At 44.7% G+C, this 72,089-nt stretch overlaps 1 long non-coding RNA gene across 1 annotated transcript; it reads right to left on the bottom strand.

Moving 5' to 3' along the window:
• Positions 1 to 13,912: 13,912 nt before the first annotated feature.
• On the bottom strand, positions 13,913 to 48,830 carry LOC130282113 (uncharacterized). The gene is made up of 3 exons (XR_008846248.1): positions 48,732 to 48,830; positions 47,829 to 47,910; positions 13,913 to 14,021 (listed from the first exon to the last, which is right to left on the bottom strand). It is a non-coding gene; the product is annotated as an uncharacterized LOC130282113 (long non-coding RNA).
• Between the last annotated feature and the right edge of the window lie 23,259 nt (positions 48,831 to 72,089).

Raw genomic sequence — 72,089 nt, 5'->3', positions numbered from 1 at the left:
GGTTACATTTCCACACAACTAATTTTCAGTTTTTTTTTTATTTTTCTTTTAACATGAAAAAGCGTGAAAAAAAAACCTCCAGTAAAGCTGCCAAGATTTTTTATGCATTTTTATTAGTTTTTTTTTACCCATTTACCCCTCTATGGGTCAGATGCAAAGTGCCTGGACCACAGAGTGTAGGGATATAAGTACTGAATAGAATTTGCGTGAACTTTTTGGCACAGTAGGCTCTCTGAATTTTTTGTTTTAAGATTATTTGGTAGCAAACCAAAGGCCTGGTGGCGCCTAGAGCGCCCTCTTGAGGAGGGATGCCGCTCTGCCTGCCTCAAGAAAGTTAGACAACCAGCATCCAAACCACTCGCTCAACCAGCAGCACGAGGAGGAGGTTTGTCACCCCAGTGGTAAGCTAATTACATGAGGAGGGGGCTTGATACAGTGTTTCACCACAGTATTAAGGTAGGGCATGTCAAAGGGCGGACCATCATGCCCCTTTCCATAGACTTGCATTTAGGGGGCGTGGCAGGGATGTCATTAGCCTCCAGTGCTGCACCCGATGCTCTAAACGAACGCCGAGTGCAGCAGGGAGATCGCGGGAGTCCCCAGCAGCAGGACCTCTGTGATCAGACATCTTGTCTGATGTCTAGGGGCAGAGTATCCCTTTAAGTAGTTTAAAAGTGGTAAATTGGTTTTAAGACTAAGGTAATGTTAAAGTTACACAACATGTGGTAATGGCTACCAAAAGCTTGTTTACAAACTGCTTTTTAAAACTAAAATAAAAGTGCATAAAGTATCCCTTTTATCGCAAGACGGAAAGGATTTTTCAAAGCATTTTAAAAAATTCTCCCTTTTGGGAGTTGCAACAGGATTGGTGTCCCAAAATAGTGAAGAAAAAATATCTTCTGTATGAAAAGCTGAAAATACATTCCTTTTTGGGAATCATGGGTTGTGTATGTGTAGGCCTGGCTGGAAGTAGCAGTAGCAGGGGTGATGGTGGACTGGTTGTAGTTGTAGCCAGCAGACAATAGGCTGTGGTGGATTGGTGAGAGATGTAGTAGCCAGGAGAGAAGACAGCAGGTACTGGTGGACTGGTGGGTCTTGTAGTAGCCAGCGGACAGCAGGCAGTGGTGGACTGGTGGGAGCTATAGTAGCCAGTGGACAGGCCAGCAGGCACTGATGGGAGTTGTAGTAGCCAGCAGATGAATGGCGGTAGTACAGCATAGGTGGCGGTACTACTGTCTTTAAAATCTGCCACATGAGTTTTAAATTCCTCACTGATCCATGTCTGATTCGTATTAACAAATGTGAGTTTTTCCTCATTGCTGGCAAACAATCTTGTTTGCTTTGGAGCGACACCACTGCCTGGTTCACTGAACACTCTATCTGATGGTACACTGGAGGGTGGACAAGACAGGACACCCATGGAAAACTGAGAAAGTTCTGGCCAATGGTCTAATCTGGTGACCCAGAAGTCCATGGGTTCTAAACACAGGTAGAAATACTATCTATTTGAATGAACCCAGAACATACATGTGACTTGGCCTTAGATGCCTATTTTAAATGTACTCAATGCTTTTAATGCATATTTATGTTTAACACAGGTAGAAACACAGACAATAAGGGCAATTTGGTCTAAAATGCGTATTCCATGTTTACTATAAACTCTTTTTATGCATATTTATGTCAAACCCAGGTAGAAATATTATACGTCTGAATAAACCCAGAAAATACAATCAACTTGACCTAAAATTAGCATTCTACATGTACTATAAGGGTAGGTTCACATGTGCTGCATTTTGATGTGTATTTTTTTCAGCTGTTTTTGCTACCCATTGACTTCAATGGGTAGGAAAATACGGAGCAAAAAATATGCAGCAAAAAATAGCACATGTGGCCCTGCTCTAAACACTTTTATTAATTCCAGAAAATACACATAACTTGGCATTAAATTTGTATTCCATGTTCACTGTAAATGCTTTCAATTCGTATTTATGTTAAACACAGATAATAAACCCAGAAAACACAGGCAACTTTCCATAAAATGCATATGCTACATTCATTAGTTGCTTAAAATGCATATTCTATGTTCATCATACATGCTTTTAATTCTTATTTATGTTAAACATAGGAAGAAATGTTTACTCAAACCCAGAAAATACATGTAACTTTGCCTAAATCACGTATTTCATGTTTACTATAAACTCTTTTAACCATTTAAGGACACAGTCCATTTTGGCATTAAAGGGGTACTCCGCCCCTAGACATCTTATCCCCTATCCAAAGGATAGTGGATAAGATGTCAGATCTGCAGTAGCGAGGAAGAAAAAAAAACTTTCAAAGGGCGCTGCTGTTGTCCTGGTGAGATGAAGATAAGAAGCCTGAGGCAGAAATATTTTGCAAGGTATAGCTTCTTTATTGGTGCAGAATCATAGCAAGCAGGGATACAGACAGGATAACGCATTTCGGGGGACAGCGCCCCTTCTTCAGATCAGCACTGATCTGAAGAAGGGGGCGCTGTCCCCCGAAACACGTTATCCTCTCTGTATCCCTGCTTGCTATGATTCTGCACCAATAAAGAAGCTATACCTTGCAAAATATTTCTGCCTCGGGCTTCTTATCTTCATCTCACCAGGACAACAGCAGCGCCCTTTGAAAGGGTTTTTTTCTTCCTCGCTACTGCATATCTCTCCAGGACTGGCTAGTCCTGTCCTGCACCCTGGGCTTAGCAGCTGCATCCGGTGGACTATCATCTATACCACTAACCCCACTGTGGGTCTACATGCGAGTTTTTTGCTCGCTCAAGGTGAGCATCCATTACCTACTCTTCGACTAACCCCCCCCCCACCTGTCATCAACGGTATCACACTAGGCGCCTCCCGTCGGTCTTTTCTTTTTTTGCTCTTTTAAGATGTCAGATCGCTGCGGTCCCACTGCTGGGGAGCCCCGGGATCCCCGCTGCGGCCCTGCGCTATCATTACAGCACAGAGCGAGTTCGCTCTGCACGTAATGACAGGCAATACAGGGGCCGGAGCATCGTTACGTCACGGCTCTGCCCCTCGTGACATCACGGCCCGCCCCTTTCAATACAAGTCTATGGGAGGGGGCGTGGGCTCATCACGCCCCCTGCCATAGACTTGCATTAAGGAGACGGGCCGTGATGTCACTAGGGGCGGAGCCATGACGTCACGCTGCTCCGTCCCCTGTATCGCCCGTCATTACGCACAGAGCGAATTGCCGCAATGCCGCATCGGGGATCCCGGGGATCCCCAGCAGCGGGACCGCGGCAATCTGACATCTTATCCACTATCCCTTGGATAGGGGATAAGATGTCTAGGGGCGGAGTACCCCTTTAAGGACAAAGCCAATTTAATTTTTGCAAATTCGTTTTTTCCTCCTCGTCTTCTAAGAGCCATCCACAGACCCAAATGAGGGCTTGTTTGTTTGTGCAACCAACTGTACTTTCATTTTACCATAAAATTTATGGCGCAACCAAAAAATATAATTTTGTGGGGAAATTGAAAAGAAAAAAACGCAATTTTGCAATTTTTCGAGGGTTTAGTTTTTACAGTGCACTTTACAGTAAACTTGACTATTTTGACCCCTATACCTTTTTTATTTTTCCATATAAGGGGCTGTATGAGGGCTTATTTTTTTGCACCGTGATCTGTTTTTTTATTAACTTTTTTTCTGGGATGTGATCAAAAAGCATGAATTTTCATATTTTTTTTTTTTTCATGTTTACGCCATTTACCATACAGAATTATTAACATTATATTTTAATTGCTCCTAGCAAGGCTAACCTGTGTCAGCAATTATACAGCCAGTGTAGCTTGTGCTGGGCAGAAGATATACATTGTATACCTCTTGCCCAGTACGGAAATAGTTAAGTAGCAATGCTGTGCATAACTCTTTTGGAAGAACATTAACTAGCAATGTATATACATCACTGGTTCCCAAACCGCCAACCACCCCAAACTCCCCTCCCACCACCTCACTGGGCTAAACTCTTTGTGCTGGCCCAGCTAGGAAAGAGTTAACTAGTGATGCTTAACATCACTTGTTACCTGCTTGAGAGGTATACAGCCATCATTATAGATGGTGGTATACAGTGTTGACAAACTTCCACTTACCCAAAATGTACTAACCCATTTTCTTTTTTTTTTGTTGTTGTGGTTTCAGATCCGTAAATGCTGTTAACTACGTCGGATTCAAGGATTTTTTTAAATCAAATGGTTAACAAGGGCTGTGGGGGTGTCTTTTTGTAATAAAAATGTTTCACTTGTGATTTTTTTTTCAACTTACTTTGAAGGCTTGGTAGTGGAAGTTGTCTAATAGACACAGTCCAATACTAAACCTGGGCTTAGCATTAGCCACCAAAACAGCTATTACTAACCCACCCACCCTATTATTTCCTTGGTACCCACCACCACAGGAGTATCTGAAAGAGCTGGGTACCGTGAGTCCTGCAGCCTCAAAAATGTTGCTTGCTAGTGTTATTTAGACTGGGTAAGGGAAATAAATGGCCCTTGCCTGTCCTTGTAATGTCTGAGATACTGTTTAGTATCAAAAATAAATAACAAAAAAAGCATGAGACCCCCTATTTTCATAATCATCCAGATACAAAACAAGCAGCAGCCAGATGTTACCAAGGTGGGCAAGGGAACTTGTTTTGGCCCACCCCAGGCTAAATAATGCCAGCCTGTTACTACCAAAGCGCTGGAGCACCATTCTTGATGCTCCGGGTCTGATGATATCCGGCCATTCCCAGTACCCTTGTGGCTGTGGGTACTAAGGCAATAATGGGGTGGGGTTAGTTTTTGGGGCTTTTACAAAGCACCGGCTTAGTAATGGACGTTGGCTTTGATATGGCTTGCACTACTAAGCCTTCAAAGTAAGTAATAAAAAGTAATACAACATTACAAAAAATACTTCCCTACAGCTCTCATTAACCCTTTTATAAAAAATTAGCTTAGTCCTCAAATCCATTGTAATCCACAGCTTTCATGGATCTGAAATGACAAAAAAGGAGTAACATAACAATAAGTTAGTACATTTTGGGCGTGCCCAAAAAGTGCATGGAGAGCCTGTTCACATTTCACATTTTCTATATGCCCTTTTTAACCAAAAAGACATGTTAAACATGCAAGATGTTGACAGAGCCTGACACACCAGTCCTTGTTCCTGTTCTGTCAGCTTCTCTTTAGCCCTGCCTTCAGTGACCATGGCCTTGTCACTAGAGGCAGGGTTACATATAAAAAGGCAGGAACTCGGAGGGTAAGTGGACATCTGTCCACACTGTATACAGTCATCTATATAGTACCCCCAAGCAGTTAAAGGGGGACTCCACCCCTAGACATCTTATCCCCTATTTTTTGTCTGATCACTGGGGTCCCGCCGCTGGGGACCCCCGCAATATAGCTTGCAGCACCCACCTGTTTCTTCTCCGGGAGTGCTGGAGGGTCTGGGTCCCGACCACGGGAACGGAAGTTGGCCATCACGCCCCCTCCCATAGACTTGCATTGAGGGGACGGGGCGTTACGTCACATGGGGGCAGAGTCGTGACGTCACGAACTTCCGTTCCCGTGGTCGGGACCCAGACCCTCCAGCGCTTCTGGAGCAGAAACAGGTGGGTGCAGCATGCTATATTGCGAGGGTCCCCAGCGACAGTACCCCCGCGATCAGACATCTTATCCCCTATCCTTTGGATAGGGGATAAGATGTCTGGGGGGGGGGAGTACCTCTTTAAGTAGCAATGTTACAAATCACAACTTTATTAAAATAATGCAAAAATAACCAAAAATAGAGGAATCTAAGGACTTGATCAAACACAAAAATTGGTCAGAAGGCAAAGATGGTACTAGGAATAGCAAATGCAAAAGACTGGTAGCAGTGTGATCAAAAGTCAGAACCAGGATCAGAAACCAGAGTGGATGTTAGTCAGTCCAGGACCATATATGAAATCACAGTCAAGAACAGCAGGAAAATTTTTGAAGATCAGAGACCATGCAAGGGTTGAGGCAGTCAGAACTGTTTGTTAGCCAGGAACCAGCAGGGAAGGGACTGGCTAATTAGCAGGTAGCCAGGGAACAAAAAAGGGTTACTCCACCCTAGACATCTTATCCCCTATCCAAAGGATAGATGATAAGATGTCTGATCACGGGGGTCCTGCTGCTGCGGATCCCGCAATCTCTCCTGCAACTAAGTTTGCTCCATGCGTGATGACTCACGATACAGGGGCCTGAGTATTGTGACATCATGGCTCGGCCCCCCGGGGCATCACGCTTTGCTCCCTCAAAGCAAGCCTATGGAAGGGGGCATGGTGGAGTTGGGGCAGAGCCATGGTGACGAGGGAGCCGAGCAGTGACGTCACGATACTCCAGCTCCTGTGCAGTGAGTCATCAGGCACGGAGCAAACTTAGCTCCATGCAGTGTTGACTTGGGGGGCTGCAGGAGAGATTGCGGGAGTCCCCAGCAGCAAGATCCCCGTAATCAGACATCTTATCCCCTATCCTTTGGAAAGGGGATCAGATGTCTAGGGCAGAGTACTCCTTTAAGATGCTCATTAGGATCAGCTGATACATTTAGAGGAGCAATTTTTGAAGATTTTTTCCTCCTATAAAGTGTCCCTGGGAGAACACCTTAAAAAAATCCAAACCTAGTCATGGACAAAAAAAAAATGCCCCCCTATTGACCTACAGCACTCTACTCTACAGTCTACAACACATCAAAAAAAGTTATACCTCTAAAGTTGCGTGTACTATAATAAAAAATGACTGCAATGCAGCTCTGTACACATTAGTCATTTTTTTAAATCCCTTTAATTTTGAATTTGGCACCAGAATACTTTCTCCCCACTCCCTGAAGTTTATAACTGTGCATTAGGAGACAGAACTTACGCCCCAGCATAACGTGACTCTATGGCACTGGGCCTCATGCTGAAGATGGGTGTTATGAAAACAGAGCAGAAAGCTCCATCTCCTACTACACAGTTATAAACGGTGGAGAGCGGTGATTTAGAAAAACTATTTTGTGCACTATAGTCATTCTTCATAAAAGTGACCGCAACATTGGAGGTACTCTCTAAGGTTTAACCAAAGGCTGTATACAACTATACGTTGTTTGATATGAGAATCAATGGCTTTGGTTCTAAGATGTGTGAGATCCTATGATGTATCACTAAAATACTACATTTAAAGTTTTTTTGAAGAATGTGTATTACAAAAGAAAGTAAAAACAAGCCTGCACCAACTAAAAAGATCACTTGTATTATGCATGTGAAACATTATACTGTGTGCTTCCAGAACAGAAACACATGATTCAGAGGAACAAAAGAATTTTACAAGGAAATTTAAAAAGCTATAAATGTTGGGAGAATGAAGCATATAACTGGAATACAGTTATATATGGATCACACGTTATACAATTCAATGTCTTAAAGGGGTACTCCACCACTGGACATCTTATCCTCTATCCAAAGGATAGGGGATAAGATGTCTGATGTCCAGCAATTGGGGACCCCTGCGATCTCCCTGTTGCACCCAGCGTTTGTTTAGAGCGTTGGATGCAATGCCGGAGGCTCATAACGTCACAGCCACGCCACACTCGTGATGTCACGCCCACGCCCCCTCAATGCAGGTCCATAGACTTTCATTGAGGGGGCATGGCTGTGATGTCACGAGTGGGGCGTTACCGTGACATCACGAGCCTCTGCCCTGCTTCACCAGTCATTCAGCATGGAGTGAAGTTCGCTCCATACACCAGATGTCTGGAATGCCGGAGCCAGATCCCCAGCGGCGAGACCCTCGCAATCAGACATCTTATCCCCTATCCTTTGGTTAGGGAATAAGATGTCTAGGGGCAGAGTATCCCTTTAAGTAAAATTATGATTCTAAAGCAACAAGTAAATTTAATTAAATCTTAATTTTATGTAGGACCTGTCTGACTATGTCTAAAGTCCATAAAAAAATATACAGCAATTCTATAGAGCAGAAAGGTGCAGTACTTTTTATTCTACACACCTGGCTATCACACCATGATCTATATCCTTTATTTTTTCTTCTTGTCTCTTTGTAATACAAAGTCAGTCCCAACTTGGGAGGCATCAATGTTCAGCAGAAACACAAAGTTGAAATCCCACCCGGACACTATGAGAAGTTATGTCAACATCTGCACCAGTCTCAACTATACCCAGATGCCAGGCAGCCAACTGATCTTGATGATGGCAACTATCCAGTTCAACCATTTTTTGGTCCTGTTCCTGATCACAGATGGTGTGCACTCGGTTGGCCACTGTGCTCATTGTCTTGCTGTGCAGATGCTCCTTTTAAAGTTTAAACCTGTACAGACTTCTCCTGATGCTTAAATACATATTTTGATTGAAATTCTCCATAGCTTTACACTGAATTAGATCCTGTAGAACTTTTTTGAAGCTGCTGCTGTTACTATGTATGATGTTGAAGCAACCATTTAGAGAGGCTTATATCTTTCTTCGTATCAACAAGCCAATCAGACAACTGGAAATGTCAGGCCAGAGCTTGGGGTGTTGAAGCTGTGCAGCAATAAGCAGTATGCACAATAGCAATGTTCAGCAAGCTGTGGAATGAGAAAAACAATGTGTACGGAGCAGCATGCAGCTGTACTTATCAAGCTGCAGCAATCAAGAAGCTAGAATTATAAGACAATTATGGAGCCGCACTCAGTCAGCTGTAATCATTAAACCACTGAGGTTGTACTGCAGTCTCTGAAAGGCTAAGACAATGTGGCAGTGATCAGACTGTTCTAGAAGCGGAAAACCTCTTGAAAAACAGACAACCTGGGGTTCACATTCTCCAGCTGTTGTGGAACTATACATCCCAGCATGCAGGAGAGTCAACAGAGATTCAGATATTTCCAAGACTTGGAAGGGCAGGCAGTTGGAATTAGCCAATATTATTTCTGGCATTCAGTGTGATAAACTCATAAATATACAGCAATCTATATGTGGTGTCCCGGTACAGGACTTGGTCCTGTCCCTTTGTCCAAAGTCCCCTCAGCCAGAGCCGCTCCATGACAATAGGGCTCTCCTCTTACGACTAACCCCTAGTCGCCTCATACAGATTGTACTTAATGTGTAAATATATATATATATATATATATATATATATATGTTATATAGAAATACCTCTGTATAGGACCTTAGAGGTCACGTGCTTTTAATTACATTGTATTATGGTTTAAGAACCTTTGGGTCATGTGATACCCAGAGTACACTGTGTCAGAACTGACAGGTTATGCTGACCACTGAGTTTTGTCCCGCCCCCTTAATAAATAAGGGGCTGCTGCCACTAGATTCTCTCTCTTTGCACTCTCTTAGTTCCGGACTATCAAGCAGCACTAATGTCATCACAAATCATCAATTCAAGCTAGGCCTATGCCTGAGAATCTGCAGCCACTAAACGTGAGTTACTCAAATCTCAAATTACTGAATCCTGTGTGACTACTAGAAGCTCACATCTCCTAGAAATAGTAGAACAGTGGCTAGCAAACAAAACTCATTGAACCCAAAATCCCAGCAAACCTGTGAGGAACTTGTAGTGATCAAGAAATGATGCGGAGCACTCACCCAGTATGTAGAGCAGGGATATTTTTATTGCATGGACTTCTTCATATCAGGATACAGACAGGGCAGCGAGATGGTCCGTGTGCAGGGGTAAGCAGGTAAGCGGCGACGGACCGTGTTCGCACCAGGCCGATGCTGTGAGGAACTTGTAGTGATCAAGAAATGATGCGGAGCACTCACCCAGTATGTAGAGCAGGGATATTTTTATTGCATGGACTTCTTCATATCAGGATACAGACAGGGCAGCGAGATGGTCCTTGTGCAGGGGTATGCAGGTAAGCGGCGACGGACCGTGTTCGCACCAGGCCGATGCTGTGAGGAACTTGCATCACGGTTCTCTCTCTAAAAGACTGTTCTGTTACATGCCGTTGCATAAAATATACAGTAAAGTTACTTCAAGTTTACTTTCTAAAATCTGCTGTGGATATTCAGTTATTTCTCCCTGCCGTTTGTGGGATGGTTGGCGGTAGGATTACTACATTGAGGAAACCGCACCCTGGCGTCACAACATTTAAGGGTTAACATCATAACCAAACAGAGGCAAAGGAGGATCGTCAACTCACCAAATTAAGGGTTAACACCAATAGACCCTACACTATCACCAGCAACACCCCGTCACCACAACTCTTTTGGCATCTTACGATACAGGTGTGTGCCTACAGCTATTCAGCCACCATTAAAGGAGTAGTCCAGTGGTGATTCAGTGGTTTACAACTTATCCCCTATCTTAAGGATAGGGGATAAGTTGCAGATCGCGGGGGGTCCGACCCCTGGGGCCCCCCGCGATCTCCTGTACGGAACCCCGACAGCCCGCGGGAAGGGGGCGTGTCGACCTCCGCACGAAGCGGCGGCCGACACGCCCCCTCAATACAACTCTATGGCAGAGCCGAAGCGCTGCCTTCGGCAATCTCCGGCTCTGCCATAGAGATGTATTGAGGGGGCGTGTCGGCCGCCACTTCGTGCGGGGGTCGACACCCGCTATCTGGGCCGAGAGCCGGGGCCCCGTACAGAGAGATCGCAGGGGGCCCCAGAGGTCGGACCCCCCGCGATCTCAAACCTATCCCCTATCCTTAGGATAGGGGATAAGTTTTTCACCACTGGACTACCCCTTTAATGCAAGTGCCATAGTCCTCCCCCTAATAAGAACTGTGTTATATGAACTGTCCGGAGTTTTTGCATGCTGCAATTATAGTTGCACACAAAAGTGTATGGGACTTTACTGTATTGTAGAGATTGTGAAGTAAAGTAAGGGGGAGGTGAAGAATTCTGTGAAGTTGCCGCTCGTACCTGAAGGGGTTAAAGTTAGCGCCGGGCCTTCCTGTGCGCGCGAATGGCAGCAACTCCGCCCCGCCAGGCCTCTGCAATCACCCCTCCAGTGCTGGCCAGCCAGAACAAAAAGTTCCTTCCTGTGTTGCGGGGGGGGGGGGGGGGGTATAATTTTGCTCCTGTACCAAACCGGAAGTCCTTCGGGCGCAGCGAAAATTCAAACGCTACGCTAGCTGCACCCGCATATTTATACAGCACCTCCGCTGCAGAAGCTCTGCAGAAGTTAAAAGAAGGATCCGGACAGCAGAACTGTTCCAAAACTCAGCAGCACGTTTTGGTAACGATGGCTGGTCAGGTCACTGGAGAAGTGTCGCCTACATCTCACGGCCACATGAGCAGTGGGGGGACAGGGGAGCACAGTTTAGGTTTCACGAAGTCGGTGTTTTTTTATAGTCATCTGACAGGAGAGGAGGAGCAGGAGCAGCCAGAGGAGCTAGAGGGTGATGAGGAAGACAAGACAGAGGACCCAGACACACGAGGCAATATGCAGTGGAGATGGAGGCAGGGAGTTCCTCCGAGTCACTTGCACAAATGGCATGATGCATGCTCACTTGCTTGTGTAGTGACTGATTGTCACCATTCGGCAGCGGATGACTTCTGGCTCTCCACCTTATTGGGCCCTCACTACTGGCACAAAATGGGGGCCTTTTTTTACACCCACTGAGAGGGAGGACAAACTGACTTACTACAGAGACATCCTACATAGTCAGTTGGCCAATGCCTATCTGCGCCATCATCCATCCTCTTGCTGGTCTGACTTGGGGGCCCTTTGCAATCACCTTCCACTGCCATGGCTGCTGGGGAGGGGGGGCAGGAGCAGTACCAGCTCCATCAGGTGCAGCCTGAGTCTACAGTCGCTGATGAGTAGCTTTCTTCACCCGCATAGTGAAGCAACTCATCAGCAGCAGGTAGACCTGCAGCAGGAACTGGCATGCCTTGTGGTGGCATGCCTTGACATGACCCTGCCACCACAACTTGAAGATCCGCTGGATTTCTGGGCAGCCAAACTTGATTTGCCCTGGAAAAGCTGTCCTGCCCGGCCAGAAGTGTGCCATCAGAGCGGGTGTTTAGTGCGGCGGGGGCCATAGTAACCCCAAGGAGAACTCGTCTGTCCACCAAAAATGTGGAGAGACTTACCTTTGTGAAGATAAATCAGGCATGGATCAGCCAGGATTTCCAACCACCAATGCCTAATGCATCAGAGTAGATTGACCATGGAGCCACACCAACACTTCACAAATGTGGAAAGTGCAAAACATATTTAAGGTGCTGCTCCCCAGTTACAGAAATTTCTCTGCATCAGACCACAAGTAAGTATTGAGGATATGCATTAGCTAAAACTTAACTTTTCTTAGGATAAAATATATGGACCCCAATTTTTTTTATATCTAAGAAAAGGAAAGGTATGCAAAAAACACCATGTGCCACCTACACCACCAAGTATTGATGTGATGCAAAGACCTCTAAAAGTTGGAAGGGAACAACGTATGGTCCATTGTGACCGGTGTGAGTAAAATCTTCCTCTATAAGGCCCTTCTCTCACATTATTCATTATCTTCTTTATTAATTATCTTATCTTCATTATTAATTATCTTCTTGAGTTACTTGCCCTAAAAATGGCGGCCCCACACAGTAACCTCTCCCTATTTCCACCTACAAACACTGCCATTTCCCAGGATTCTTAGCTGGAAATAGGGAGAGTTTCATGTGTAAGGCCTCCCTTTTTAGGGCGAGTAACACTTGCCAAGAAGGGAATTAATAATGCAAGAGTAGGGCCTAACGGGAAGGTTTTACAGAGGACCACACGTTGTTCCCTTCCACCTTTTATAGGCCTTTGCATCACATCAATACTTGGTGGTTTAGGTGGCTCATGGTGTTTTTTGCACACCTTTCCTTTTGTTTCATTTCCCAAAAATTTGGGGTACATATATTTTATCCTAAGAATGGTATTAAAAGTTAAGTTTTACGTAAGGTATATTCTCAATATTTACTTTTGCACACTAACACTTTTACAAAAGAGACTGTTTTCTTCTGCCAACCTGCCTCAGCTACTATTCTGATCCTGCCACCCGCCTGATGCCACACATCTATTACATGTTCTCCTTTTTTTCACCCAACTTCGTCAACGGGTACTGGTATTGCCACCCACTGCCCCACTCTGTCACCGGGTCACTTTCAGGTCTCCTGAGGCCGCTGATGTCACATTCAGGCTATCTCATTCTGCCACAATATGTTCTCTTCATGCTGATGCCAGCTCCAGGCTGTCTCATACTGCCACAATATATTCTCCTCATGCTGATGCCAGCACCAAGCTGTGTCATTCAGTCTCCTCTTGCTGCCGCCAACTCCAGGCTGTGTCATGTAGCCACTATATGGTGTCCTCATGCTGTCACCAACTCCAGGCTGTGTCATTCAGCCACTATATGGTCTCCTCTTGCCGCCACCCACTCCATGCTGTGCCATTCAGTCACTATATGGTCTCCTCATGCTGCCGCCAACTCCAGACTGTGCCATTCAGCCACTATATGGTCAACTCATGCTTCCGCCACCTCCACGCTGTGTCATTCAGCCACTATATGGTCTCCTCTTGTTTCCACCAACTCCAGGCTTTGCCATTCAGCCACTATATGGTTTCCTCTTGCTGCCGCCAACTCCAGGCTGTGTCATTCAGCCGCTACATGGTCTCCTCATACTTCTGCCACCTCCAGGCTGTGCCATTCAGCCACCATATGATCTACTCATGCTTCCGCCACCTCCAGGCTGTGTCATTCAGCTACTATATGGTCTCCTCTTGTTGCTGCCAACTCCAGGCTGTGCCATTCAGTCGCTATATGATCTACTCATGGTTCCACTATCTCCAGACTGTGTCATTCAGCTACTATATGGTCTCCTCTTGCTGCCGCAAACTCCAGGCTGTGTCATTCAGCCAATATATGGTCTCCTCATGCTTCTGCCACCCCCAGGCTGTGGCATTCAGCCACTATATGGTCTCCTCTTGCTGCTTCAAACTCCAGGCTGTGTCATTCAGCCACTATATGGCCTCCTCTTGCTGCTGCCATCTCCAGGCTGTGTCACTCTACCGCCATGTGGTCTCCTCATGCTGCTGGCACAATAAAATATTTTAGGTTCATCTATTTGAAATCTTCAATTTAAATGTTAAAAAATATATTTTATCTTCTCAATTGTGAGGCCCTATGGTCTCGTCAGACTTTTGCCACCTCCACACTATGTAATTCAGCCACTATATGGTGTCCTCATACTGATGCCACCTACAGGCTCTGTCATTGTGCTGCTCTGCAACAGTAATTCTAATAGCAACACCTCTAATCTGCATGTCATACTGAATAACAGTATTATTTTTCACTAACCCAGCACATACCCTATGCGTGTTAAAACAAGGCAAAGTGCTCTACTCCCCTATTGTGGCTCTCTGTAGGCCAGAAATAACAATTTTTAACGGCAATTCACTGCGAATAAATTCAGAGCGAAACAAATTTTTTGGGAAAATTCAGCGAATTGGCCGTATCGAATTTTTCTAAAATTTGCTCATCACTAATCCTGTGTTTTGGAAGGGGCGTGTCTTTACTCTGCATAACTCATCTATCACCGAGTCTCTGTAACATTTCCCTCCTGTTTTTATGCTGGAGTTTGATAGGACAGGAGTGAGCCCAGAGGAGTGCTTGTCCCACACTCACTTACTGGACTTTGTCCCTGTCTGTGCTTCAGATGGAACCAAGAATATGCTGCAGCCAGACAGGACAGTGTTCTGGATGGTATGTGGACCCCTAGTGGTGTTTTTTATAAGCCTTGCTTTCTATAAAAAGGAGATAAAATGTTCTTATGAAGCATTAGAACAGTTAATGTCTGCCCAGATGTACAACATACAAAAATATTTGGAATCTGACAGTTCCCATTTAAAGTGATGGTGAAAGTCTATGCCAAAAGTCAAAGCTGCTTTCTGTGGATCACTTGACAGGATACCTTGTGATCAGCTTTTTGTTAGAGGGACCAGAAACTGGATTGTTCAAACTTTCTTTAGGGTGAAAAACTGTTCTCTTATTTGCCTTCACCTGCTTAATTTTGTTACAATTAAATACCTCATTGCCATGAAAACAACAAAAATTGACTCATTTTAGCTGTAGCACCAGGGATCAGTCATTGGGCAACTCATTTTAACATTGAATATGGAGAAGAGTCATTAAAACCTGTGCAGAAGAAAAATGGTGCAGTTTTTTTTTATGTATGCATTTATTTATGTTGTTTGAAACATATTTTAATTGGTTTTTCAATATAATAAACAGCCATTGAGCAATATAGCCGGGACAAACCACCCCCGCTGCTATAGGCAACTGCTCCACTTTTTTCCCTGCACAGGTTTTAATAAATATCCCCCGGCGTCTTGTGAAATACTCTATGGCGGACATTTATCAATGTCTTTAGAGTTATATATATATATATATATATATATATATATATATATAGATTAGTTAGGAGTAGCCGTATTAGTCCAGTGATGCAAAAAGCAAAATCATCGGTAGTTGCAGTATCTTGTAATACCTTTTTTATTGGACTAACAAGATTTTGTAAAGACAAGCTTTCGGGATTCCTCCCTTTATCAAGTCATAAGCATTTCTGAGCTCACAAGGAGAAAACACAGGTTCTATCTTACAAAATATGCAGGGGTTAAAACAACATTAGTGGAGAATGGACATTAAGTTGGGCCATAAATTGTATAGCAATAGGACGATAGATACAGATGAGGATGAGGAAGGGGGGGGGGGGCTGGAGAGCAGAGGTGAGAATAGTGGTTACGCTGGACAGACAATTTTACTATAGAGCCATAGACTGAAGATAAGACTAGACAGGGGAGGGGGAGCAGGGGTGTGATGGTGTTAGAGCAGGGAGAGGGTAGAGAGTTTAGCAAAGGTTATAGGAAATTTTGATAATGGGATAAGAAGCTTAAATCCACATTAAGTTCTCTGTTCTTGGAGTCATAAAGAACTATCATTTTGGCTTCAAATGTCTTTCTTTCCTGGGTGTTCTTGAAGTTTCCTTTCAGGATCTTGATTTTGAGGTCCTGTAGGGAGTGACCTGTTTGAGTGAAGTGGTGTCCAACTGGGGTGCAATAGTCCTTTTCTCTATGGTTGTTGATGGACGATCTGTGGAGGTTCATCCTTTTATTGAGTGGCTGACTGGTCTCACCAATGTAACATCCCAGGTCACACTTGGTGCATTGTATCATGTAGACTACATTCTCTGTGGTGCAGGAGTATTGTCCCTTGATGTTGTATGTCTTGTTGTTGTGGGAGGCCTCAGAATTTGTGCAGATGTGTTTGGTCCCATTGTCTGTATCTGATGTGTCTGTGGGTAGTTTCCTATTGACCAGCTTTTGTTTTAAGTTGGGTGGTCAATAGGAAACTACCCACAGACACATCAGATACAGACAATGGGACCAAACCCTGCGCCAAACCGCGCTGTAAACTCTGTCAACACATCTGCACAAATTCTGAGGCCTCCCACAACAACAAGACATACAACATCAAGGGACAATACTCCTGCACCACAGAGAATGTAGTCTACATGATACAATGCACCAAGTGTGACCTGGGATGTTACATTGGTGAGACCAGTCAGCCACTCAATAAAAGGATGAACCTCCACAGATCGTCCATCAACAACCATAGAGAAAAGGACTATTGCACCCCCAGTTGGACACCACTTCACTCAAACAGGTCACTCCCTACAGGACCTCAAAATCAAGATCCTGAAAGGAAACTTCAAGAACACCCAGGAAAGAAAGACATTTGAAGCCAAAATGATAGTTTTTTATGACTCCAAGAACAGAGGACTTAATGTGGATTTAAGCTTCTTATCCCATTATCAAAATTTCCTATAACCTTTGCTAAACTCTCTACCCTCTCCCTGCTCTAACACCATCACACCCCTGCTCCCCTTCCCCTGTCTAGTCTTATCTTCAGTCTATGGCTCTATAGTAAAATTGTCTGTCCAGCGTAACCACTATTCTCACCTCTGCTCTCCAGCCCCCCCCCCCCCTTCCTCATCCTCATCTGTATCTATCGTCCTATTGCTATACAATTTATGGCCCAACTTAATGTCCATTCTCCACTAATGTTGTTTTAACCCCTGCATATTTTGTGAGATAGAACCTGTGTTTTCTCCTTGTGAGCTCAGAAATGCTTATGACTTGATAAAGGGAGGAATCCCGAAAGCTTGTCTCTACAAAATCTTGTTAGTCCAATAAAAAAGGTATTACAAGATACTGCAACTACCGATGATTTTGCTATATATATATATATATATATATATATATATATATATATATATGCAAATCAAAAAATATTTCAGTATCTTGTAATACCTTTTTTATTGGACTAACAGAAGTTTGTAGAAGCTTTCGGGATTCCTCCCTTTATCAAGTCCAAAGCAAATCTAAGCTTACAAGTAGAAGACACAGTTTACATCTCACAAATATGCAGGGGTTAAGACAATAGATGTGGAGAATTCACACTAAGATGGGCCATAAATAGTCCTGCTGTAGGAACATAGACTAAATAGATAAGGAAAAGGGGGAGGGAGGAGGGAGCAGGGGAGAGACTGGTGATTAAGCAGGACAAAGTGAGATGCAAAAGAGAATCCAGTACAGTACAGGGTATAAGAGAATACAGTACAGCACAGGTTATAAGAGAATCCAGTACAGCACAGGATATAAGAGAATACAGTACAGCACAGGTTATAAGAGAATACAGTACAGTACAGGTTATAAGAGAATACAGTACAGCACAGGTTATAAGAGAATCCAGTACAGCACAGGATATAAGAGAATACAGTACAGCACAGGATATAAGAGAATCCAGTACAGTACAGGTTATAAGAGAATACAGTACAGCACAGGATATAAGAGAATACAGTACAGCACAGGTTATAAGAGAATCCAGTACAGCACAGGATATAAGAGAATCCAGTACAGCACAGGATATAAGAGAATACAGTACAGCACAGGTTATAAGAGAATACAGTACAGCACAGGTTATAAGAGAATCCAGTACAGCACAGGATATAAGAGAATACAGTACAGCACAGGATATAAGAGAATCCAGTACAGCACAGGTTATAAGAGAATACAGTACAGCACAGGTTATAAGAGAATCCAGTACAGCACAGGATATAAGAGAATCCAGTACAGCACGGGTTATAAGAGAATCCAGTACAGCACGGGTTATAAGAGAATACAGTACAGTACAGGTTATAAGAAATTTTGATAATGAGATAAGAAGCTCAAATCCACATTGAGTCCCCTGTTTTTCGAGTCAAAAAACAGTATCATTTTGGCTTCAAATGTCTTTCTCTCTTGTGTGTTTTTGAAATTCCCTCTCAGTATCCTGATTGTAAGGTCATGTATGGAGTAGTCTAACAGTGACTCGAAAAACAGGGGACTCAATGTGGATTTGAGCTTCTTATCTCATTATCAAAATTTCTTATAACCTGTACTGGATTTTCTTTCGCATCTCACTTTGTTCTACTCAAAGCGGTATTCCAGGAAAAAACTTTTTTCTATATATCAACTGGTTCCAGAAAGTTAAACAGATTTGTAAATTACTTCTATTAAAAAATCTTAATCCTTTCAGTACTTATGAGCTTCTGAAGCTAAGGTTGTTCTTTTCTGTCTAAGTAATCTCTGATGACACGTGTCTCGGGAAACGCCCAGTTTAGAAGCAAATTCCCATAGCAAACCTCTTCTAAACTGGGCGGTTCCCGAGACACATGTCATCAGAGAGCACTTAGACAGAAAAGAACAACCTAAACTTCAGAAGCTCATAAGTACTGAAAGGATTAAGATTTTTTAATAGAAGAAATTAAAAATCTGTTTAACTTTCTGGAGCCAGTTGATATATAATAAAAAGTTTTTTCCTGGATAACGCCTTTAATCACCAGTCTCTCCCCTGCTCCCCCCTCCCTCCCCCTTTTCCTTATCTATTTAGTCTGTGTTCCTATCAGGCCCAAAGCCTGATTATGGAAACATACATGTGTTTTTATAATTGTATCTGTGTATAAACTAAGACCTGGGGGTGAGGGTCATTCAGACTATGTGTGTTTGTGTATTGCAGTCAATTGGGGTCGGTCTGCTGTGTCCTCTTTGTAGTCAAAGGCCCTTTGAAGCAGCAGGATGTAAGGGGTCTCTGGTCCCATATATGAGATAAGACCTGGTGGGATCATAGGGGAGGGGGGGGAAGGATGAAGGTTTTCCCCTCCAGATAGGCCATTGTAAGAACGGAGATACTGGTCAGGGGATAAGCTGACAAGACCATCCTGAGAACAGCTGGAACCTCACTCTCATGGACTGCTATACCATCATAATGTAAGGGTACTTCATCTTTTGTTTTCTGAACTCACCTTGCTAAACTCTTTCATATTTTTGTAACAGTATGTAATTTGTTTATTTTTATATATAACACTGTGATACCTTTTATCAGATTAAATGTTTAATTAATCAGCTCTGGTCTTTGATCTCTAAATATAGGAGCTCATCTTTCTGAAGGAAGCTCTAGTGAAACACATTTATTAAAGGGTTAATTTGGTGACTTGCTGGGACTAGTAGTGGATACCCAGAGGTCTGGCGGCGGTCTGGCGGCTTTAACCCTTGCACCATCACACTCTCTCTAGCATCTTAGCTGGACCGATAGGGTGTGATCGTGACAGTTCCTATAACAGGACAACTTATGGCCCATCTTAGTGTGAATTCTCCACATCTATTGTCTTAACCCCTGCATATTTGTGAGATGTAACCTGTGTCTTCTACTTGTGAGCTTAGATTTGCTTTGGATTTGATAAAGGGAGGAATCCCGAAAGCTTCTCTACAAAATTCTGTTAGTCCAATAAAAAAGGTATTACAAGATACTGCTTCATTTTTTTGATTTGCATCTGCATCACTGGACTAATACGGCTACTCAAATTTACTATATATATATATATTTGGCACATGAAATGTCACACTTGCGCCAGTCTTTTTTTTGCAACTTTTGACAGTAAGCAAAAAGCTACAAATGATCTTATGCAAGTCAATTTCAGTTTTCACATTCCAGTGGTAACAGATTTATCAGGTGCAAATGTCGCACAAAAAGTCGCAGCCCCCTCCAAAACACAGAAAATCCACACCAGCCAAGACCTGGCTTATAGAACTGCCTTTGAAGAGTACTTTCAAAAAGTCACAATGACGCCTTTTTGTACAGAAAAGTCACAAAAAGAGGATAAATCGCACAAAATGACGTTCTGAAGTGATTCATTGCTTGTTGCTTACGTGCGCCAATTTTATTAACCCCCCCTACCCTTGATAGTATGATAAATGTGTCAAACGTAAGCAAAACCAATGCAAAAATAAATGACTTTGAAACAAACTTTCCAAAGACAATGATAAATCTCCCCATATGTCTTCCAGGAGAATCTTGTCTAGCAATGTTACTGTAGAATTATCCGCTGTGTAGTTTAGGAAATGTATAGAAGTATTTTCTTCTGTGGATGTGACTAAATTGTTGCAACTGTTCATGATTCATCATGTTTTTACATGTCACTTTTTATAACATAAGTTCACTATAATAATACAGAATACTGCATATATATATATATATATATATATATATATATATACATATATACATATATATATATATATATATATATATATATATATATATATATATATATTTTTTTTTTTTTTTTTTTTTTATTATTGATAATTAGTTGCTGTGTCTCTGGCAAAAGGCAAAACCTTACCAGCAATCTTTGGTAGGATGCTTACACCTTAACTATTTATTGCACTTCCACGGCGCCCCTCACACACTCCATTACCCTTCACTGTTTTTCCACTAGTCCCCTCTCATATCTTTCCCCTTCACTGCTTTTCTGTTGTATGGTTTCAGTCTTACTTGCTCTTACTTTAACTTTAGCCTCAGTTCTTTTCTCTTCATTGCTTTTCCAATTCTTCAATCTTACACTCCATGTTCTATAATTGTTTTCCATTGCTCCTATGTTACACTCAATGCTCTTTCTCTTTTTTTTTTTACTTGATTTTTTTTAATGCTTTTCCACTACGGTAACATTCAGAAAGCTGCAATTGCATTATTGATAGACCTTTCTAGCCAACATTTGGCCCTACATGATTAGTCTTAAACAGGGTCATAGCTAGAGTGGTATCAGAGGCTGGCCCTGAGGGGGCCCATAGTCACTATACCACGTAACAAGGCTCTGTTACAGATTCTGTACTATCAAAGTACCACAGGTCACAGCATTCAAGTAGCAGACTCTCTATTCTTTGCAAAAAGCTGTTGTATTTTTATTGGTAACCAATAAAAAGACAACAGCTTTTGGCAAAGAATAGGGAGTCTGCTACTTGAATTCTGTGACCTGTGGTACTTCAATTGTCTGTGATCTGGACTGACTGTCTGGACGCTGGTGCTGTCCTCTACTTCTCTACTTGAGATTCTGTACTAGCTCTTCAAGTTAGGCCTCTGGTCTTGAATGTGTCTTTTAGTCTGATGTTTAAGTTAAAACACAATACAAATGGAAACTAAAGGTGTCCCTACACCCTTAACAGCTGCAAGCCAAACATTCCTTCAGCCACCAGCTGTGTCTCCTGATACCTCCATACGCTTGGACGCTCGGCTTGCCAAAACTTTAAAGGGTTTATCCATTAAAAGCTGATTTTAGCACTTATCTGCCAGACAGTAATAGACATGCTTAGGAAGGATCCGTGCTTGTCTTGAAGCCAAACAGCTGTGTTCTAAGTCAACCATAATGCTATGGCTATCTTTTTGTAAACTGGCTATTTCCTGTTGGAGTTCCCTCCCTCCAACAACAAGTTCCATGATTCATTGTTTGAAAGTGTGAGGTCACTTTTCTTCCTCCCACACATTAGCCACCCCACCCATTGAAACACACCTGAGCTGCCTTCAATGCAATAGACCAGTGTTTTCTAACCAGGGTGCCTACAGCTGTTGCAAAACTGCAATTCCTTGGAGGCTGGTCTCCCTCCCACCCAGCAGTTGCTCCACCCCCTGAACACCTGACTAGTAATGTAATGTCTCAGGCCATACTGCAACCTAGGAAAACCTGAGATGAGTTATTTTGCATGCTGTTAAAAAGAAACATTGGGGCAAAAAACTGAAGAATTGAAAGACCACCATCAAACACAGGTACAGACACTATATTAACTACACTAACTTTACAGCCCCTAAAGCATAGTCAAATAAAAATCCTGGAATACCCTTTTAGGGTCTATTCACACGTACAGTATTGTGCGCAGATTTGATGTGCAGGATTTGAAGCTGTGTACAATCATTGAGTTTACATTGAAATCTGCAGCAGAAAATCCTGCTCATCAAATCTGCGCTGAATACTATACGTGTAAATAGACCCTTAAGTGTTATTTTCTCACTGAAAACATCAGAATTACATTATCAGTATGTGGACCACAGGACAATAGATTAAGGACAATTAATGGAGAGAACCAGGAGAGCACCCTACAGCTAAAGAACGAAAATGTATGATTGAAGGATGAAGGCGATAAGTTCTCTGAAACTTAGTGGATATATGGTTCTCAAATCCCCTGCTACAAAAGTTTTGGTTACATACAGACTAAAACATTAGACAAGCATTACATACAATTGATCCTATATAGCACACAATAGAAGATACATCATCCGTTTGAAGACTTTCTACATTTGCACTGTCTAAAAAGTAGATAGCGGTAGAAAATTCTCCTGAAAGTGCCTATTCTTGTTCTCCCCCTATTTTGTTAGGAGAAAGAAAGAAGATGCATACAGTAAGGACTTGCTGTCTACTAGTGTTGCTCGCGAATATTCGCAATGCAAATTTTATTCGTGAATATCGCATATTCGCGAATTCACGAATATTCGAGATTATAGCACTATATATTCGTAATTACGAATATACTTTTTTTTTTCACAGTACACATCACAGTGATCACCCCTCTCTGCTTCCAGCTTGTGTGGTGTAAAGAAGGCTCTAATACTACTGTGTAAGATTGGCCTGCGAATTTTCACATATGCGAAAATTTGCATATGCTAATTTTCACATATGCGAATTTTTGCTTATGCTAATTTTTATATGCAAATTTTCGTATATGTTAATTTTCGCATACGCGATTTTTCGCATATGCGAAAATAAAACGAGAATATTACGAATATGCGAATTTAGCGAATATATGACAAATATTCGTTCATATATTTGCGAATATTCGAGAATTCGAATATGGCCTATACCGCTCAACACTACTGTCTACATACAATGGTTAGGTAAAAGTCAGTATGAGATCTGAGCTTGGGGAATTCATTCTTCCATATAACAAGCTTATAGGAGATTTAGTGCTTCTCCGTTTATACGAGACCAACCTTGTTTTGTCTAATATAAAGAATGCTCTAGCAAAGAATTTTTAGACATTGCATTTTATTTCTCTTATGACTCTGCTTCCAGCTTTATCTGTCTATCACTAGAACTTGTCAACCTTCAAAACCTCTTCAAATTAAATCTCCTGAAAATACAGTTGACAGCATTGTTTTACTATGCTAGAAAACAGTGCACTAGTCAATAACGGGGAGATATTTACAAAGCCGCTGCAGGAAAAAAACAAAGATCTGTGTTTCCTTGTATTTTTCACAATGCGCAGGACATGTGGCTGTTACAATAGGACAAAAGTGTCCAATTCATTGAACTGCACCTGGGATCAAATTGTGGTGACAATAGAAAAGAAGTACCTTGCCCTGTTGGATGCGATATGTGGGAAATATTCTCCCCCAGAAGTACCGTATTTTTCGCCGTATAAGACAGACTTTTCCTTCCCCAAAACTGGGGGGAAAAAGTCGGTGCGTCTTATACGGCGCATACACCCCTATCGCGGCGGTCCCTGCGGCCATCAACGTCAGGGACCCGCGGCTAATACAGGACATCGCGGTGATGCCCTGTATTAACCCTTCAGACGCGGCGATCAAAGCTGACCGCCGCGTCTGAAGGGAAAGTGACACTAACCAGGCTGTTCAGTCGGGCTCTTCGGGATCACCGCGATTTCACCGCGGCGGTCCCGAACAGCCCGACTGAATAGCCGGGTTAGTGCTTACAAGACACCGGGAGGGACCTTACCTGCCTCCTCGGTGTCTTCTCCATTCAGGGATCCCCTGTATGGCCGGCGCTCTCCTTCCTCATCATCACTTCGTCGCGTACGTGCGTCGGCGTGCGTAACGACGTGATGACGGCGACGGAGAGCGAGGATACCCGGCAAGCAGCAGAGACGTTCCGGAGCGGCGGGGACACGGCGACAGCGATGGAGCGACATCCAGGGCAGCGGTGACGGGTCCGGAGCGGCGGGGACACTTGAGTATTACCTCCTATGCAGTGGTCTTCAATCTGCGGACCTCCAGATGTTGCAAAACTACAACTCCCAGCATGCCCGGACAGCCGTTGGCTGTCCGGGCATGCTGGGAGTTGTAGTTTTGCAACATCTGGAGGTCCGCAGGTTGAAGACCACTATTGGGTTCAAAATCTTTATTTTTTTTAGATTTTGCACCTATAAATTGGGTGCGTCTTATACGCCGGTGCGTCCTATAGGGCGAAAAATACGGTAATTCATCTTGGATATCAAACAAATGATTAATAAAATTGCTCCACAACGCGTCACATTTACTCCGTCCCTGTTCCTGCTTTTGCTTGGCGTTGAAAATATGCCTAAAGAAATACAGGTTCCCGTTTGTAATATATGTATATCAGCAAGATTACTTCTTGTCTCTAGATGGAAATCAACCCAAATACCTAACATACACGAACTGACAAATGTGCCCTCATTTACTAAGAATGGAGTATTTATCTTGGAGTGATTGTGTGAAAGGGAATGGCCATGATTGATCAGTATTTTTCTTTATTTTTTTTTTTTTTTTATGGTTGAGGCTGCCTTGATAAACATTTTTGGTTGTAATATACCCTGAAACCTGTTGAATTGTAATTGAAAAACCATTAAAAAAAAATATTAGATTACAATAAATATAATCCTGATCGGGATGTATTATGTATAAATTTTAATTATAAACTAAAAGGTTAATAAGTAATAAAAATAGTCAATTAACAGATACAATGAAATACATTTCCAAAAAAATGGGTTTAAATAATATACAAAGGTCTATAAAAAGGTTTTCAACATAAACACTCCATTTTAACAAATTTACCGACTGTTCAAAGGTGTAGGGTTTTGGTTTCAACAAACCCACAGGTTTTTATGTGTATTTTCTCACACAGAGGGATTTTTTTGTTTTGTCGGGAATGTGCCCCTTTTTTCAAAAAACACGCCCCTTTTTTCGGGTTTTAAAACCACTCGGAGAGATGCTGGGTCATGACGGTAAAATGTGTCGCATAAAGTGACGTCCGAGCTGTGTGACACAATTTAAGTCGCACAACCCGACAAAAAGTGATGGGATTACCTTAGTAAATGAGGGCTATAGAGTTTAGAATGGTTATCAATGTGAGCTTAGAATAGCCGGTCAAAGGAATAAGAGGGACAGATATCATTATGTTCCACACTCCAACACATTCTAGGTCTAGCTTTTCAGCGTTTTGGAGATCCAGGAGGCACCTCAAACTTGAAGAACAGAATGAAATTAATCAGAATGGACATTATAACTTTTGACAAAAATGGCTTTATGAAGGTGAGACTCACAATTTATACTATAATATAACATTAAGTGAATAAAGACACGACACCACCAAGGCAACCTATAATAAATCTGTTGTTATTTCAGTAGGATTTCCTTTATTGTTTTGAAATTGACATTATTAAATGAAAATAATTATTTGAAAGTCACTTATTACTGCGACTTTTTTTTATGCACTATTTTGTCACGCTACTAAACATGGCCATTTCTGTTATAGACTTGATGACATTGCATTATTCAAATTGATATCCTTGGAAAACGATTCCCTATTGTTGCATACTTCTATTTTCATTGTTATCATTTCAATGTAACGCTGTGAAACTTTCAATCAAAACAAATGGTAAACAGAAGAATTCTTTTAGGGGAGAATAATTCTGTCACAGAACATGTGATGGACGATGCCACAATTTATTTACTTTTTTTTTTTGGCTAACACATTTAGCGTCTAAGAGAAAACACCCTTCAGTGTAAAAGAAAAAATTTAAATACAGTAGGTAATAATAATTCATTATATAGCGCACACAAATTCTGCATCATTGTACACTGAAAGTGGTGCTTGTCCCCATTGGGGCCGACAATCTAAATATGCACCCACCTCCCATTATTGCCAATGGTGTGCTGCTACCTTCTGCGTTTTCTATATATGTATATATATATATATATATATATATATATATATATATATATATATATATATACCTCAAGCTGTACATGTTCTTTTTCTGCATTGAGATGCTTTATTAAATATTCAGCAGACCCACCCCAAGTCCAGGTTGTTCATAAAAGGCCATGACAGCATGCTAACGCAGCTAGAGGACGACATGTACTCTTTCTCTTTAGGCGTTAGAAGCCGTAGACACCAAGTTTCACAAAATATTGACAGGGGGGGAAAATTGCAAATACAAAGAGACTTGACAGAACTGATAGCAACAAATATAACACTGATCTCCAAAGACATCTTTAAAACATTACAGTATGTCAGCTTGTCTATGACAGATATATTGCAAATAATGAAAAAAATGAGCCAACCCCTGTTGAGCCTTGTGTCAGGATTCTAGTTTGTCATGTTACTTCTATAATTTACAGTAGGGGGTAAATCATCAAATAAAACTATGTCAGCGTGTTTTCAAATTGATGCCACAATGATCTATGTAGTTATAACGAATTACCAGTGTCGACCCAGGATATGACATCTTTATTTTTCCTAACCAATGACAACTGAAAGCCATCAAAATTATGACATTTTCCCAATAAAGTCTATGAGTCTGGGTTTCTCAAACATGCCACAGAATGACAAAGGCCTAATAAAAGCTCTGATCAGACTTTAGATGAATGCACTTGACTTCTGTTCTTACATTTTGACTTACTGTGGTCCCTCAAGTTACAATATTAAATGGTTCCAGGACGGCCATTGTATGTTGAAATCATCGTATGTTGAGACCATAACTCTATGGAAACCTGGTAATTGGTTCTAAAGGCACCAAAATGTCATCCAATAATAGGAAAAAGTGAGAATTTAAGAAAAATAAGAAGATAACTAATACAGATAAAGCAAATCCTTACATATAAAGGTAAGAAAGATCTGCTGGGAGCTGTAAATCACTGTCTATGTCAGTGTTTCCCAAGCAGGGAGCCTCCAGCTGTTGCAAAACTACAACTCCCAGCATGCCCGGACAGCCTTCGGCTGTCCAGGCATGCTGGGGGTTGTAATATTGCAATAGCTGGAGGCACACTAGTTGGGAAACACTGGTCTATGTAGAGGACAGGAGCTTCTTCGGGGTCCTGTACAGAACACCCGATGTCCTAAAAAAAAAAGTAACATGGAGCCGCCCTCACCTGGTGTCCAAAGGAGCAGCTAACCCTGGCCCAAAGAGTAGTAAAGAACATGTAATACCTCCCTCTACTGTAGGGGGCGCTACCAGACACCAGTCAGTGCATACGCTTCAGTAATACAGGAGTTTTACCAGTGAATGCCCATTCTGATTGGTCAGTTCATTGACACGTTTCACAGATCTGGACTGTCCATAACATTGCATGTTGAGTCTGGTTTCAACTTACAATGGTCCAGAAAAGACCATTGTATGTTGAAACTATTGTATGTTGAGGCCATTGTAAGTTGAGGGATCACTGTATTTCAGGGTTATCATCCTTAAAATATACCATACTTGTGATCGGGGCTCCATACGTGTACTAGTGACAGGTAAGATTGCCTACATACCTATACAAGATGTTACCCTAGCATAGCGGTCTGAGTTGTGCCATAACCGTGCAATGAGGGCACGCCTATAGAGGGCATGCACTATAGTGAAGGAATAAGATAAGGGAGGGTTGGGAGGGTTCCACAAACGACACGTGCTCCGCCCCTGTAGGAGAGGGGGAAGTTATATACACACGCCCTCACCTGTTCCCAATAAGCCCCACCTGGAATTGCAGGGAGCGATAATTACTTCCGCCCCTCGCACAAATACAGCCCATCAGGCTTTATACTTGTGATTGGGGCTCCATACGTGTACTAGTGACAGGAAAGATTGCCTACATACCTATACAAGATGTTACCCTAGCATAGCGGTCTGAGTTGTGCCATAACCGCGCAATGAGGGCACGCCTATAGAGGGCAAAAAGCAACCATGCTAGGATGGATACAATTCCTGAAATAAAACATTCTACATCCAGCATCAATCTTCACATACCCGAAGTAGACTATACCTAGTGTGCTGAAAGAGTAGCCCTGACCAACTAGTGACTACTAGAGGTGGTAACCATACCTTTGAAACCGTGGTAGTAACGTCCATCTGTAAAGAATCAACCTGAGAATAGCCTTCCCTGCCAAATATACTAACTGAACTATACCCATCACCATCCCTACTTGTGACATTACTTCAAATGGACACGGAAAGGCTAACTTCATGGCAGGTCTGACAAGCACCAATCCCCTGCTATTTAAGAGGCAAAAACTAAACTGACAGGTAAATGACAAGAAATACCTATCTACCTGATAGACCGTGTGGGTCATGTCGTCTGACAAGGTTCACAAAGGCCCCTTACCTGATTGAGACTGTAACAGACATACCTAACTAGCCACTGTACTGACCCAACTGGACTTGGAAGTGATGACCCATTGCAGATGACAGCTCCCTGCGAGAGCAACGTATCTGTAGACGTGACCAGTGTTTAGGTGAACCATCATGTCTGTAGACCTGACAGATCTTTTTGACACTGTCGTGCCTGAACCAGTCACAGGTCCCCGCGGAACCTGTAGACATGACAGGTCTTTGTGAAATCATTGTACCTGTAAACGTCACAGGTCTTTGTAAACCACTTTTTTTTTTTTTTTCAAATACGTAAGTGTGAAATGCCATATTGAGATTGTATGCTATCTGAAACGTGTCAGATTACCTACATAACCATGTCAAATCAATTGCTCTGAAATGAGACAGCAGCAACCACGATTCAATCCCCGATCCCAAAGAAATGAGTCATGTAACTGTATTAAATGCACAATATATCTGCAACTAAATGCTGGCCCTCCTTAAAAGAGAACGTGCAATTATGCCGGATAGTTGAATCTGTGTACTATAACGAAATGATAACGTCATCGAGAAATACAACAGACGAGGTTGTATCTGACCTGAAAACGTGTCAGGTCATAACAAATATAACACACAACAAAATTGCTCTGAAAACGAGTCAGTAGCAACTGGCATTACCCCTTTTAACCTGAAGAGGAGTCAGGCAACAGGGTAACATCATGAGTATTCAGGAAAAGATACCTGTATGAAGCTGGCGTGTTGTTCTGAAGGCGTGTCAGTAACAACAATGACCAATTGTGTCCAATACCCTAAGCAAATGATCTACCTCCCCTGTGTGCACCGCATGAAACATGTTAACCGTATGTACGGCATAACCTGCTAACAGTATACCCAACTACAAGTCGCTACTCAATATGTTATTGCTCTGAGACATGTCTGTAACAATAACCTATGTGGTGCATCCCCCCTTGCAAACGTAGGAGGTTTAAGAATATGTGCTCGATATATCTGCAATGAATGTAAGCACAATATGAATACTGTAATAGTGTATTGTAAATATATGTACAGCCAGAGGTGCAACTGCTATTCAACACTAGGAACGCATGCACATAATAACCTACCCGCATACAACTATGGTAGTATGCAACAAATGCTGTGTACTGGTGCATGTATCATACACAAGCTGGGAGCGTAAGTACCGTGAAAACGTAAGGAACATTATGAATTTATGCTCTAATACCTCATACATGGCTAGAAAATAAAGTGTAAACATATATCTAAAAAGATAGACAACGTGCAACTATGCCGGATAGTTGAATATGTCTACTATAAGTAACTGATAACGTGGTCATGAAATACCACGGAGGAGGCTGTATCTGTCCTGAGAACGTCTCAGGTCATGACAATGAACCACAATGTAATTGCTCTGAAAATTCGTCGGTAGCAACCGACATTAACTCCTTAAGCTGAATGAGTCAGGCAAATAGGGCAACATCCTAACAAAGCTGTATAAGCTTTCCGTATAAACACTATGCATGAATATGCAGTATGAAAGCTATGAGTATGAGTACAGTAAAGCTACGGGAGCATATGTGTAGTGTAGACTAAGGATGGAAATGCAGAAAAACTATTACCCATGTGCAGTACAACAAAATAAAGCTATGAACATAACCAGACTATGAGCGTAACGTGCAACTATGCCAGATAGTTGAATCTGTGTACTATAACGAAATAACGTAATCGAGAAATACAACAGACGAGGTTGTATCTGACCTGAAAACGTGTCAGGTCATAACAAATACACCAACGACAAAATTGCTCTGAATACGAGTCAGTAGCAACTGACATTACCCCTTAACCTGAAGAAGAGTCAGGCAACAGGTTAACATTGTGAGTATTCCTGAAATTGGTTGCTCTGAATGTGAGTCAGTAACAACCGCGATTCAACCCCTGAAGGAACGAGTCAGGTGACCGGGTATTGAACAGCCGATTAGTGCCACTAAAATGATGACCACCCTTTGAACGAGTACCTGTGCCAGATAGTTGAATATGTGTACTATAACTGATAACGTAGTTGTGAAATACAACAGAGGAGGTTGTATCTGACCTGAGAACTTGTCAGGTCATGACAATAAACAACAATGCGATTGCTCTGAACGAGTCAGTAGCAACCGACATTGACCCCTTAACCTGAAGAGGAGTCAGGCAATAGGGCTACATCCTGACAAACCTGAGTGAACTTTCCGTATAAAAGACTATGCATGAAAACACAGAATGAATGCTATAAACATACGTACAGTAAAAGCTACGGGAGCATGTGTGTAGTGTATACGCTATGGATGAACATGCAGAATAAATACCATTACCCATGTGCAGTAAATGCTATGGATGTTAGTGCAGAGAACATAACAGAATGAATGCTACATGTACGCAGAATAAGTACTACCATCGTATGTACAGAATGAATGCTACGAATGTCCGTGTAGTGTATTGCTACAATTCTATGTGCAATATACATGACGTGAACATGTCTGTGGTATGAATACAACGAGCATATGTGGTATAAATGCTATGAGCGTATAGTGGTATGATACTATGAGCAGTATAATGCTATGAGTATACTTGCGGTATCAATGCTAAGAGCATATGTGCCTGATGTAGGCCATGTGTATGTGCAGTATAAATGCTACAAGTACATGTGCAGTATAAGCGTTGAGCATATGTGCTACGAATTAATATGTGGTATGACGCTATGAGGTATGAGTACTATGAGCAGTATAATGCTGTGAACATGCTATGAGCGCGTGGCCACAACTGCACGAAACAGCATGACACTATGTGTGAGAACCATATGAAACCTGCGTGTATGAATGCAGTGAACATGTGAACAACAAAACCATGACCGTGTAACCAATATAACTGCCATGAGCGTATGAACCCTGCGTGTATGAATGCGATGAACGTGTTAACAACAACACCATAACCGTGTGACCAATATAAATGCCATGAGCGTATGAACCCTGCGTGTATGAATGCAATGAACGTGTGAACAACTAAACCGTAACCGTGTGACCAATATAACTGCCATGAGCGTATGAATCCTGCGTGTATGAATGCGATGAACGTGTGAACAACAAAACCGTAACCGTGTGACCAATATAACTGCCATGAGCGTACGAAACCTGCGTGTATGAATGCGGTGAACGTGTGAACAACAAAACAATGACCCTGTAACCAATATAACTGCCATGAGCATATGAACCCTGCGTGTATGAATGCGATGAACGTGTGAACAACAAAACCATAACCGTGTGACCAATATAAATGCCATGAGCGTATGAACCCTGCGTGTATGAATGCGATGAACGTGTGAACAACAAAACCGTAACCGTGTGACCAATATAACTGCCATGAGCGTATGAAACCAGCGTGTATGAATGCAATGAACGTGTGAACAACAAAACCGTAACCGTGTGACCAATATAACTGCCATGAGCGTACGAAACCTGCGTGTATGAATGCGGTGAACGTGTGAACAACAAAACAATGACCCTGTAACCAATATAACTGCCATGAGCGTATGAACCCTGCGTGTATGAATGCGATCAACGTGTGAACAACAAAACCATAACCGTGTGATCAATGTAACTGCCATGAGCGTATGAAACCTGTGTGTATGAATGCGGTGAACGCGTGAACAAAACCATGACCGCGCAACCAATACAAACGCCATGAGCGTATGAACCGTATGAACCCTGCGTGTATGAATGCGATGAAAGCGCGAACAACAAAACCATAACCATGTGACCAATATAACTGCCATGAGCGTATGAAACCTGCGTGTATGAATGCGGTGAACATGTGAACAACTTAAGAACCGTGAGAGTGTGACCACTATAACTGCCATGAGTGTAGGAACCGTATAATTGCTATAGGCAGTATACTGCCGTAACCAGTATGAAAATACCATTAACATATGAACCGAACGATACTTTGAGCGTATGAACCAGTGATAATTATGAGGTGTTTGATTGCCATGAACGTAACATGGTAGAAAGAACATAAGACCGTGAACATGCCAAGAATATGTGAACAGCATAAATGCCAAGTTTGTGGACCGTGTAAAACACCAGCGAGTGAGAGAATAACCATGAGGTGAACAGCATAAACGAGTTTACACAATATAAATGCTGTGAATGTATCGTCAGTGAGTATATGTACCGTATATAATGATATTAGCACATGAAACTGTATACATACTATGCGCGTACGAGAAGTGTGCCATAAGCGTATGAATTAACCATGAGAGTACGGACAATAAGAAACTCATGGAGTTAACAAACCGTGAAGATGCTCTACTCGTGTGCACCTTGTACCAGTAATGAGTGTATGCCCATAATAAACCAAGCGTATGAACCGTATGGATACCATGATCGTGCAAATAACGAGCATTACACAGTGTATACTATGATTTAATTGGATGTAGCCTATGTTATATCTCTACAGAGCATTGCACCCTACTGTTTACTATATTGAAACAAGACAGTCTACAGAGCACTGCATCACCACACACAGCATATGCTACCCTGCAACGTGATCCTCTGCAGAGTATTGCACCACACCAAACAGTAAATGCCACCCTGTGTTGCAACGAGACCCTTCGCAGAGCACCACACTGGACATGCTAACTGTAACTACCCTCTGCAGAGCATTGCACTATGCCCTATATAATATGTCGTATTGAAACCATCCCATCTGCAGAGCATTGCACTAACTGTATAAAGTTTGTTTATAATGAGACCATCTGCAGAGTATAGCGCTATACTGTATATAGTATATATTATATTGTAACAAGACCATCTGCATAGCACCATAGCTGTATATCATGTATACTATATTGTAATGAGACCATCTGCAGAGCATATCACCATAGCTGTATATCATGTATACTAAATTGTAACAAGACCATCTGCAGATTATTGCACCATAACTGTATATCATGTATACTATATTGTAACGAGACCATCTGCAGAGCACTGCACTATACCGTTATACAGTACATGTTATATTGTAACGAGACCCTTTGCAGAGCATTACACTGTACCGTATACTGCAAGGGCACCGTATACCCCGCAGAGCACCGCAGCACACAGCAAAAATTATATTGAAACAACTCTTTGCAGAGCATTGCACCACACTGTATACAGCAAACGTCATATTGAAACAACCCTCTGCAGAGCATTACACTATACTTTAGATTAACGATAGCAGACAAGAGCATAGACAATTGTAGTTGTGTGGGTGGCGGGCAGTCCACATGTCGCCATGAGGCAGCTAGCGGGCTGCGCGAAATGCTGAGGCCGCACCACCCCCAGCACAGATTTAATTCACCTGCTTGCCGCTCCTGTCCCCCACTACCGCTGCGGGCAGAGCCAGCCAGAACCATACCTGCCCAATATTACCTTATAATCAGAGTGAGACACAGCATCCCCAGATAAGACAGGCAGCGGAGCTGCCCAGAATGCCGCGCCTGCACCCCCCAGACTCATGATCAGCAAGGCCTCCGCACCGTGAGAAGCATCTCTGAAGATTTTTGTGGGAGATTGAAACACCAGACTGCCACAGGAAGCAGAGATTTCCACAAACGACACGTGCTCCGCCCCTGTAGGAGAGGGGGAAGTTATATACACACGCCCTCACCTGTTCCCAATAAGCCCCACCTGGAATTGCAGGGAGTGATAATTACTTCCGCCCCTCGCACAAATACAGCCCATCAGGCTTTATACGTATCTCATCCGGTTAAAAGAAAATGTAAAATACATGAATGAAAAGTCAGGTTTAGTTTAGGGTCACACATAGCACATCTGCAGCGGGTTTGCCGCAGCTGAAATTCCGCTTGCAGATTTTCTGCTGCTACCACCCTTTGAATTCAATAGGTTTTGCTTGCAGAAATTCTGCTTGAAGAATTCCACAGAAGAAAGTCGGCAAGCGGAATTTTAACTAGCGATGTGCTACATGTGACCCTATCCTAAAAAGGGTTTCCTGAATTTTAATATTCATGGCTTACTCATAGGATAGGCCATAAATATCACATTGATGTGGCTCCAACTCCCAGCATCCCTGCATCCCTCCTTAGCTCTTTTGGGACACTATGAAGTGATGTCTCATTCCTTTTCCAGAGAATAGGGGATTAGTGTTACAAGTTGGAATACCCATAAATCCCCTTTAAATCCAGTAGACACAAAAGTAACGAATGCATTTCAAAATGAGTTTTTCTTGCAGTTGTCTCATTTGTTACAAAAAATGTTGTCCTGATGCAAAATGTTTTTCACTGTCACAAGAATTGGTGTTCTATAACATAGAATGGTATGTTGTGTATATAATAAATGGTATTCTGCATAATTTGCTTATGCTTTATGTTCATTGAACAAGAAACCAATTACAGTGATGGCAGTTTGACAAATCATATGGAATTTGCCATTCCCTTGTCTATTTGTTATGAAGAGGGAAACATAAAACATTTATATAGTAGCTTGTGAGCCTGACCAATTGTCACGATGCCGGCTGGCAGGTAGTGGACCCTCTGTGCCAGAGAGGGATTGGCGTGGACCGTGCTAGTGGACCGGTTCTAAGCCACTACTGGTTTTCACCAGAGCCCGCCGCAAAGCGGGATGGTCTTGCTGCGGCGGTAGTGACCAGGTCGTATCCACTAGCAACGGCTCACCTCTCTGGCTGCTGAAGATAGGCGCGGTACAAGGGAGTAGGCAGAAGCAAGGTCGGACGTAGCAGAAGGTCGGGGCAGGCAGCAAGGATCGTAGTCAGGGGCAACGGCAGAAGGTCTGGAAACACAGGCAAGGAACACACAAGGAACGCTTTCACTGGCACTAAGGCAACAAGATCCGGCAAGGGAGTGCAAGGGAAGTGAGGTAATATAGGGAAGTGCACAGGTGAAAACCCTAATTGGAACCACTGCGCCAATCAGCGGCGCAGTGGCCCTTTAAATCGCAGAGACCCGGCGCGCGCGCGCCCTAGGGAGCGGGGCCGCGCGCGCCGGGACAGAACAGACGGGGAGCGAGTCAGGTAGGGAAGCCGGGGTGCGCATCGCGAGCGGGCGCTACCCGCATCGCGAATCGCATCCCGGCTGGCAGCAGGATCGCAGCGCCCCGGGTCAGAGGACGTGACCGGAGCGCTGCAGCGGAGGGAGTGAAGCGAGCGCTCCGGGGAGGAGCGGGGACCCGGAGCGCTCGGCGTAACAGTACCCCCCCCCTTGGGTCTCCCCCTCTTCTTGGAGCCTGAGAACCTGAGGAGCAGACTTTTGTCAAGGATGTTGTCCTCAGGTTCCCAGGATCTCTCTTCAGGACCACAACCCTCCCAGTCAACTAAAAAAAAATTTTTCCCTCTGACCTTTTTGGCAGCCAAAATTTCCTTGACCGAGAAGACGTCCGAGGAGCCGGAAACAGGAGTGGGAGGAACAGATTTGGGAGAAAAACGGTTGAGGATGAGTGGTTTGAGAAGAGAGACGTGAAAGGCATTAGGGATACGAAGAGAAGGAGGAAGAAGAAGTTTATAAGAGACAGGATTAATTTGACACAAAATTTTGAAAGGACCAAGATAGCGTGGTCCCAACTTGTAGCTAGGGACACGGAAGCGGACATATTTAGCGGAGAGCCATACCTTGTCTCCAGGGGAAAAAACGGGGGGAGCTCTTCTCCTCTTATCCGCGAACCTCTTCATGCGTGAAGAAGCCTGTAAAAGAGAATTTTGGGTCTCTCTCCATATAATGGAAAGGTCACGAGAAATTTCATCCACAGCGGGCAGACCAGAGGGCAAGGGGGTAGGGAGGGGGGGAAGAGGGTGACGGCCGTACACCACGAAAAATGGGGATTTGGAGGAAGATTCAGAGACCCTGAAGTTATACGAAAATTCGGCCCATGGAAGGAGATCTGCCCAGTCATCCTGGCGGGAGGAAACAAAATGTCGCAAATAATCACCCAGGATCTGGTTAATTCTTTCTACTTGTCCATTGGACTGGGGATGATATGCAGAGGAAAAATTTAATTTAATCTTGAGTTGTTTACAGAGAGCCCTCCAGAATTTAGACACGAATTGGACCCCTCTATCCGAGACAATCTGCGTAGGCAACCCGTGAAGACGAAAAATGTGTACAAAAAATTGTTTAGCCAACTGAGGCGCAGAAGGAAGACCAGGAAGAGGGATGAAATGTGCCATTTTGGAGAATCGATCAACGACCACCCAAATAACGGTGTTGCCATGGGAAGGGGGTAAATCAGTAATAAAATCCATACCAATCAGAGACCAAGGCTGTTCGGGGACAGGCAGAGGATGAAGAAAACCAGCGGGCTTCTGGCGAGGAGTCTTATCCCGGGCACAGATAGTGCAGGCTCGCACAAAGTCCCCAACATCCGTCTCCAGAGTCGGCCACCAATAGAAGCGGGAGATGAGTTGCACAGATTTCTTGATGCCCGCATGACCTGCGAGATGGGAGGAGTGACCCCATTTGAGGATTCCGAGGCGTTGGCGTGGAGAAACAAAGGTCTTTCCTGGAGGAGTCTGCCTGATGGAGGCAGGAGAAGTGGAGATCAGGCAGTCAGGTGGAATGATGTGTTGCGGAGGGAGATCAACTTCTGAGGCATCCGAGGAACGAGAGAGAGCATCGGCCCTAATGTTCTTATCGGCAGGACGAAAGTGAATCTCAAAATTAAATCGGGCAAAGAACAGAGACCACCGGGCCTGGCGAGGATTCAGCCGTTGGGCCGACTGGAGGTAGGAGAGGTTCTTGTGGTCGGTGTAGATAATAACAGGAAATCTTGATCCCTCCAGCAGATGCCTCCATTCCTCAAGTGCTAATTTAATGGCTAGAAGCTCTCGATCCCCGATGGAGTAGTTCCTCTCCGCTGGAGAGAAGGTCCTAGAGAAAAAACCACAAGTGACAGCATGCCCGGAAGGATTTTTTTGAAGAAGAACAGCTCCAGCTCCTACTGAGGAGGCATCAACCTCCAATAGGAAGGGTTTGGAAGGGTCAGGTCTGGAGAGCACGGGAGCCGAAGAAAAGGCAGACTTGAGTCGTTTAAAGGAGTCTTCTGCTTGAGGAGGCCAGGACTTGGGATCAGCATTTTTCTTGGTTAAAGCCACAATAGGAGCCACAATGGTAGAAAAATGTGGAATAAATTGCCTGTAATAATTGGCGAACCCCAAAAAGCGTTGGATAGCACGGAGTCCGGAGGGGCGTGGCCAATTTAAGACGGCAGAGAGTTTGTCTGGATCCATCTGTAGTCCCTGGCCAGAGACCAAATATCCTAGAAAAGGAAGAGATTGGCATTCAAACAGACATTTCTCAATTTTGGCATAGAGTTGGTTGTCACGAAGTCTCTGAAGAACCATACGGACATGCTGGCGGTGTTCTTCTAGATTGGCAGAAAAAATTAGGATATCGTCCAGATATACCACAACACAGGAGTATAATAGATCACGAAAAATTTCATTGACAAAGTCTTGGAAGACGGCAGGAGCATTACACAGTCCAAAGGGCATGACCAGATACTCAAAGTGTCCATCTCTGGTGTTAAATGCCGTTTTCCACTCGTCCCCCTCTCTGATGCGGATGAGGTTATAGGCGCCTCTTAAGTCCAATTTAGTGAAGATGTGGGCACCTTGGAGGCGATCAAAGAGTTCAGAGATGAGGGGTAAGGGGTAGCGGTTCTTAACCGTGATTTTATTAAGACCGCGGTAGTCAATGCAAGGACGTAGGGAGCCATCTTTTTTGGACACAAAGAAAAATCCGGCTCCGGCAGGAGAGGAGGATTTACGGATAAAGCCCTTTTTTAGATTCTCCTGGACGTATTCGGACATGGCAAGAGTCTCTGGGGCAGAGAGAGGATAAATTCTGCCCCGGGGTGGAGTAGTACCCGGGAGGAGGTCGATAGGGCAATCATAAGGCCTGTGAGGAGGTAGAGTCTCAGCTTGTTTTTTGCAGAAAACATCCGCGAAGTCCATATAGGCCTTAGGGAGACCGGTTACTGGAGGAACCACAGAGTTACGGCAAGGGTTACTGGGAACCGGCTTTAGACAGTTCTTGGAACAAGAGGACCCCCAACTCTTGATCTCCCCAGTGGACCAATCCAGGGTTGGGGAATGAAGTTGAAGCCAGGGAAGTCCAAGGAGAATCTCCGAGGTGCAATTGGGGAGGACCAAAAGTTCAATCCTCTCATGATGAGATCCGATACTCATAAGAAGGGGCTCCGTGCGGAAACGTATGGTACAGTCCAATCTTTCATTATTTACACAATTGATGTAGAGGGGTCTGGCGAGACCAGTCACTGGGATGTTGAACCTGTTGACGAGAGAGGCCAAAATAAAATTTCCTGCAGATCCAGAGTCCAAGAAAGCCACTGTAGAGAAGGAGAAGGCAGAGGCAGACATCCGCACAGGCACAGTAAGACGTGGAGAAGCAGAGTAGACATCAAGGACTGTCTCACCTTTGTGCGGAGTCAGCGTACGTCTTTCCAGGCGGGGAGGACGGATAGGACAATCCCTCAGGAAGTGTTCGGTACTAGCACAGTACAGGCAGAGGTTCTCCATACGGCGTCGTGTCCTCTCTTGGGGTGTCAGGCGAGACCGGTCGACCTGCATAGCCTCCACGGCGGGGGGCACAGGAACAGATTGCAGGGGACCAGAGGAGAGAGGAGCCGAGGAGACGAAACGCCTTGTGCGAACAGAGTCCATATCTTGGCGGAGTTCCTGACGCCTTTCAGAAAAACGCATGTCAATGCGAGTGGCTAGGTGAATAAGTTCATGTAGATTAGCAGGAATTTCTCGTGCGGCCAGAACATCTTTAATGTTGCTGGATAGGCCTTTTTTGAAGGTCGCGCAGAGGGCCTCATTATTCCAGGACAATTCTGAAGCAAGTGTACGGAATTGTACGGCGTACTCGCCAACGGAAGAATTACCCTGGACCAGGTTCAACAGGGCAGTCTCAGCAGAAGAGGCTCGGGCAGGTTCCTCAAAGACACTTCGGATTTCCGAGAAGAAGGAGTGTACTGAGGCAGTGACGGGGTCATTGCGGTCCCAGAGCGGTGTGGCCCATGACAGGGCTTTTCCGGACAGAAGACTGACTACGAAAGCCACCTTAGACCTTTCAGTGGGAAACAGGTCCGACATCATCTCCAGATGCAGGGAACATTGGGAGAGAAAGCCACGGCAAAACTTAGAGTCCCCATCAAATTTATCTGGCAAGGATAAGCGTATCCCAGGAGCGGCCACTCGCTGCGGAGGAGGTGCAGGAGCTGGCGGAGGAGATGACTGCTGAAGCTGTGGTAGCAACTGTTGTAGCATCACGGTCAGTTGAGACAGCTGTTGGCCTTGTTGCGCTATCTGTTGTGACTGCTGGGCGACCACCGTGGTGAGGTCAGCGACAACTGGCAGAGGAACTTCAGCGGGATCCATGGCCGGATCTACTGTCACGATGCCGGCTGGCAGGTAGTGGACCCTCTGTGCCAGAGAGGGATTGGCGTGGACCGTGCTAGTGGACCGGTTCTAAGCCACTACTGGTTTTCACCAGAGCCCGCCGCAAAGCGGGATGGTCTTGCTGCGGCGGTAGTGACCAGGTCGTATCCACTAGCAACGGCTCACCTCTCTGGCTGCTGAAGATAGGCGCGGTACAAGGGAGTAGGCAGAAGCAAGGTCGGACGTAGCAGAAGGTCGGGGCAGGCAGCAAGGATCGTAGTCAGGGGCAACGGCAGAAGGTCTGGAAACACAGGCAAGGAACACACAAGGAACGCTTTCACTGGCACTAAGGCAACAAGATCCGGCAAGGGAGTGCAAGGGAAGTGAGGTAATATAGGGAAGTGCACAGGTGAAAACCCTAATTGGAACCACTGCGCCAATCAGCGGCGCAGTGGCCCTTTAAATCGCAGAGACCCGGCGCGCGCGCGCCCTAGGGAGCGGGGCCGCGCGCGCCGGGACAGAACAGACGGGGAGCGAGTCAGGTAGGGAAGCCGGGGTGCGCATCGCGAGCGGGCGCTACCCGCATCGCGAATCGCATCCCGGCTGGCAGCAGGATCGCAGCGCCCCGGGTCAGAGGACGTGACCGGAGCGCTGCAGCGGAGGGAGTGAAGCGAGCGCTCCGGGGAGGAGCGGGGACCCGGAGCGCTCGGCGTAACACCAATCATATTCCTGCTTACTTATAGTGATCAAAACTCCTAAAATAAAATTATGATTTATTGAGACACTGCAATGTTCCCAAACATAAAAACACAAATGCAGTCAAGAAAGTGTTACTGCTCCCCAAACCCCAAAGCTTGACCCATAGGTCTCTTCCTATTTGTGTACAGGGAGACTCTGCTACCCATACCGGGAAGGTGAGAGCAGATATCACTGAGCTCTATCACTTGCTGCCTTTAGCCTAGTGTTATGCAGTGTTATGAGAGCCAACCAGAGGCACAATGTGGGCTACACATGAGACTTCTTTAAGTGAAGTGATCAAAGGGGAAAGAAAGACCGACAATGGCATTTGACACATCAACTAAAAGAAGATTTAGTAAAACCACTGAGAAAAAAGTTCTACACCAATAAACAGTGCACTCCCAATTATACACAATATCACAGCAAATGGTAATACTCTATGTATAAATCATAAACATAGTACATATCACACGAAGATTCCCCGTAATAAAGAGAGCAACCTTAATCATCAACCCCTTAGGTGCAATACAAGTAAAAGGAGGACCAGATACATTTTTACAAAATGCCAGGAGGGACAGCCATCCCACCAGACCCCACATCTTCCGTCACCCTGCCAGTGACTTCCTCAGGGGAGTTGTGGAGACAGAATGAATATCCGAGTCTTATACGTACACCAGCTCTGCTCTCCTTATGAACCCCTGAGGATGTTCCCATGCCATAATTATACAGGCAGTGGGTACAGAAACACGTCGGGTTGGGGGAAGAGTGTTGAATGTATACTGTTAGATTGCTGTGCATCTTTTGTGCAATACCAAAGTTGGTTTCCATATTGTAATCTATAATGTAGATGATTATTGCCTTTCCTTAATATTCAAACAACCAAGTCTGGTTAGTGCTAGTAATTTGTGGCCCTTATTGCAGGGCTGTACCGATTGGGTCCATTCTTTATGGTGTTGGTTTCACTCCACTCTTTTATATTTGTGGTGGATTTTAGAATATCATTAAAAGTTATATTTTACAGCACCTCTATTTATTATTTTTTGTGATTATGATCTGTGAGGTTTTGTGTCATCAAGCCATAGGTGTGGCCTAATACAAGTATACGTAATGTTATCACATAATATACACTACTTTACAATATATACGTGAGCATAATACATAAATATATAAATCACCTTAAAGCAATGCTTCTCATAAACCATTGCGTCATAACATACGTGCATACATTTTTTTTACTCATTTGTATATCCATAAAATTACCAATATCACACATTCCCATCACCCTAACAGTATTAATCACAATAACCATAATTGCCATAATTGCCTCGCAAATTATATATAGTGCTATATTGAGATCTCCACATATTCAATTGTATAAGAAAATAATCTGATACCTAGATAATTAATAATCATCTTATTATTAGTGAAACCACATAACTAAGTTTAACCCTTCACATCCAATAAATCATATACCGGTGTGTGTGTGTGTGTGTGTGTGTGTATATATATATATATATATATATATATATATATATATATATACACACACATATATATATATATATATATATATATATATATATATATATATATATATATATAAAAAAAGATATATAAAAAATATCCTCTGTAGTATTCAGCAGCTAATAAGTACTGGAAGGATTAAGATTTTTTTATAGAAGTAATTTACAAATCTGTTTAACTTTCTGGCACCAGATGATTTAAAAAAAAAAAGTTTTTAACCAGAGTACCCCTTTGAGTCTTATGTATATTTTATGTATGTTTTGAAATAAAGATTTGTACATTTTTACATAATTGGGTGTGTGCTGTCTATTGGTGTAGAACTTTTTTCTCAGTGGTTTTACTGTATGTATACTACACTTCAGTAGCACCCGTGTTGGACTATAAGCTAGAGCCTGCTTTTTTGCTTCTAAAAAGGTATACACATAGCATGTAATCCTCTACATTATCAATTAATAGTAGTCTGTGCAGCACTATGCAGACAAGAAAATAATTGGAGTTCTACTTTAAATAAGTCATCAGGGGCTTTAGAGGGAACCAATCATCAGATTTTACCCTATATAACGCTTGGCAAAGCTTTATATAGGGTAAAATGTTTATCCTCACCATCCTAGGGGAACGCCCCTGCCTGCAGGGATGGTGAGGATATGAACTTATAAGATGCTCCCCGCCAACCCATACGTAGTCCCCTGGGCAGGGAGTTCCTCTCACCTAGTCCCGTGTCTTCGGCCGGCAGCAACGTCCCCTCCACTTGATTGATGGGCCGCGTCATCGCTCTGCTCACTTAACAGATGGAGCAAATCGATGACTCGGCCTGTCAATCAAGCGGATGGGGCGTCACTGCTGGCCAAAGACACAGGACTAGGTGAGAGGAACTCCCTGCCCAGGGGACTACTTACAGGGCTGGCGGGGAGCATCTTATAAGTTCATATCCTCACCATCCCTGGGGCAGGAGCATCCCCTGGTGATGGTGAGGATAAAGATTTTACCCTATATAACGCTTTGCCAAGTGTTATATAGGGTATAATCTGAAGATTGGTTTCCTTTAAAAAAAAGTTCTGAAAGTCTGGAAATGGGGGGGACGGGGACTTTCCTGATCAATAAGCACCAGAATGGAAGGGAAGTGGTGGGGATTCAAGGAGATGATGTATTTTTGCAATGTTCCCAGCATTAATGATAGTAATATTAATGCACATGACAGCTTCTTACAGGCAGCAAGACAGACTAAATATGGGCAGTGTTGACATGCAGCATTGTGCTATTGCACATGATGGACTTTTCACATCATGCCCCCTCCCATAGGCTTGCATTGAGGGGGCGGAGTGTGACATCACACGGGGGAGGGGCCATGACATCACAATGCGGGCGGGACCCCCATGATCAGGCATCTTATCCCCTATCCTTTGGATAGGGGATAAGATGTCTTAGTGCCGGAGTACCCCTTTAACCCCTTCCCGCAAACGGATGTATATATGTCCATTTTGCCTGTGACTTAATGCAAACGGACGTATATATACACATCCATTCACGATCTCGGCGCCGCGGGGGGCGATGATCGCAAATCGCCAGGCATCTGCCGCAACTGTAAGGAGCGGAGCTGTACTCCGATCCTTACAGTTAACCCCCTTCAGTGCTGCGATCAATGTGACCGTGGCACCGATCGCCGGTGACAGAGGGAACACCAATGAGACCCTACCATGCAATCGCGGGGTCTCATGTGTAGCCATTGCAACTAGGGACCTCTGAACGGCCCCTGGTTTCCTGGCTACAGAAGCCGATTGTTACGCCGAGCGCTCCGGGTCCCTGCTCCTCCCCGGAGCGCTCACGGCGTCTCTCTCCCTGCAGCGCCCCGGTCGGTCCCGCTGACCGGGAGCGCTGCACTGACATGGCCGTCGGGGATGCGATTCGCACAGCGGGACGCACCCGCTCGCGAATCGCATCCCAAGTCACTTACCCGTCCCGGTCCCCTGCTGTCATGTGCTGGCGCGCGCGGCTCCGCTCTCCAGGGCGCGCGCGCGCGCCGGCTCTCTGAGACTTAAAGGGCCAGTGCACCAATGATTGGTGCCTGGCCCAATTAGCTTAATTGGCTTCCACCTGCTCCCTGGCTATATCACATCACTTCCCCTGCACTCCCTTGCCGGATCTTGTTGCCTTGTGCCAGTGAAAGCGTTTAGTGTTGTCCAAAGCCTGTGTTACCTGAACTCCTGCTATCCATCTTGACTACGAACCTTGCCACCTGCCCCGACCTTCTGCTACGTCTGACCTTGCCTCTGCCTAGTCCTTCTGTCCCACGCCTTCTCAGCAGTCAGCGAGGTTGAGCCGTTGCTAGTGGATACGACCTGGTTGCTACTGCCGCAGCAAGACCATCCCGCTTTGCGGCGGGCTCTAGTGAACACCAGTAGCCTCTTAGAACCGGTCCACCAGCACGGTCCACGCCAATCCCTCGCTGACACAGAGGATCCACTACCTGTAAGCCGAATCGTGACAGTAGATCCGGCCATGGATCCCGCTGAGGTGCCACTGCCAAGTCTCGCTGACCTTACCACGGTGGTCGCTCAGCAATCGCAGCAGATTGCCCAACAAGGACAGCAGCTGTCGCAGTTGACCGCCACGTTACAGCAACTTCTGCCTCTGCTACAGCAGCAACCATCTCCTCCGCCAGCTCCTGCACCTCCTCCGCAGCGAGTGGCCGCTCCTAGCCTCCGCTTGTCCCTGCCGGACAAATTTGATGGGGACTCTAGACTCTGCCGTGGATTTCTGTCTCAATGTTCCCTGCATATGGAGATGTTGTCGGACTTGTTTCCTACAGAACGGTCTAAGGTGGCGTTCGTAGTGAGCCTTCTTTCAGGAAAGGCCTTGTCTTGGGCCACACCGCTCTGGGACCGCAATGATCCTGCCACAGCCACAGTCCAGTCCTTCTTCGCTGAAGTCCGTAGTGTCTTCGAGGAACCAGCCCGAGCTTCTTCTGCCGAGACTGCCCTGCTGAACCTGGTCCAGGGTAATTCTTCAGTGGGCGAGTACGCCATCCAATTTCGTACTCTTGCTTCCGAATTATCATGGAATAACGAGGCTCTCTGCGCGACCTTTAAAAAAGGCCTATCCAGTAGCATCAAGGATGTGCTGGCCGCACGAGAGATTCCTGCCAACCTGCAAAAACTTATCCATTTGGCCACCCGCATTGACATGCGTTTTTCTGAGAGACATCAGGAGCTCCGCCAGGAAAAAGACTTAGATCTCTGGGCACCTCTCCCACAGCATCCTTTGCAGTCTACGCCTGGGCCTCCCGCCGAGGAGGCCATGCAAGTGGATCGGTCTCGCCTGACCCAGGAAGAGAGGAATCGCCGTAGGGAAGAAAATCTTTGTCTGTACTGTGCCAGTACCGAGCATTTCTTGGTGGATTGCCCTATTCGTCCTCCACGTCTGGGAAACGCACGCACGCACCCAGCTCACGTGGGTGTGGCGTCTCTTGGTTCAAAGTCTGCTTCTCCACGTCTCACGGTGCCCGTGCGGATTTCTCCTTCAGCCAACTCCTCCCTCTCAGCCGTGGCCTGCTTGGACTCTGGTGCCTCTGGGAATTTCATTTTGGAGTCTTTGGTGAATAAATTCTGCATCCCGGTGACCCGTCTCGTCAAGCCGCTCTACATTTCCGTGGTCAACGGAGTCAGATTGGATTGCACCGTGCGTTACCGCACAGAACCCCTCTTGATGTGTATTGAACCCCATCACGAAGTGATTGAGTTCTTCGTCCTTCCCAACTGTACCTCTGAGGTCCTCCTCGGTCTGCCATGGCTCCGGCTTCATTCTCCCACCCTTGACTGGACTACCGGGGAGATCAAGAACTGGGACTCTGCTTGCCATAGGAAGTGCCTCTCCCCCCCTCCCAGTCCCGTCAGGCAAGCCTCTGTGCCTCCTCATGGCCCCCGTCCTGGTGACACACTGCCCCGTGCCAGGCTTCGCCCTCTGCCCTCCCTCCCCATTCCCACTCCTGCTGTACTGCCTGCCTTTGAGGAAACCCTCCATTCACTCCTGGTGTCCTCGTCCCAGGTAAAGCAGTTGTCGGACAAAAAAAGGGGGAGACCTAAGGGGGGGGGTACTGTTACGCCGAGCGCTCCGGGTCCCTGCTCCTCCCCGGAGCAGGGACCCGGCGTCTCTCTCCCTGCAGCGCCCCGGTCGGTCCCGCTGACTGGGAGCGCTGCACTGACATGGCCGTCGGGGATGCGATTCGCACAGCGGGACGCACCCGCTCGCGAATCGCATCCCAAGTCACTTACCTGTCCCGGTCCCCTGCTGTCATGTGCTGGCGCGCGCGGCTCCGCTCTCTAGGGCGCGCGCGCGCCGGCTCTCTGAGACTTAAAGGGCCAGTGCACCAATGATTGGTGCCTGGCCCAATTAGCTTAATTGGCTTCCACCTGCTCTTTGGCTATATCACATCACTTCCCCTGCACTCCCTTGCCGGATCTTGTTGCCTTGTGCCAGTGAAAGCGTTTAGTGTTGTCCAAAGCCTGTGTTACCTGAACTCCTGCTATCCATCTTTACTACGAACCTTGCCGCCTGCCCCGACCTTCTGCTACGTCTGACCTTGCCTCTGCCTAGTCCTTCTGTCCCACGCCTTCTCGGCAGTCAGCGAGGTTGAGCCGTTGCTAGTGGATACGACCTGGTTGCTACTGCCGCAGCAAGACCATCCCGCTTTGCGGCGGGCTCTGGTGAACACCAGTAGCCTCTTAGAACCGGTCCACCAGCGGGGTCCACGCCAATCCCTCGCTGACACAGAGGATCCACTACCTGTAAGCCGAATCGTGACACCGATCAGGCTCTGCATGAGGCAGAGTCTGATCTGCTCTGCATATCAGTGAAACAATGACAGCTGTCAGTGTTACACTGATAGGGATAATGCATTGCAGTACAGATCAGTGAATATCATCACCAAAAAAAATAAAAGACTGCCAGTGGACATGAGGAGGGGCAGACTGACAACACTCAGGGCCCCTGGACCAAAAAGAGGCAATGGTCCCCTGCGAGCTTCTGCTGCTGGTCACACTTCTGCCATGCCCCTATTAAACCAAAATTCCACACACAAAATAAACTAAAATTTATATATGTAAGAAGCACTTTAATGTTGGTAAAATAGGTCAAATAATTTCCATGATCAAAAATACCAGTATACAAGGAGAAAATATATACCACCACACAATAACTTGATAAACCGCCATACTGTACTGAATAAAACCGCTATACACAAACCAGTATACTATACAGGATCTGTATACTATATAAGTGATTATAAACAGTGACCATATAGCGGTAGATACTGTAGCTGTCCAGAGATCTGTATACAATATAAGTCATTATATACAGGATCATATGTCAGTAGCTGTACATAGGATCTGTATATGATATAAGTGCTTAAAGTTACATCTAGGGACTCACAATTACATGTTTTCTGATCAGCAGCATCCTCTTTCCTTTTCTTCTCCATCCGGATCAATCTGCCATGTGAATTTATTAATATCTGCGAGACAAACATGTCAGACTCTGCATTTTTCCAGTGCCCTCCCCTCCTCTACATAATCTTTCCATCTATAGGCCCACAAACTGTAATAATGCCCTCCTTGGTGTCCTGCAAAATAAAAGGGCAAGTAGGTAGGTAGCCATGTTGGTGGGTAACTTGGTAGGTAGATCAGGTAGCCAGATATTTAGGTAGGTAGCCAGGAATGTAGGTAGGTGGCTAACTAGGTAGTTTGGCAGCCGTGTATGAAGGCCAGCTATGTACATATTTAGTTAGGCAGCCAGGTATGTAGGTAGTAAGCCAGGTATGTAGGTAAGTAGTTAGGCATCTAGGTATAAAATTAGGTAGCCAGGTAGTTAGTAAAGTAGGTAGCCAGCACCCCCCTCAACCCAGTGGAGGATCCAGAGTCTAGTCTCGGGAGGAGCACTATCAGAGTTTTTTATGTTAGTGGACAGAAAATAAGGTGTTGTTTACAGAAGTTACAGGTAGGTAATGCTCCAAGGTAGTGTTCCCAGGAGGCAATGGCCCCTAGTAGATCATACCCCCAGGTAGTTAATGTCCCCCAGGAAGGTAGTCATGCGCCCTGTAGGTAAATTCCCCAGATAGCTGCCCCTTGTATGAAACCCCCTATGTAGGTAGCCCCCTAGTAGTTTGGTAGTTTTCCCCATATTAGCTAGGCAGGAACATAGTAGATAGTCCTTCACATTCGGTAGGCAGCAGCTCCCCACATTAGGTATGGGTGGCAGCAGAGTTCCCCCACATTTGGTATAGGCAGCAGCAGAGTTCCCCCACAGTGCGTATAGGTGGTAGCAGAGTACACTCACCGTAGGTATAAGTGGAAGCAGAGGTAACCCACAGGAGGTACAGACAGCAGAGTTCTCCCACAGTAGGTACAGGCAGCAAAGTTCCCCCACAGTAGGTACAGGCAGCAGTAGAGTTCCCCTACAGTAGGTAGACAGCAGCAGAAAATGGGGGACACTAGGTTCAAGCAGCAGCAGAGTTCCCCCACAATAGGTACAGGAAGCAGCAGAGTTCCCTCACAGTAGGTACAGGCAGCAGCAGAGTTTCCCCACAGTAAGTATAGGCAGCAACAGAGTTCCCCCACAGTAGATACAGGCAGCAGAGTCCCCAGAAATTCAGTGAAGTGTGAACTGGCCTTAAACATACATCTATTATACATGCATGCAAACATCATACATACATACAGCTATCTTACATGCACACAACATACAAGCACACACACACATCTATTGTACATACACACTGCCGAACATCCCTCCTCTGGCATTTCACTCACCCTCATGACCAGAAGATCAGCATCTGTCATCAGGAGCAGGAGATGTAGTTTCAGTCGCAGGTGGCTTTGCTGGCCTTCACGCCTTCTCTTCTGTGCTGAGAGCACGCTGGGCTATGAGAAGACGTGCATAACTGTGCACAGCACGTCTGCTCCCAGCAGGCATTGCACCTATTATGCAGTTTCCCTGCATAGTCTGGCGGCGTCTGATGCACGACACGTCACGCCACCTATAGGAAGCCGCCCCTTAAAGTGGCGGAGCAAAAAAAAATTTAATAAATAAATAATAAAAAACAAACAAAAAATATAAATAATAAATATAAATAATATACTTCTCAAGAGGACAGAAAAAACAGTGGCACTAGCAACTTGTATCTAAATCCACTATTATGGACCAAGGACAGCTCTGGGAGTCTTAGTTCAAAAACCCGCGGCGGTGCTAGGACAGAGAATCGACTTCAGTAAACATAGTACAATCAAAGAGAAAACAAAGCCTGCATTCACCGCACAGTACGGGTATCTTGGCCTCAGATTCCGGACCTTCTCGGTGACGTGGGAATAGCAGCCGCTGCTGACAGCGCTCAGAAAATGGGCAACAGCCGGCGGTTTCGCGTTACAATCAACGCGAAGAAGCATTGATTGTAACGCGAAACCGCCGGCTGTTGCCCATTTTCTGAGCGCTGTCAGCTGCGGCTGCTATTCCCATTCACCGAGGAGGTCCGGAATCTGAGGCCGAGATACCCGTACTGTGCGGTGAGTGCAGGCTATGTTTTCTCTTTGATTTTACTATAAATATAAATAAACATACACAATCTCCCTTTCCCTTCCCCCCAAAAAATGATATACATATATTTGGTATCGCCACGTCCCCAACAACCCAAGAAATAAGACCATCACATTATTCAACCCACATGATAGACGCCGTAAAAAATAATAAAAACCTTGCCAAATTTATGGCTTTATATCAATGCTGTCTCTGTAAAACTAAAATAAAAAGTGATCAAAATGTCCCATGTATCCCAAAATGGTTCCATTAAAAACATCAACTCCTCATGGAAAAAATTTGCTATCACACAACATTGTCAGTATAAAAAAATACAGCTCTCAGAAAATAGCGATGCACTAACAAGATTTTTTTTTATCAAAAAAAGTTTTTATAGTGTAAAAGTAATAAACCCTCAAATGAAGTGCATAAATGAGGTATCACCATAATCGTACCAACCTGCAGAATAAAATTACCATGTCATTGATACCGCTTGGTGAACACCGTAAAATAAAAATTATAATAATAATCTTTCAAAAATTACTGCTTTTTGGTAATCCCGCCTCCCTAAAAATTTTATAAAAAGTGATCAAAATGTCAGACATACACCAACATAGTACTATTCTATTCAAAACCGCTACTTATCCCGCAAAAAATAAGCCCTCACACAGCTCCATTGGTAAAAAAAAATAATAATAATAATGTCAAGTTACAGCTCTCAAAATATGGTGCCACTCAAAAAAACAAAATTGTAACAAAAAATATATTTTTGTGATGTAAATGGGATAAACCATAAAAATTGTATATAAATTAGGTATCGCCAAAATCTTACCGAACGGCAGACTAAAAATAACATGTAATTTATACTGCATGAAAAATGACAGTAAAAAATGTAATAAAAAAATGATGGCAGAACCGATTTCTTTTTATTCGTGCCATCTCATAAAATATGGGATAAAAAGCTTCAGAGTGTCACATGTACTTCAAAGTGGTAACCATGAAAACATTAATTTGTCTCGCAAAAATATATTTTGGAACCCAAAGGCCCCTGTATCTTGATTAGGTGTTTACAAAATATTGTAAATAAAAGGAAGACCCAAAATCCACACGGTGCTCCTGAGGCCTGTGTGTGAGTCATGTAGGGCCACATATGGGATGTTTCTAAATATGTCAGAATAAGGGGAATAAATATTGAGTTGTATTTCCCTGTCAGCACCCGCCGTGTTTCACTAAAAAACAAGCAAAATGGCATATTTAAAAAAATAAAAAAATGTGAATTCCATTTCCACTTTGCTTTAAAGGGGTATTCCAGGCAAAAACTTTTTTTATATATATCAACTGGCTCCGGAAAGTTAAACAGATTTGTAAATTACTTCTATTAAAAAATCTTAATCCTTTCAATAGTTATTAGCTTCTGAAGTTTTCTGTCTAACTGCTCAATGATGATGTCACGTCCCGGGAGCTGTGCAGTTCCTATGGGGATATTCTCCCATAAAGCACAGCTCCCGGGACGTGAGTCATCAGAAAGTAGTTAGACAGAAAAAAACAACTCAACTTCAGAAGCTAATAACTATTGCAAGCATTAAGATTTTTAAATCAAAGTAATTTACAAATCTGTTTAACTTTCCGGAGCCAGTTGATATATAAAAAAAAGTTTTGGCCTGGAATACCCCTTTAATTTCTGTGAACCACCTAAAGGGTTGATACACTTGCCAAATGTCACTTTGATTACATTGAGGGGTGAAGTTTTTATAATGGGGTGATTTATAGGGGATTCTGAAATCCACTTAAAGGACAACTACAGCGGCATTACACTTATCCCCTATCCACAGGATAGGGGATAAGTGTTCGATCGCGGGCGTGTCCGACCGCTGGGACCCCCCCGATCTCCCTAAAGGGGCACCGCCATAAGCGCTCATGGTGAGCGCTAAGGCGCGTAGCGTCGACCTAGAGGTTGACGGTGACGCCCCGTCTCCTCCCCGTCCCCATACAGTTCTACGAATGCTGCCTCCCCGCCTCTCCCATAGAGATGTATGGAGGAGGCGTGCCGGCCGCAACGTCATGCTGCGGCTGGCACGTCCCCTGCATGGGAGAGCCGCAGCCCCGTACAGGAGATTGCCGGGGGCCCCAGCGTTCGGACCCCCCGCGATCAAACACTTATCCCCTATCTTGAGGATAGGGGATAAGTGTTTGTAACGCTGCAGATGTCCTTTAAGAACTGAACTGGTCCGTAAAAAGATCTCTATGATTTTAAAAATTGCTGCCAAAAAAGTAAAACAACATTTAACAAATGATGGAAACATAAAGTAGACATATTGTAAATGGGAATTAATAACTGATTTATGTCGTATAACTATCATATTTTACCGCTTCATGACTATGAGCTATGAATGACTCTGAAATGCTCCAACAGAAATCATAGTATAAAGACAAGCTCGGTACGGGATACAAAGTGAACATGCCAGCTCTCCAGCTTCTTCCTGCCCGGCTGGGCTTGATTGACAGGTCCCTAAAGTCATGCGAAAGCTGTCATTAATTGCCCCAAGATCATTTACGGACATCTACTAGGCCACAACACTATCAAAATACATACAAGGCCCCACAGAAATTGTGGGATTATCAATAAAAAGGTCATGTAAGTAGTGAAGAAGCTACACTGACAGAGTAGTACTAGTACATGCTTCACCTGTAAGTTTATTCATGGTAATATAAACACTCTGTACTGTCATGGCTTGATATCATCCTATTATTACAAGTGATTTTTGTGTTTTCTACATGGGTTTTTTACTGTTGGTGTAGCTTTTCCAATATTTACTCAACATGATTTCTCTGAGAGCATTTCAGAGAAATTCATAGCTCATCATAATCATGAGGTGGCTGGTAGCAGTTTCATGCTGCCTGTGGTTCTGGCAGAATGAAGCACCTGACGAGGTTCCTTTTAAAGTAAAAAAAACAAAAAAAAAAACTGATGTCAAACAGGATGGTTCAAATTTAGGATGAAAATATTATGTGTGAACATAGCCTGACTTCTCGAAATTAGTTCATTATTGAACACGCTCCGGCGACTGATTACAAACGGGGTGCCGCGTGCATGATCGCGGGCGTCACCAGCTGTGGGACTCCCGCGATCAGGCATCTTATCCCCTATGCTTTGGATAGGGGATAAGATGTGTAAGCACCGGGGTACCCCTTTAAAGCCCCATTAATGTCAATAGTAGCTAGGATAAAGTAGTATTAAAAAAGAAATAAACAAAGGGAAAACAAACCAAAAAAAAAATTAAAAGACAAAAAAAAACTAACAGCCCTTACCACAATTTCAGTCCGTGCTCTCTTTAAAGGGGTACTCCGGTGGTCAAAATGTTTTTCCGTTTTTGACTTAACCTATTTGTTTTCTTTCATTTATATTCTTGTTGTTTAAGCTACTCTATTTCCGTTCTTTGTTGTCTTTTTATCCCCCACTTTGTTTTCCTATCTTTGCTTCTATTTCCTGTTTCTTGCTGTGCTGAAAACTACAAATCCCAGCATGCCACATGCCTTGCTGGTTTAGGGTGGCTCCTTTTTTGTTTGTTTGTTTGTTCCGCCCTTTACCCATCCTACTATTTTCCCGGGTCGGCCCCCTTATACACAGCACACTTATATAATCAGCCTTGGTTGGGATACACTATCATACACACACAAAAGCGACTACAACTCCCAGCATGTGTCATTCAGGAGTCTTCAGAATGTGGTATAACTCCAGCATGCTGCCTCTGTAGTCTCCTGGGGGTTGTAGTTCACCACACCTCTATAGGGCATACACCAGTGTTTCCCAACCCGGGTGCCTCCAGGTGTGGCAAAACTACAACTCCCAGCATGCCCTGACAGCCTTTGGGCATGCTAGGAGTTGTAGTTTTGCAACAGCTGGAGGCACACTGGTTGGGAAACACTGGTGTAACATGATGTGTATGCTGAATAGGCTAGAACAGTGTTTCCCAACCAGTGTACCTCCAGCTGTTGCAAATCTACAACTCCCAAAGTCTGTCAGGGCATGCTGGGAGTTGTAGTTTTGCAATAGCTGGAGGCACACTGGTTTGTAAACACTAGCATACACACACACAACAGGACTACAACTCCCAGCATGTGTCATTCAGGAGTCCCCACCTATCCCCTTCACATATGGGGGAGATTTATCAAAACCTGTTCAGAGGAAAACTTGCCCAGTTGCCCATAGCAACCAGTCAGCTTGCTGCTTTCATTTTTATGAAGGCCTGTGAAAAATGAAAGAAGCAATCTGATTGGTTGATATGGGCAACTGGGCAAGTTTTCCTCAGCACAGGTTTTGATAAATCTCCCCCATAGAGATCATTCCCAGTATGAGATTTATTCCCCTGCAGTCCATACATCCCCAGCCCGTGCACCTTCTCATGCTCCCCTTCAGATAACACTTATCTTCTCTGTGAGGTCCTTCTCCTGTGCAGACCTGCATCCTTAGAATACAGAGCAGGGGGAGGGGAGGAGAGGAGCTGTGTACTCAGCTGGATGAAATGAGGGGGCGTGGCTTATTCCTCTCATGCAGATAGAGAGAAAGAATCTTGTCCACAACAGACTCAGAACTGTGGACAACAATAAAAGAAAACCCTCTGAACTACAGAACTTCCTGCCCAACAAACAGGTAAGAAAAACACGTACATGCTGCCAAAATATATAACACATGTATATTGCAAAAAAACTAAACTTACAAAGATGCCATATAGTCAAAACATTTTTACCACCGGAGTACCCCTTTAAGGAAATGACCGAAATGTTAAGGGAACGTAATTGAAAAAGCATTTTAGGGACACTTTGTGATATATTTTTTTTTTCCATTTTACCTTATAAAATAAAAAATAAATCTTTACTAATATAAAAAATATACAAAAATAAAGTGTTATGTTTTTAAAAAATGTGTAAAAAAAGCTTTAAAACACTAAACAAGGAGAAACTTTGGAGCTTTTAAATTCACATAAATAAGGAAAAGAAAACGTGTCTTGTTATAACGGGGGAAATTGGGCCGATATAAAAATGGGTGATATTTAAAATGTCCTATATGGAAGAGTAAAAGTAAAATATGCATACAAATATGGAGCATGGAAAATACAGATGGTTGTGTCATTCTACGGGCTATGAGTTATAGAACCAATAGGGTATCAGCTATGTGCAGTGACCACCCTCGACCTACGATAATTTCATCATACGATGGCCTCTCAGAGGCCATCGCATGTTGAAGGCAGCATCAACATATAATGCTTTTGTATGTCGGGGCCATCGCATAAACGGCTATCCGGCAGTGCTGACTGCTTCAGCTGCCGCCGGATAGCAGTTTACGGTGCCCCGTGTGGTCCGCTGACGATCACTTACCTGTCCTCGGGGCTCTGGCGCATCCTCTTCCCGATCCCCTGCATCGCCGGCGCTCTCCATCGTCGTCATCACGTTGCTGCGCACGCCGTCCCATCATCCAATAGGAGCGGCGTGCGTAGCGACATGATGGCGGCGACTGAGAGCGAGGATGCCGGGGAAGCAGAGGCCTTGCCGGAGCGTCGGGGACACCCCGGGGACACGGCGACAGCGATGGAGGGCGACATCTAGGGCAGCGGTGACGAGCGGTGACGGTCCGTAGCGGCGGGGACACATGAGTACAACCTCCAATACCAGTGGTCTTCAACCTGCGGACCTCCAGATGTTGCAAAACTACAACTCCCAGCATGCCCGGACAGCCGTTGGCTGTCCGGGCATGCTGAGTGTTGTAGTTTTGCAGCATCTGGAGGTCCGCAGATTGTAGACCACTGTCCTATACTGTACTTTACATTGCACGGATCCCTCAACATACGATGGTTTCAACAAACGATGGTCCATTTGGAACAGATTACCATCGTATGTTGACCACTGTAATTATATGATAGCTGTATGGGCTGTTCTGTAGCTGCGGACCCTCATTCTATTATCCTTTTTATATAATTCTTTTTTATTACATTCAACTAAAAATGTGCCAGGGAAAAGTATATAAACTCTGTATAAACAACTTGCAGGTGCCAAATGGATGTAAAATATCCCTGGAGATGCCAACGGTTCATTTATTAAACTCTATGACACACCCGGCTGCAGCAGCTGTGTTGTGGGAGCCCTTCTGCTAGCAGAAGTCTTCTTACAAGCTATTGATAGCATTGAAAGCTTTTTACTACCAGGAGCCAGCGACTAAGTAATTGCAGCTGCTTTAGTACATAGAAATGGCCTTATAAATAGCACTGCATTATTACATCTCCCACATAGATTCCCTCTATGCATACTTACATTGGTTTTCGCCGAGAATCCCCGGGTCTGAATAAACTTCACATTCTGTTTTCGTATTCTCATGACATTTGTACAGTTTGCTGTTGGAAATTAGTTAACGCTCTAATGACAATTAAACAACAATATTAATAGATGTGTAGTAGGCAATGAGACAGGAGAGGAACTGCACCACTATTGTACTGAAGGTCCGTGGCAGGGGTCGCTAGCAAGACTGGTGGCAGTACATGATATTGGGGGTGCAAATGAAGCACAGAAATAACAATATTCAAATATACAGCAAGGAGACAATAAGGCTTCAGCACTCACCCAGATCGTAGAATCCTTTTATTGTCAGTACAGCATTAGCATAATGGTCCGCTGCCCGGAGGTGGGGAGGGTAGGAGAGGAAGCTGCAGCTGAGGCTGCGGAGAAGCAGGCGACTAGTTTTGCGGAGATACCGCTTCTACAGTCCAGTAGAAGCAGTATCTCCGTGAAACTAGTCGCCTGCTTCCCCGCAGCCTCGGCTGCGGCTTCCTCTCCTACCCTCCACACCTCCGGCCAGCGGACCAATATGCTGAAGCTGTACTGACATTAATAGATGTATGTTATTACAAATAATATGATATTATTCAAAGAGACAAGTGGAGAGAAGCTTTACCATTAATATCATGAGTAAAAAAATATATATCAAGGGGGTATATATGTAATCCCTAAAATAAAGGTGGATTTACATCTAAACTTGCACTTGCATCCAGATAAATAGCAGTGATTTCGGGAACAAAATCTGCCACATGTAAACCCACCTTTATAGAAGTCACTGGCCTTTGCTGATATGTTTTTGTTATGGGGGAAATATAGGCCGCGATCTGGTAATGGAATGATGGGTATCATGGTGAGGTTCGCATGTGGTCAGCTGCATATGACTGAAAGGCAATGTCCAATGGTGGTTAAACTTCGCCTGTAAAATTGTGCAGCTACTGGTTTCTGCATTTTCATGTGTAACCTCCCCTGTATATGTGGTGGCGGATGAGGGGATACTGTCTTGTGGGAGTTCAGGGTGTTTAGGGTGTCGTTGTGCAGGATAATTAAGGGCGCTGTTAACCCTTGTCACTCGTGACACCAGGATGAGGGTTAAATGCTGGGTTTTGTGGTAGGCCTATTACCACCCTTCCCAAGAGCAATAGGTGATGCAGAAATAAAGGATTGTCCACAACCACTGTTAACTGAAAACTTGCAGGAACTTTTACTGAGGAGTTTCTGTGCATGTAATAATAGTAACAGTCCAGATAACAGAGTCTCTTTACATATAGCTTGGCAGCGATTGACAGTCGGTTGGGATCAGATAACCCCAATTTAGCTTCTGAATGATTGTATTGCAGAGATCCGCTGGATTTAGGGGAGTAATTAGGTCCAGTGATCTTGCGATGAGTAGCGGTGAATTGCTTAACATGTCTGCTATGCTTTAGGCCTAGGCCGTAAGGCTTTAGCCTAGTAAATCGTCTTGAAAGATGCGGAGGTCCTACCTCTTCCAGAGTCAGCAACCCAAGAGAGGGATCAAGATGGCGCAGGTCCCTTATATGGGCAGGGGCCGGCTGTTTTGGATTGGTCCGTAACAACTGTCACTCACCGTTACAGTGCATTGTGGGTGCATACGTCATGGGAACCTCCAGAGGTCCTGTAGCAAAACCATAGTTTTAACCTCATCACGTGACCCGCATGTCCTGATACACTCCGAAACGGTAGATAACAAAATATATACATCTATATTCCTATACTTATATTTAATAAGAACTGCTATATAGTCATTAACTAAGCACAAGGTGACAAGGGGAAAACTACACAAGAGGGACCCCAATGTCCTAGGGACTCTGACTATGGGGACCTCTACACAGGTAACATATACAATACAGTACCGGTACACCACATATATAAACATTTAGAAGGCAACAGCTTACAATACTTTCATATCTAATTAGACCTTGCCTCTGCCATGACAGCCCATCAGCACTTTGCTATTACACTGCTGGAGGAAGCGATCAGTTGACAGAGGTAGTCGCCTTTCTCTTTAAGCCATTTAGATACCTTACTTATCAGCTGCTGTATGCTCTACAGGAAGTTCTTTTCTATTTGAATTTCCTTTCTGTCTGACCACAGTGCCCTCTGCTTAAACCTCTGTCCATTTGTGGAATTGTCCAGAGCAGGAGCAAAGACTCCTAGGAAACTTATTATGCTCTGCACAGTTCCTGACATGGACAGAGGCGTCAGCAGAGAGCACTGTGGTCAGAAAAGAAATTCAAAAAGAAAAGAACTTCCTCTGTAGACAGCTGATAAGTACTGTAAGTATTAAGATTTTATATAGAAGTAATTTACAAATCTGATTAATGAGAAAGAACTGGCACTCCCAAAAATAGTTAATCACTATAGTAGTGACAATAGCCCCTTTTGGAGTCGGATATGCTGTGGTAGCACTGGGTTGGAGGTGCAATAAAGCCTATAGAAAGTAAGGTATCCAACTGTTCCACAATGAAGAAAAATGAAGTAGGCTGCACTCGCAAAGTATTTCATCTGTACTTTATTCAGTCCTTGACATGGGGTAACACATTAGCGGGTGCTTTCACAGGATAGGTGACATGTTTCATGCCATTTAGCGCATCATCTGGCTCCAGATGATGCGCTAAAGGGCGCAAAACATATGTCGCCTATCCTGTGAAAGCAGCCGCTAATGTGTTACCCCATGTCAAGGACTGAATAAAGCACAGATGAAATACTTGTGAGTGCAGCCTACTTCATTTTTCTTCATTGTGGAATAATTTACAAATCTGTTTAACTTTCTGGCACCACTTGATTTAAAGAAAATAAATAATTTTCCACCAGAGTAGAGTCTATTGTAATCAGTAAAATGCTCTGTAGAGAAGATGTTTTTCCAATGTAATTTTTGTATAGCATTTTGGCATGTTTATGGTTTCTGGCATTTTTTTTACACATAGCATGCTCTAGGAATTTTTTTTATTTTCAGGTGTTTGTAGAAAAAAAAGTGTAAAAATGGCAAAAGACACATAGTATCTTTACATTTGATAAACTGTAGAGAAATCTATAAAAAAAAATCTGAAAAAATGCTATACTTAAAGCGTTCTGCACTTTAAAAAAAAAAAATGTTGCTGACCCTCACACACTGTAAACTGTATAAAATATTGTCAATCCAAGAAATATATATAGTTGGCACTACTACTCCAAAACTATCAGGGTTTCTCAGTCAATGTAGCTCTGTCACTATAGGAGACCAAGGTCCTGGGTCCGCGGCTCTGGCGGTGCTGGGAACAAGAAATAAATTCAAGTCACTGCAATATTCTAGTATAAAAACACACGGTAACCCGCACTCATCACAAGGCTTCAGCCAGACGAATCCACTTCACATCCTTCTACAGGCCCGGTTCGAGACTTCCTGCTGAGCCGACTGCCGGTAGTTTCCGGCCAGAAGAAGCGCACACCACGTGAAACCACCGGCAGTCGTTTCTGATCACCCTGCAAGAAGTCTGGAACCGACTCCGTAGAGGGATGTGAAGCGGGGGGGAAAAGGGTAAGTGGCTGCTCCAAATAGGTTTGCCTCCTGCTTCTCTCTGGTCTTGTAGAAGGCCAGTCCTGACCTGATAGCAGTCACATGTGGCTTACAAGGAGACATGCTGTACAAATGCACTTCTTGCTAGTAAAGACTATGGCCTCAGCTCAGCACTGGCATCAGTTCATAACACTCACATTACTGCTTCATGTTGAATACATAAAAGGCACCTGCTATCTAATGTATCATGCATTACGTTTTACATTAAACATAAGTATTTCTACTCTATTATGTAACAGTGGCAAAATATATGTTAAATGTAAAATAAATTCAAAGAAAGAAGCACTGAAACATGCCATTGTCCCCGTTTGCTGCCAGCCTCCTGCTGATTCTATGACATAATCCAAATGGAAAACCCAGTCACCCTACTGAAAATCCCATAATGAATACATGATCCCTTCCCTGGTGAGACAAGCTGGCATCCTCATCAATCATATCCCCGGAAGATGTCATTCTAGAGAAAATTGTTACGTGTACTGAACAATTACAAACAATATGACTAGGGATGAGGGAATCGAATCTGACAAATCTGAATTCAATACGAATTTCAGGAAAACTTCGATTCACAATGAATGCCAATATCGCCACGATTCAATCGTTTGAATTGCTTCATTAAACTCCATTTAGTGCGGTCCAGGCTGCAGGGCATCTAATATGGCGGATCCACATGTGAGGACATGGGGCAAGGAATCCTGGGACGGCTGAAACAAGGATAGGTGGGATGACCCTAAATCACATGCTGCATGCAGCCTATCAGCAGCCAGCCACCCCTGTGATGTCACAGCCCTATATAATCGGCAGCCATCTTGCAGCCAGTCACTTCAGCCTCTAGTTGCAGAGAGATAGAGAGGGACAGACAGCACTGTGTGTTGCACAGAAAAGCATTTTTACAGCAGCGATTCACCTCCCAGTCACTACAACATTCTATTACAGAGAGGGACAGAGAGCAGTGTGTTGCACAGAACAGCAGCGATTCACCTCAAGCCCAAATCCTCTCTAGAAGAACTTATAGGGAACTGAGTGAGTGCAATTTTGGGTGTAGTACACAGTGACTGTGTGCTGTAGCACTGGTGTGTACTGCTGGTGTTGTACTCAAATACTGTTTTAAGCATTCTGGAGCGCATTGTCCTCCCCTCATAAGTGCATACCACATATGTACATCTCACTGGTGTACTATTTTGTTCCTGTTAAAGTCTTAAGGGCCTATATACTGTGAAAGGCCTGCCAAAAGTACACACCTGCTGGTGTTGTGGACAAATACTGTTTTAAGCGTACAGAAGTGCATTGTCCTACTCTCATAAGTGAAAGGCCAGCCAAAAGTACACACCTGCTGGTGTTGTAGACAAATACTGTTTTAAGCATACTGGAGCGCACTGTCCTACCCTCATAAGTACACACCTGCTGGTATTGTAGACAAATACTGTTTTAAGCGTACTGGAGCGCATTGTCCTCCCCTCATAAGTGCACATTCGTACATCTAAGTGGCGTACTATTTTGTTCCTGTTAAAGTCTTAAGCGCCTAGATACTGTGAAAGGCCAGTCAAAAGTACACACCAACTGGTGTTGTACACAAATACTGTTTTAAGCATACTGGAGCGCATTGTCCTCCCTTCAAAAGTGCATACCACATACGTACAGCTAAGTGGTGTACTATTTTGTTCCTGTTATAGTCTTAAGGGCCTAGATACAAGGAAAGGCCAGGCAAAAGTACACACCGGCTGGTTTTGTAGACAAATACTGTTTTAAGTGTAGTGGAGTGCATTGTCCTCCCCTCATAAGTGCATACCACATACGTACATTTAAGTGGTGTACTATTTTGTTCCTGTTAAAGTCTTAAGAGCCTAGATACTGTGAAAGGCCAGGCAAAGTACACACCGGCTGGTGTTGTACACAAATACTGTTTTAAGCATACTGGAGCGCATTGTCCTCCCTTCAAAAGTGCATACCACATACGTACAGCTAAGTGGTGTACTATTTTGTTCCTGTTATAGTCTTAAGGGCCTAGATACAAGGAAAGGCCAGGCAAAAGTACACACCGGCTGGTTTTGTAGACAAATACTGTTTTAAGTGTAGTGGAGTGCATTGTCCTCCCCTCATAAGTGCATACCACATACGTACATTTAAGTGGTGTACTATTTTGTTCCTGTTAAAGTCTTAAGAGCCTAGATACTGTGAAAGGCCAGGCAAAGTACACACCGGCTGGTGTTGTACACAAATACTGTTTTAAGCGTAGTTGGGCGTATTGAACTCCCCTCATATACGCACTAAGTATGTCAGGCAGAGAAGTGCCAGGACATGAACAGAGGAGTGTCAGAGGCCTAAATTCATCAGGCAGAGGTCGCAGCATATTAGGGGCGAGTTGCTGTGGGAGTCGCAGCGAGAGCTCCCAGTATCAGCTAGCCGTTATGTCTCAACCAGCAACTTATCTACCATCATCGATTGGTTAACACGGTCATCCCCTTCATCACACGGTCATCCACTTCATCACAAGTTACATCTGACACCCCCAGTCAACAGTCGGTGGGTTCCTTAGACACAACATTCATTTGGTATGGCCCAGGAGCAGTCCCTGTCCTCCCATTGCCTCTGTCCTATGCTGTTCCCTCCCCCACAGAAGTATCTTATACTGTGGGTTCAGCTCCACTATTTAGTGAGGACAGTCAGCAGCTACTGCCCAGCCAAGAAGTGGAGGAGAGATCTGCCACTTCCTCCGCTAAGCGGGCAAGTAGTGATGAGGAGAGTGGCGTGGGAGGTGGTATTGCGAGCGTTCACGCTCCGGAAGCAGACACTGTTGAGGAACCTGAGGAGAACATCAGTGACATGCAGACACAACTCGATGATGTTGAAGCCGATCGCACTTGGGAGCTGGGTGCAGAAGGGGCTTCATCATCATCAGGAGAAGAGAGTTGAAGGTTGCCCGTGAGACAGCAGCTGAGCCAGCAAGATGGTAGCATGGTTGGCAGTCAGGATGGTGGCAGAAGTGGAAAGTCTGGAGCCAAACGTGCCCAGGGTAGACCACCTGATTTGCAGCAGCCTACCTTCCTGGGAGGTAGTGGAACAGTAGCAGTCAATCAGTGTGGACTGTTGGTGGGAAAATCAGCTACTCAGCGGTGTGGCATTTTTTAATCAAGCATTCAGAGGAGGTTAACATGGCCACATGCAAGATGTGTCAGCAGAAGGTGAAGCGTGGCCAGGGTCCCAATGTTGGCACCACGGCCCTGTGTCAACATATGCAGTGTCACCATAAAGTGGCCTGGGAGAACCATGGCTCCGATGTGGTGGTCCAGCCTGCAGGTCTGGTGACTGTGGAGGCCAGGTCATCTGGCGCAGCACCCCATCACTCTCCTACTTGGTCAAATAGCCCTTACACAACCTGGAGGTGTGTTTGGGGTCATTGTCCTGTTGAAAAATAAATGATGATCTAACTAAACGCAAACTGGATAGAATAGCATGCCTCTGCAAGATGCTGTGGTAGCCATGCTGGTTCTGTATGCCTTCAATTTTGAATAAATCCCCAACAGTGTCACCAGCAAAGCACCCCCACACCATCACACCTCCTCCTCCATGCTTCACTGTGAGAACCAGGCATGTAGAGTCCATCCATTCACCTTTTCTGCGTTGCACAAAGACACGGTGGTTGGAACTAAAGATCTCAAATTTGGACTCATCAAAGCACAGATTTCCACTGGTATAATGTCCATTCCTTGTGTTCTTTAGCCAAAACAAGTCTCTTCTGCCTGTTGCCTGTCCTTAGCAGTGATTTCCAAGCAGATATTCTACCATGAAGGCCTGATTCACACAGTCTCCTCTTAACAGTTGTTCTAGAGATGTGTCTGCTGCTAGAACTCTGTGTGGCATTGACCTGGTCTCTAATCTGAGCTGCTGTTAACCTGCGATTTCTGAGGCTGGTGACTTGGATGAACTTATCCTCCGCAGCAGAGGTGACTCTTGGTCTTCATTTCCTGGGACGGTCCGCATGTGAGCCAGTTTCTTTGTAGGTCTTGATGGTTTTTGTGATTGCACTTGGGGATACTTTCCACCTAGAATATGACATACCGTATTTATCGGCGTATAACACGCACTTTTTAGGCTAAAATTTTTAGCCTAAAGTCTATGTGCGTGTTATACGCCGATACACTCCCAGGAAAGGCAGGGGGAGAGAGGCCGTCGCTGCCCGCTTCTCTCCCCCTGCCTTCCCTGGGGTCTAGAGCGCTGCTGCCGGCCCTTCTCTCCCCCTAGCCGGCGCCGCTGCCCCGTTGCCTCCCCCCATCCCCGGTGGCATAATTACCTGGGTCGGATCCGCGCTGCTGCAGGCCTCCGGCGTGCGTCCCCTGTGTCGTTGCTATGCACGGCGCGGCGCACTGACGTCAAGCGCCGCGCCGTGCAGCGCATAGCAACGACGCCGGGGACGCATGCCGGAGGCCTGCAGCAGCGCAGACCCGAACCAGGTAATTATGCCACCGTGGATGGGGGGAGGCAACGGGGCAGCGGCGCCGGCAATCGGTGCGGCTGCCCCTTCTCTCCCCCTGGCTATCGGCGCCGGCAATGGGGTGCCGGCACCGATAGTCAGGGGGACAGAATGGGCAGCGGCACCGATAGCTAGGGGGAGAGAAGGGCCGGCCGCAGCGCTCTAGACCCCAGGAAAGGCAGGGGGAGAGAAGCGGGCAGCGACGGGCTCTCTCCCCCTGCCTATCCTGGGGGTATATCGGGGTATACAAGCGCACACACGCACCCTCATTTTACCATGGATATTTGGCTGAAAAACTTTTTTTACCCAAATATCCTTGGTAAAATGAGGGTGCGTGTTATAGGCCGGTGCGTGGTATACCCCGATAAATACGGTATTTTCAGTTGTTTCACACTTTTTTGTTATGTCTATACTTCCACATGTGTTAATTCATAGTTTTGATGTCTTCAGTGTGAATCTACAATTTACATAGTCATGAAAATAAAGAAAACTCTTTGAATGAGAAGGTGTGTCCAAACTTTTGATCTGTACTGTATATATATATATATATATATATATATATATATATATATATATATATAGTTGATAAAAGAAATCTGGTGCTGGATGTAAAAACAAGAACAGCACTATGTAGCACATTCAATATATTAATTTAAACCAAGGGGGGGGGGGGGGGGGGTGAGACAACGTAACTTGAAAATCCAATAATTTTCTCTACGTTTTAGTCGTTGGAGGTTCGAATCTATTGTGTCCTTCGTAAATGTGTTCAATGGGAGTGATCATAAATGATTTAAAAAGACTGTCATGGTGTGTGGTAGCATGCCAAGAAACACTGTGTAGAGGGAAACTGGATGTTACGTTGCTCCTATGCTTGTTAACTCAGACGTACCTCACAAAGCCTGAGAAACCGTGTTAACAAGCATTTTGCAGAGGCCTTGTTAAAAATGAAAGAAGCGATCTGATTGGTTGCTATGGGCAACTGGGCAACTTTTCCTCTGGACAGGTTTTGATAAATCTCCCCCTTTATCTTTTTTAAATATATATGTATTATATATATTTTAATATTGTCCTTTATTTTGTGCCTCTGTCTAGGGACCCCATTGTATTTTATCATGCTTCATATCACTAACTATTCTATACCCCCAGACCTGAAGTTACACCACCGGTAATTCCTATCTTTATGCCGCCAAGAAGTAGGTATTTTTTCATTTATCTACTTCTGCAGCAGTGTCCAACTTTCCCAGATTCAGATTTCATTTCTCTGCCCATTTACAATATGTTATAGTCATATTATTTATAACTGTTTTATTTCCGCAGGTCATTTTCATTTTTGCCTCCAGCTAAAACTCAATTTTAACATTGCTTTATAGGCTGGCTCCAGACGTTCCAGCATGTCATCCTTGCGCTGCAGGTCTTGCTCCAACTGCACACCACAGATCTTTTCCATCTAAATATTTACTCTTTTTATCTTTTTTAAACATAAAAGTATTATATATATTTTTAAATTACTCATATTTATCCCTTTATTTTGTGCCTCTGTCTGGGGACCCCATTGTATTTTTTCATGCTTCATATCACTATCTATTCTATACCCCCAGACCTGAAGTTACACCACTGGTAAGTCGCATCTTTATGCCGCCAAGTAGGTATTTCTCCATTTATCTACTTCTGCAGCAATGTCCAACTTTCCCAGATTAAGATGCCGTTTCTCTGCCCGTGTACAATAGAGATGAGCAAACTTTTGAAAAATTCGATTCGGCCGATTCGCCAAATTTTCCGAAAAAGTTTGTTTTGAATCTATATTAAAAAAGGCTATTTCTAGCCTACATACAGCCTCAATAGGGGTATAGAACACTTTGCTGTGTCCTAAAATGCATATGGAGTGTGCTGGAGTAGTGAAACAATACCGTTATTCAGAATAACATGCAGATTACCGGCATCGCTTTTAGAATCACTGCCGAACAGCAGCACAATGACAGAGCCTGGTGGTGGCATCAGTGTCAGGAGACCCTATAGTGACTGAATGACACAGCGTGGAGGTGTTGGCAGCAGGAGGATACCATATAGTGGCTGAATGGCACAGCGTGGAGGTGTTGGCAGCATGAGGACACCATATAGTGGATGAATGGCATAGTGTGGAGGTGTTGGCAGCATGAGGACACCATATAGTGGATGAATGGCACAGCCCGGAGTTGCCAGCAGCATACGTAGGCACTAGGCCTTCACAATCCCTAAGATTAAAAGATGAATTTAGAAATTTAAATTTTGGATAGCTGTGCTACCTATGATAAAATTTGAATTTCCCAGACTCGGGCCCAAAGTGGCATCAGTAAACCCTATATTGCCTGAATGACACAGACTGGAGTTGGCTGATGATGAGTACACACCAGGGCTTTACAATCCCCCCCCCAAAAAACACAATTGTAGACATTTTTTTAAAAGATTTTGGATAGCGGGTGCTACCTATGAGAAAATGTGAAATTCCCAGACCCAGGCCCAGCAGCGCCATCAGTAAACCATATATTGCCTGAATGACACAGCCTGGACTTGGCTGATGCATGAGGAGACCATTGAAATGTCAGATTTTTGAAATTTTTGACATTTTTGAAATTTAAACCAAACTTTGAGGGTCCCGGACCCCAGCGTGTGGGTACGAAGAACCAAATCCAACAAGCCCCCAAAGGGCTCATGTGGCTGTGAGTTGTAGGCGCAATGTCTCCATTTCCCTGATCAGCCATTGTTTCCAAGACTTTTCGCCAAGGCAAACCATGTGAAGAGCAGCGTGACACCGCCGTTCCCTGCACACATGGTATGCTGAAGGGCCAATGAGACTTGTCCGGGCAGTGGAGGCTTAGGACACAGTGGAGGATGTGGAGTTGTTGTCGCACACTGTCACAGGACCAACGGGCTGACAGAGTGTAGCAAGAAGCAGCATGAGTACACACCAGGGCTTCACAATCCCTAAGAAAAAACAACCATTTTTGAAATATTTGAAGAAGATTTTGGATAGCAGGTGCTACCTATGAAAAAATGTGAAATTCCCAGACCCAGGCCCAGCAGCACCATCATTAAACCATATATTGCCTGAATGACACAGCCTGGAGTTGGCTGATGCACGAGTACACAGCAGGGCTTCACAATTCCCCCCCCCCCCCCCCCCAAAAAAAAAAAAACACAACAATTTAAGAAATTTATGAAGAAGATTTTGGATAGCGGGAGCTACCTATGAGAACATTTTAAATTCCCAGACCCTGTCCCCACAGCGGCATCAGTAAACCATATATTTCCTGAATGACACAGCCTGGAGTTGGCTGACGCAAGAGTACACAGCAGGGCTTCACAATCCACCCCCAAAAAACACAACAATTTAAAACATTCATGAAGAAGATTTTGGATAGCGGGTGCTACCTATGAGAAAATTTGAAATTCCCAGACCCAGGCCCCACAGCGGCATCAGTAAACCATATATTGCCTGAATGACACAGCCTGGAGTTGGCTGATGCATGAGGAGACCATGGAAATGTCTGATTTGTTAATTTGAAATTTAAATCAAACTTTGGTGTCCCGGACCCCAGCGTGTGGGTACGAAGGACCAAATCCAACAAGCCCCCACAGGGCTCATGTGGTCGGGAGATGTAGGCGCAACGTCTCCATTGCCCTGACCAGCCTTTTTTTTTTTTTTGTATCTTTGTTTAAGAACAAACGCATATCCAAGAATCCAGAAGACTCTATAATGCAGGACGGTGGACTGCAAAAAGACATTCTTCTCTAAAGTAATGTTTTCTGAAATAAAGAAGCAGAGTTCATCCATCTCCGTATTATTTTTGACAATTTTAATTAAAAAATCACACACAACAAGTGTTCAATGGTGTAATGGTTATTATTTTGGAAAATTCAAGTTTATTACTGAGAAAATTATCATAAAATTTGAAAAAAAAAACAGTACCCAAGAGGGTTTGCTAACCGGATAGATTGCACCATAAATGTTGAAATTTTAATTAAGCATGTATGTATCTATTTCACAAATCGTAAAATTAAAGGCCCAAGCCCAGAAGCATCATGAAGGCAAGTAGTTCCTGAAAGACACAGGAGCAGTCAGGAGTAGGCATCAGCAGTACTCAAGAGGCTTTCATAACCCCTTACATAGCACGATCAATCGCGAGATCGAGCAATAAAAGGTGCGTGTTACGCCAAGCGCTCCGGGTCCCCGCTCCTCCCCGGAGCGCTCACAGCGTTCTCCTGTTCGCAGCGCCCCGGTCAGACCTGCTGACCGGGTGCACTGCGATAATGTCCCCAGCCGGGATGCGATTCGCGATGCGGGACGCGCCCGCTCGCGATGCGCATCCCGACCCGCTTACCAGACTCGTTCCCCGTCTGTGCTGTCCCGGCGCACGCGGCCCCGCTTCAACGCGATTCCCCAACCCTCGATTGGACCACCGGGGAGATCAAGAACTGGGGTACTACTTGCCACAAAAACTGTCTTATGTCTGCTCCCAGTCCTGTCAGTCAAAACCCTATGGCTCCTCCGATACCAGGTCTCCCCAAGGCCTATCTGGACTATGCTGAAGTTTTTTGCAAAAAATAAACAGAGACTTTATAAACAGGCCTTATGACTGTCCTATTGACCTCCTCCCTGGTACTACTCCACCCCGGGGCAGAATCTATCCTCGGTCCGCTCCGGAAACACAAGCCATGACGGAGTACATCCAAGAAAATTTAAAAAGGGGATTTATCCGCAAGTCTTCCTCCCCTGCCGGAGCTGGATTTTTCTTCGTCTCCAAAAAAGACGGCTCCTTACGACCTTGCATTGATTACTGCGGTCTTAATAAAATCACTATAAAAAAACACTATCCCCTACCTCTTATTTCGGAACTCTTTGACCGCCTACGTGGCGCCAACATCTTTACCAAATTGGACTTAAGAGGTGCATATAATCTCATCCGCATCAGGGAAGGGGACGAGTGGAAGACCGCGTTTAACACCAGAGTTGGACACTTTGAATATCTGGTTATGCCTTTTGGGCTTTGCAACGCCCCTGCCATCTTCCAAGACTTTATAAATGAAATTTTTCGTGATCTTTTATATACCTGTGTTGTGGTCTACTTGGACGATATTTAGATTTTTTCTTCTAACCTAGAAGAACACCGCCGGCATGTCCGCATGGTTCTTCAGAGACTTCGGGACAATCAGTTATATGCCAAAATGGAAAAATGTCTCTTTGAATGTCAATCTCTTCCCTTCCTAGGATACTTAGTCTCTGGCCAGGGACTCCAAATGGACCCGGACAAACTATCAGCCTTATTGGATTGGCCATGCCCCTCCGGACTCTGAGCTATCCAAAGTTTCTTGGGGTTTGCCAATTATTACAGACAATTTATTCCGCATTTTTCCACTATTGTGGCCCCAATTGTGGCCCTAACCAAGAAAAACGCCAACCCTAAGTCCTGGCCTCCTCAAGCGGAAGAGGCGTTCAACCATCTCAAAACTGCCTTTTCTTCTGCTCCCGTACTCTCCAGACCTGATCCATCTAAACCCTTCTCACTGGAGGTAGATGCCTCCTCGCTGGGAGCTGGAGCGGTACTCCTACAGAAAATTCTTCCGGACATCCTGTTACTTGTGGTTTCTTTTCTAGGACCTTCTCTCCGGCGGAGAAAAACTACTCCATTGGTGATCAAGAACTACTGGCCATAAAACTGGCTCTCGAGGAATGGAGGCACCTGCTGGAGGGACCCAAATACCCAGTTATTATATACACTGATCACAAGAATCTCTCTTATCTTCAGTTTGCTCAACGGCTGAACCCTCGCCAGGCTAGGTGGTCATTGTTCTTTGCCCGTTTTAACTTTGAAATTCATTTTCGCCCCGCTGACAAGAACATTAGGGCTGACACTCTCTCTCGTTCATCGGATGCCTCTGAAATGGAAGTTTCCCCGCAACACATTATTCCTCCGGACTGTCTGATCTCCGCTTCTCCAGCTTCCGTCAGACAAACTCCTCCAGGAAAGACCTTCGTCCCTCCACGCCAGCGCCTCAGGATTCTCAGGTGGGGACACTCCTCACACCTCGCAGGCCATGCTGGCATCAAAAAATCCATCCAGCTCATCTCTCGTTTTTATTGGTGGCCTACCCTGGAAGCTGATGTTGCTGATTTTGTTCGGGCTTGTACAGTCTGTGCCCTGGACAAGACCCCTCGCCAGAAGCCTGCCGGTCTCCTCTATCCTCTGCCTGTTCCTGAGCGACCATGGTCTCAGATTGCTATGGACTTTATTACAGACTTACCTTTATCCCATGGCAACACAGTTATTTGGGTGGTCGTTGATCGGTTCTCCAAGATGGCACATTTTATCCCTCTTCCAGGTCTTCCTTCTGTGCCTCAGTTGGCGAAACAATTTTTTGCGCACATTTTTCGCCTTCACGGGCTTCCTACGCATATCGTCTCGGATAGAGGCGTTGAATTTGTGTCGAAATTCTGGAGGGCCCTTTGTAATCAGCTTAAAATCAAATTAAACTTCTCGTCTTCTTATCATCCCCAATCCAATGGGCAAGTGGAAAGAGTTAATCAGCTTCTTGGTGACTATTTGCGACATTTTGTTTCCTCCCGCCAGGATGACTGGGTCGATCTCCTACCATGGGCCGAATTCTCGTACAATTTCAAAGTCTCTGAGTCTTCCGCTAAATCCCCATTTTTTGTGGTGTACGGCCGTCACCCTCTTCCCCCCCTCCCCACTCCCATGCCTTCTGGATTGCCCGCTGTTGATGAGGTGACTCGGGACTTCTCCACCATCTGGAAAGAGACTCAAAAATCTCTCCTACAGGCCTCATCCCGGATGAAGAAACATGCCGACAAAAAAAAGAAGAACTCCTCCTGTCTTTTCTCCTGGAGACAAAGTGTGGCTCTCCGCCACGTATGTCCGCTTTCGTGTCCCCAGTTATAAACTGGGACCACGTTATCTTGGTCCTTTTAAATCAAATGCCAAATCAACCCTGTCTCCTACAAACTCCTTCTTCCTCCTTCTCTCCGTATTCCTAATGCTTTTCATGTCTCTCTCCTTAAACCACTCATCCTTAACCGCTTCTCTCCTAAGGTTGTTGCTCCTACTCCTGTTTCCGGGTCCTCTGACATCTTCTCGGTTCAAGAAATTCTGGCATCCAAGACGTTCAGAGGTAAAAAAAAAATTCTTGTAGATTGGGAGAATTGCGGCCCAGAGGAGAGGTCATGGGAACCCGAGGACAACATCCTTGACAAGGACCTTATCCACAAATTCTCAGGTTCTAAAAAGAGGGGGAGACCCAAGGGGGGGGTACTGTTACACCGAGCGCTCCGGGTCCCCGCTCCTCCCCGGAGCACTCACAGCGTTCTCCTGTTCGCAGCGCCCCGGTCAGACCTGCTGACCGGGTGCGCTGCGATAATGTCCCCAGCCAGGATGCGCCCGCTCGCGATGCGCATCCCGACCCACTTACCACACTCGTTCCCCGTCTGTGCTGTCCCGGCGCGCGCGGCCCCACTCCCTAGGGCGCGCGCGTGTCGGGTCTTTGCGATTTAAAGGACCGGTGCGCCACTAATTGGCGCATGGGTTTTAATCAGTATCTTCACCTGTGCACTTCCCTATAATACCTCACTTCCCCTGCACTTCCTTGCCGGATCTTGTTGCCGTTGTGCCAGTGAAAGCGTTTACTTGTGTGTTCCTAGCCTGTGTTCCAGACCTCTTGCCGTTGCCCCTGACTACGACCCTTCTGCCTGCCCTGACCTTCTGCT

This window comes from Hyla sarda, chromosome 7 (genome assembly GCF_029499605.1).
Source record: "Hyla sarda isolate aHylSar1 chromosome 7, aHylSar1.hap1, whole genome shotgun sequence".
Lineage (NCBI taxonomy): Eukaryota > Metazoa > Chordata > Amphibia > Anura > Hylidae > Hyla > Hyla sarda.
Note: the sequence above shows the minus strand (reverse complement) of the source record. Positions and strands in the feature narration are given on the sequence as shown.